The sequence below is a fragment of the Glycine soja genome, chromosome 1, assembly GCF_004193775.1.
Source record: "Glycine soja cultivar W05 chromosome 1, ASM419377v2, whole genome shotgun sequence".
In the NCBI taxonomy this organism is placed as follows: domain Eukaryota; kingdom Viridiplantae; phylum Streptophyta; class Magnoliopsida; order Fabales; family Fabaceae; genus Glycine; species Glycine soja.
Genome location: NC_041002.1, coordinates 43,360,809 through 43,432,897, shown reverse-complemented (window position 1 = coordinate 43,432,897; position 72,089 = coordinate 43,360,809). Strand labels below are relative to the sequence as shown.

At 34.2% G+C, this 72,089-nt stretch overlaps 2 protein-coding genes, 1 long non-coding RNA gene and 1 pseudogene across 4 annotated transcripts; 1 reads left to right on the top strand and 3 right to left on the bottom strand.

Annotated features, from left to right (window-relative positions):
• Positions 1-31,221: 31,221 nt before the first annotated feature.
• Positions 31,222-32,181, bottom strand: LOC114405184. Its single transcript, XR_003665172.1, has 2 exons — positions 32,059-32,181; positions 31,222-31,588 (listed from the first exon to the last, which is right to left on the bottom strand). It is a non-coding gene; the product is annotated as an uncharacterized LOC114405184 (long non-coding RNA).
• Positions 32,182-35,245: 3,064 nt separating this feature from the next.
• LOC114416393 (40S ribosomal protein S4-like) lies at positions 35,246-38,092 on the bottom strand. The gene is made up of 5 exons (XM_028381252.1): positions 37,980-38,092; positions 36,741-36,818; positions 36,462-36,642; positions 36,225-36,322; positions 35,246-35,892 (listed from the first exon to the last, which is right to left on the bottom strand). Exons 1-5 carry the CDS (start codon positions 37,980-37,982, stop codon positions 35,458-35,460), a joined length of 795 nt encoding a protein of 264 aa, XP_028237053.1. The 5' UTR covers positions 37,983-38,092; the 3' UTR covers positions 35,246-35,457.
• A 2,498-nt stretch (positions 38,093-40,590) lies between these two features.
• Positions 40,591-47,679, bottom strand: LOC114416377 (protein TIC 56, chloroplastic-like). 2 transcript variants are annotated; one of them, XM_028381244.1, is made up of 6 exons: positions 46,729-47,679; positions 43,773-43,970; positions 43,027-43,309; positions 42,727-42,889; positions 41,673-41,922; positions 40,591-40,995 (listed from the first exon to the last, which is right to left on the bottom strand). In XM_028381244.1, the coding sequence occupies exons 1-5, from the start codon at positions 47,444-47,446 to the stop codon at positions 41,707-41,709; spliced, it is 1,578 nt and encodes a 525-aa protein (XP_028237045.1). In that variant the 5' UTR covers positions 47,447-47,679; the 3' UTR covers positions 40,591-40,995; positions 41,673-41,706. The 2 variants fall into 2 exon arrangements, with proteins under 2 accessions (XP_028237045.1, XP_028237038.1); XM_028381237.1 differs by having other exon boundaries at positions 40,591-41,012; positions 46,729-47,674.
• A 15,620-nt stretch (positions 47,680-63,299) lies between these two features.
• Positions 63,300-69,317, top strand: LOC114405176 (annotated as a pseudogene).
• Positions 69,318-72,089: the final 2,772 nt, after the last annotated feature.

Below are 72,089 nucleotides of genomic sequence, written 5' to 3'. Positions count from 1 at the left end.
TCCTTTTCAGGCTTCAAAAAATCAAAAAGAGATTTAATGAGGGTCATATTGACTTTAGCTAATTCTCTTAAAGATAGATACAATGATCATGATCAAAATTCTAATTCTCAAGATTTACAAGGTGATTTGAGAGTTGGGTTTCTAACAAATTAACATGTATTACAAGAGATTTGAATGCTTGATTTCAAGTTAAGTTCTCTAACTTCAAATCTTCAAAACTTGAGCTATATATAGTCTTTTTTAGAAAGTAATTGTTGTGACAAAAGATGTTGCAACGACTTTCGTCTTTATTGTGTTGGATCAAGTGGCCTCAGAATAATTAAGAAGGGGGGGTTAAATTAATTATTCCTAAACCTTTACTAATTAAAAATTTACTCTTCTAAGACTTTTACTTATGTTGTTAAGAGAATAAGGAGTAGAAGAGAAACTTAACCAAAAGTAAAAGCGAAAATTAAAATGTACAGCGGAAAGTAAAAGAGTAGGGAAGAAGGAGACAAACACATAAGAGTTTTTATACTGGTTCGGCAACAACCCGTGCCTACATCCAGTCCCCAAGCGACCTGCGGTCCTTGAGATTTCTTTCAACCTTGTAAAAATCCTTTTACAAGCAAAGATCCACAAGGGATGTACCCTCCCTTGTTCTCTTTGAACCTAGTGGATGTACCCTCCACTAGAACTGATCCACAAGAGATGTACCCTCTCTTGTTCTTAGTCAACAACCCAAGTAGATGTACCCTCTACTTGTACCAAAAAGGATGTACCCTCCAATGTGTTAAGACAAAGGTCTCAGGCGGTTAAACCTTTGATACTTTGTGAATGGGGATACAAAAGAATGTTGGGTCGAGTGGCCTCAGAATAATTAAGAGGGGGGGTTGAATTAATTATTCCTAAAACTTTACCAATTAAAAATTACTCTTTTAAGGCTTTTACTTTTGTTGTTAAGAAAATATGGAGTAGAAGAGAAACTTAACAGAAAGTAAAAGCGAAAATTAAATGCACAACGAAAAGTAAAAGAGTAGGGAAGAAGGAAACAAACACACAAGAGTTTTTATACTGGTTCAGCAACAACCCGTGCCTACCTCCAGTCCCCAAGCGACCTGCGGTCCTTGAGATTTCTTTCAACCTTGTAAAAATCCTTTTGCAAGCAAAGATCCACAAGGGATGTACCCTCCCTTGTTCTCTTTGAACCTAGTGGATGTACCCTCCACTAGAACTGATCCACAAGAGATGTACCCTCTCTTGTTCTCAGTCAAACCCAAGTAGATGTACCCTCTACTTGTACCACAAAGGATGTACCCTCCAATGTGTTAAGACAAAGATCTCAGGCTGTTAAACCTTTGATACTTTGTGAATGGGGATACAAAAGAATTCTCAGGCGGTTAAACCTTTGAACGCTTTTGTATTAGGGAATGGGAAGAATCAAAAGAATTCTCATACTGTGTCGTTTTGAATTCTTTGACAAGGAAGAAGGGAGACACAAAAGAATTCAGACGGTCAGTCTTTTGTTCTTTTGGAAAAGGAAGAAGAGAGACACAAAAAGAATTCAGGCAGTTAGTCCTTGGCGAATTCTTTTTGGCAAAGGGAGAAGAGAATGAAAAGATGAATAGCACAAGTTTTCAAGGTTTAGAAAACCAGAAAACTTCAGAAAGCTTTTGGTACAAAAAAGAAGAAGAAGTTCAAAAAGATTCAAAGAGATTCAAGGCTTGTAAATGATTGTATGAATAATTGTTCAAGATTGTTGTTAGAAAGATTTTTTTTTGAAAATGCAAAACAAAGCCTTGCTTTTATAGACTCTTCATGTCTGATCAAGAAGGTCATTCAGAAGAGTTATAACTTTTAGAAAAACTTAAAACCCATTTGAAAAAGTCAAAACCTTTTTGAAGAGTTACATCTTTAGATTTTTCAGAAACAAACACTGGTAATCGATTACCAAATAAGTATAATCGATTACACAGCTTTTGAGTGAAACAATGTGACTCTTCACATTTAAATTTGAATTTCAACGTTCAAGGACATTGGTAATCGATTACCAAAACATTGTAATCGATTACAACCTTTTGAAAATATTTGGAACGTTGTAAATTCAGTTTGAAAACTTTTTCAAACTCATTTTGCTATGGGTAATCGATTACAACAATATGGTAATCAATTACCAGAGAGTAAAAACTCTTTGGTAAAGGTTTTGTCAAAAACTCATGTGCTATTCAAAGTTTTGAAAAAAACTTTTTAATACTTATCTTGATTGAGTCTTTTCTTCATTCTTGAATCTTGAGTCTTGAATCTTGATCTTGATTCTTGAGATCTTGAATCTTGATTCTTGATTGTAGACTTTCTTCTTGAGTCTTGAATTCTTCTTGATTCTTGAACTCTTGACTTGTTCTTGATTTACTTGAGATGTTCTTTGACTCACTTGAGTTGTTCTTTGATCTTTTGAGCTTTTTGTTCATCACCTTTGTCATCATCTTTTGTTGTCATCATTGTTATCATCAAAACACCTTTGAATCACATTCACCATGAAGCTTTGCTTCTACAAAGAATTCTCAAGCGGTTAGTCCTTTGAACGCTTTTGTATAAGGGAAAGGGAAGAATCAAAAGAATTCTCATACTGTGTCATTTTGAATTCTTTGACAAGGGAGAAGGGAGACACAAAAGAATTCAGGCGGTTAGTCCTTCGTTCTTTTGGAAAAGGGAGAAGAGAGACACAAAAAGAATTCAGGCGGTTAGTCCTTGGCGAATTCTTTTTGGCAAAGGGAGAAGAGATGAAAAGAATGAATAGCACAAGTTTTGAAGGTTTAGAAAACCAGAAAACTTTGGAAAGCTTTTGGCACAAAGAAGAAGAAGAAGTTTAAAGAGATTCAAAGATTGAAAAGGATTGTATTGTAAAGGTTGTTCAAGATGATTGAAATGCAAAACAAAGCCTTGCTTTTATAGACTATTCATGTCTGGTCAAGAGAACCATTTAGAAGAGTTATGACTTTTAGAAAAACTTAAAACCAATTTGAAAAAGTCAAAAACCATTTGAAGAGTTACATCTTTTGATTTACTCAGAAACAATCACTGGTAATCGATTACCAAATCAGTGTAATCGATTACACAAAACTTTTATATGAAAGGATGTGACTCTTCACATTTGAATTTGAATTTCAACGTTCAAAGGCACTGGTAATCGATTACCAAAACATTGTAATCGATTACAGCTTTTTGAAATCAATTGGAACGTTGTAAATTCAGTTTGAAAACTTTTTCAAATCCATTTTGCTACTGGTAATCGATTACAATCTAGAGAGTAAAAACTCTTCGGTAAACATTTTTGGGAAAAATCCATGTGCTACTCAGTTTTTGAAAAAACCTTTTCATACTTATTTTGATTAAGTCTTCTCTTGATTCTTGAATCTTGATCTTGATTCTTGAAAGCTTGATCCTTGAATCTTGATTCTTGATTCTTGAAATCAACTTTCCTCTTGAATCTTGAAATGCTCTTGATTCTATCTTGAACATCTTGAACTCATTCTTTGATTGACCTTTGAGCTTTTTGTCATCACTTTTGTCATCATCTTTGTTATCATCAAAACATCTTTGAATCAATCTTGATTCATCATGAAGCTTTGCTTCTACATATTGATGAAGAGATGTCTTTTTTGGGGCATTTAATGCTTGCCACCAATTGGTCACATAGAGCTGATAAATTACTATGATTATCCTACAAGACGAGCTTTATATCTTATGTTAGTGCACAAGTTCTTCTTTTGTGCATTCAAGTACTTTATTAATTTATTTTGGCATGCCATTTGGGACAACATATAGCTTTTCATTTGACTTCTATCTCTTTCATCCTTTTTGACAGATTCTATAAAGAATAACAAACATTTTTTGCAGAAAGGATCAAGACGAGCATTTAAGATGCATAAAAAAAATCCATACTCAACATTTGTTGATTTGTCATTTATTCAATAGGCATAGAGTTAACAAAGCTTTGTATGTTTTGTCATAAAACCCAAATATCAGAACTTAGGATTTGTTTGCATAAATCAAAACTTTGAAGAGTCCTAATTTGTTCTATGACTCAACACCCTCTATTATTTTATATGTGAATCTATGTTCTTAGTAATTTACAGTTTATAAATTTGTGATTATGGCTTATTCTGATTATTCTCTTCTCAACTCCTATTTTTTTAGTAGAAAATTTATTGAAGATTTATGTTGTTGGGGGCTATTACAATACTATGAAGGTGTACCTATCTAAAATATTTTCCTAATAGAGGCTACTAAACTCTTTTCCATATGTCTAGTTGTTGGATCGAGTGACCTCAGAATAATTAATAAGGGGGGGTTGAATTAATTATTCCTAAACCTTTACTAATTAAAAAATTACACTTCTAAGGCTTTTACTAAATTGTAAAGAGAATGAGGAGTAGAAGAGAAACTTAACAGAAAGTAATAGCGGAAATTAAATGTACAGCGGAAAGTAAAAGAGTAGGGAAGAAGGAAACAAACACACAAGATTTTTTATACTGGTTCGGCAACAACCCGTGCCTACATCCAGTCCCCAAACGACCTGCGGTCCTTGAGATTTCTTTCAACCTTGTAAAAATCCTTTTACAAGCAAAGATCCACAAGGGATGTACCCTCCCTTGTTCTCTTTGAACCTAGTGGATGTACCCTCCACTAGAACTGATCCACAAGAGATGTACCCTCTCTTGTTCTCAGTCAAACCCAAGTAGATGTACCCTCTACTTGTACCACAAAGGATGTACCCTCCAATGTGTTGAGACAAAGATCTCAGGCTGTTACACCTTTGATACTTTGTGAATGGGGATACAAAAGAATTCTCAGGCGGTTAGTCCTTTGAACACTTTTGTATTAGGGAATGAGAAGAATCAAAAGAATTCTCAGACTGTGTCGTTTTGAATTCTTTGACAAGGGAGAAGGGAGACACAAAAGAATTCAGACGGTTAGTCCTTGGCGAATTCTTTTTGGTAAAGGGAGAAGGGAATGAAAAAGATGAATAGCACAAGTTTTTGAACAAAGAACTTTTCTTGGAAGAGAAAGTTTTGAACAAAAACTTTTAGAAAGATGAAGAGAAGATGAAACAGAATAACTGTTGAAAGAGATGAAAGAAAATATTGAAAGATGATTGAAAGAAATGATTGAGATGAATTGATAGAAAGATTGCTTAGAAAGATTGATTGAAAATACAAAACAAAGCTTTGCTTTTATAGACTCTTCATGTCTGGTCAAGAGAACCATTTTGAAAAGTTATAACTTTTAGAAAAACTTAAAACCAATTTGAAAAATTCAAAAACCATTTGAAGAGTTACATCTTTTGATTTATTCAGAAACAACCACTGGTAATCGATTACCAAATCAGTGTAATCGATTACACAAAACTTTTAGTGAAAGGATGTGACTCTTCACATTTGAATTTGAATTTCAACGTTCAAAGGCACTGGTAATCGATTACCAAAACATTGTAATCGATTACAGCTTTTTTGAAATCAATTGGAACGTTGTAAATTCATTTAAAAACTTTTTCAAATCCATTTTGCTACTGGTAATCGATTACAACAATCTGGTAATCGATTACCAGAGAGTAAAAACTCTTTGGTAAACATGTTTTTGAGAAAAATCCATGTGCTACTCAGTTTTTGAAAAAACTTTTTCATACTTATCTTGATTAAGTCTTCTCTTGATTCTTGAATCTTGAGTCTTGAATCTTGTTCTTGATTATTCTTGATTCTTGATTCTTGATTCTTGAAAAATTGAAACTTGAAACTTCTCTTGAATCTTTCTCTTGATTCTTGAATTCTTTGGCATCATCAAAATAACCTTTGAAGGCATTGGTTCCACACTAGTATCTCCTTTTCAGCCATGTATTATGAATCCAAATGGAACAAGTTGGATTCATAATACGTGCTGAAAAAGACCAAGAATATTCTAGCGGGACTTTGGAAAAGTTGTAGTTTTTTCATGGCTTATAAATGCATTAGAAGCATCAATCACTCTTCCTTCCTTATTTGTTCTTTTTCTTTATCAATGAAAATTACCTTTGATTGGTTTAGTTTGCTCCATTAGGAAAATATATTAGATTGGTACACCTTTATAAGATTGTAATCGCCTCGATAATAAAAATCTTCAATAAATTTTCTACTAAAAAATAAGAGTTGAGAAAAAAATAATCAAAACAAGCCATAATCACACAATTCCCATGTTTTTCTCTAGTGGTAGATCTCATTTTGAGATATTAAGCCACTTTTTATAGGTCCCACTATGGATCCCACATCTTAATTTTAGTTTTTTGAATTTGGTTCAAAATAAATATATAATTAATTATATAAATTTTAATTTTCAAAAAATAATATTAAGAAATAGAATACATAATAATAATTTAAATATTCAATTGCAACCATAATTTAAACTTGCAATTAATACAAAACATTGACAACAAGAAAGAAAAATTAAATTTTAACATTCTTGTCACCAAAACGTTCCCAAATATGTTTCACCAAATCTACTTGAAGTTGTTGATGAATTCATCTTCTATGCATATAATGTCTTGCTTACAAGTATGTAGCAAAGTTAGGAGGAGCACCACAAGATATGTCAACATTTGAAATCTCTTCATTTATATGATCATAATCAACATCAAAATTATCATTGTATGTATCTTGTTCATCTGCAACAATCATGTTATACAATATAATGCATGTTAATATTATATCCTCCTTTGTATCGATGTGTTAATTATGTGATGGACCACATATAATTATGAATCGAGATTTGAACACATTAAATGCTCTCTCCACATCCATTCTTGCGAATTCTCGACATTTTACAAATAACTTTCTTTTCTCTCCTTGTGGCATTGGTATGGTCTTCACAAACGTGACCCAATTAGGATAAATGTCACCTGCAAATTGCACTAGAGGAGCTCGACCTTGCAAAACATCATTAAACACGGACAATTGACTTAACACATTAATGTCATTGTTTAAACCTACAACTCCATAATATGCTTGCCAAATTCACAAGTCTTGTGACACAACAACTTCTAGTATTACTGTGGGTTTGCGATGATCACCTCTGTCATATTGGCCTTGTCATACAACTAGACAATTTTTTCATTCTCAATGCATGCAATTAATAAAACCCAACATACCAAGAAACCCATATGCCTCTCAAATTTGTAGTAGGCGATTGATGTCCTTGTTGTTAGGCCTTCTTAAGTACTCATCCCTAAATATCTCATTAACACCCTTTACAAAAGCTTCTAAGCATTGAATTACAGTGTATTTGACAATTCTAATGTACTCATCCATACTATCGGCAGGTGATCCGTATGCAAGTATACAAATTGTTGCATTGCATTCTACAATGGTGAAAGACCCTTTCTGCCATCTACATCAAATCTTATTTAGAAATACGGATCATGATTACTGAGAGCGTCTATAATTTGAAGGTACAATTGCTTTCGTATTTGAAACCTTTGTTGAAACTGACTCTCTATGTATACAAAATTTTCAAAGAAGTTGTCATTCAACAAGCGACTATATCCATCTTCACAATTGCGATTTATGATTCTTCTTCTTTGTCTAGGCCGACTGTTGTTCTCTGTGACACCCTCTAACCCACACATATATGTACTAATAATAAAAGAAATAATTAAAAAAAAATTAAACTTAATTCAAGTTTTTAAAACATATTTAAATACAAGCCTTTCAAGAGGGTAGCAGGCTCACATTCACCTTTCTAACATCATCATAAAACTTTTCTAAATAAATAATAAATTCACTTCGGCTCAAACAAGGCCGTCTATAAAACCCTATACCCCAATGTCACATCCTATCAGAGCGTTGTGCCCCGACGTCCTTCAGCACATGATTCCTTAAAGCAATTCACCTAGTCATCTGCTCCCCCGAACACGAAGTTCAAGATCATCACAGGATCCAAACGCAAACAACACACGGGGAGTGAGTTATCACATTCCTAACTAATAGAGAAACAAGACAACTAGATATACATATCATATAAACCAAATAAAACTTAGTTACACGTAATTCACGTAATTCCACCACTTTGTCATTCAAAGTTCACTTTTCAATCATCAATCACATTACACAAGAATCACACGCTCTGATCAAGACATAATAACACATCAATTTCATAATAAAAAATTAGCAAGCGCATGAGACAGTTATGCTAAGACTCAAACCTATATGCAATGTGGTACCATGTCAGTGAAAAACCACCCTGGGGCGCTTAGGAGTACATAACAAGACACACCAAAGAATGAGTTTGTCAGGTCACTCTCACTAAGTAAGATCATAGGGAGACCAATCAGGGTCACGATGTTTTGCGAGAATGCTCCAACCATATGAGATCAACATAGGCTTAAAGGAGCACTCAAACCCGATGACCCCCAAGGCCTACACTCCGAAGAGTCCGTCAGGGCCTCTCCCTCTTGATTCAGGTCCAACCCCTAAAATCATTTTAGCACACAGACACTGCTCGTGAATTATACAATACCCATGACCTCACACTCGTGTATTAAACACGTACAACATATTGCGCAACAATTTAACACTAGTTCCTAAATAGAAAACCTACACTTTCTCTTTAACACTGCGCATTTACACTTTTCTCAAGATAACACTGGTCGGGTTATTGTACAATTCACAGCTTACAACACAAATAATGTCACCTCAAGAGTTAATCACACACTTATTCACAACCAAAACTCATTCACAATTTCACATCTCATAATGTCACAATCCACCATCACATGTTTTCACGTATCTCACAATTCAACACATGTTGTACTTTACACTTTTACTCAATCTTAATAACAATATTATAATCTCAAGGCAACATATTATTTCCTAATTCATCACATAATTAATTTATAAACACTGCTCATGAATTATACAATACCATGACCTCACACTCATGTTTCAAACATGTTTAACACAATTGCGCTACAATTTAACACTGTTTCCTAACTAGGAACCTACACTTTCTCTTTAACACTGCACATAAACAATTTTCTCAATATCAACACTGGTCGAGTTATTGTATAATTCACAGCTCATAACTCAATACACACATCTCAATACACATGTATTTCAAATCTAAACATAGTATTCTCAAACTCCAACACTTGAATAATTTTTGGAATCACACAATTAACAACACTACAACATTATTTACATAAAATATTAATATAAATAAATATATAACTAAATCTATATATATAGATCCTGCAACGTATATCATATTTGATCATGAATTTTAAGAAAGTTTTCAATGTACCAATTCTAAATAATTATATAAACACTTTCTCATATATATAAGTATACATGAATTCATATATATATTATCTAAGAATACAACACATAGTCTATTAGAATTCTTTTCTCAATTTCAAATATAATATCAATTTTAAACTATAAAAAAACTAAAAAACATGAAAAGGGGAAAAATACAAACTCAATATCTCCTTACTTAATTTCATCAACTATGGTTCACACTCAACACAAGAGCACATTAATTTCACCAAGAATTCTCATTGGGACATCAAATGATTCATCAAACATATATAATTTATATATAACTCATAGTTATAATTATAAGGATAAAGTAAAAAATGTAGAAACACCCCAAAACCCATTCCAATTGATACTCTAAGGATCCCTGCACATGTTCTCACTAATCCCCAATTGTGAATAACCCATCCCTTACCTCTGAGCGGACTCACGTGTCTTCAGCCAGCGATAGTAACATCTCTAGCGGTTCCCTGAGATTCCTTCAGTTATTCCTCCGACTGCTCCGATAGAATTCCCTAACGTCAGAGAGACGGAGAAGAGATTGAAACCTCCACTTGTACTGTTTTCATGCGATTCTTTTTTCTCCCTCCGCGAATATATTCTCGCAAATCCCAACGGTGGAAGTGTGCAAAATTGAATTATGAACAACATATTCAAATTTCATGAAACTCCAACGGTTAACGAAACCGGGATCGTAGTTTTACCGAGATAGTTTTGGGTTTCTACGGGAAATTAAAATGCTACAATGAGAAGGGTTTTCCTCTAAGCTCATATATGAGTTTGAAATTCCCAACGGTGAGAGTGTTTGAAATTGGGTTGCAAATGTGGTACTCAAATTTCACGACGATCCAACGGTGAACAAGTCCGAGATCGTCGTTTTTATGAGACAGGTTTGATGAGCTGCAAGAAAAAAAAAGGTTTTGAGAGGAGAAGGAGAAAAACGAAAATGAGACCAAAAAGAGGCACCTGACTTAACATAACTATTTATACCTAGGGTACTTAGCCTATTATTTGCTCTATATTTATTTATTTATTTATTTTATAAAAACATACTCTATTTTATTTTCTATCAAACGAATAAATGAAATACCTTTTTTATTTTCTCTCAAATCATTATTTTAATTAATAATTATATCTCCTTATTTATTTATTTATAAAATCTCATCATTTTTTCTAAAACTCTATTTATTTATAAATAAAAATCCTTTTTAATCTAGATTACAAAAATTGGGATGTTACATTCTCTGCTTGTTGTTGCATCTCGTGTAAGTTCCTCATGATTTCCTATTCAATGTTGTTTTCAAGTATTTCATCAACAATTTGTTTCCAAAGTCTATCAAAGCCAGAGTTTGGATCAATTTTATGAGTAAGTGAAAGAAGAATGTAGAATTTGTAGAAAACATGCATGACTAAAAGAAAATAGAACAATTAGATAGCATCATTTTCAACAGCTAGTTTCACAACGGCTAGTTTTGTAACAAAAACTTTTAAAATGGCTAGTTTCACAATGGCTAGTTACTAAACTTGCGCAAAATATAGTTACAAGTAATTTCATGTTTCTTGTGTTGATCTTCAGACATGGTAGATGTGTCATTCATCAGAACTTCGTACAACACCTTTATGTTCTCTGTCTCTTTTGCCTTTGCTAATTTTTTGGTGGCAATAGTTTTTCCCTAATTGCATCTTCCATGCCACTCAAGTCCATAATCGATGAAGAGGTTGCAACTCATTTCCCCTTCATCTTCCTTTTGGCTGCCTTTTGTCCCATTGGATGGGTAATTCTTGTGGGTGCATCACTTTCAGAAACCCCAATCGATGTCTATGAACTAGATGACGATGAGTAATCCCCAGTAGCAGAAAGCTATGTTCTTTTTGAACTAGTATTTGTGCATTGTTTTAATCATTACCAAATGCCATTAATGGTTTAAAGCAAAGTCGCTTCATTCATCTTCCTTCCAAATGACATATGCGTTAATTATGAAATCATTCTCTATCTAATTGCTATTAGTCAAATCAACAGCTTACTTGTACTGACCCTTGAATTTTTGAATGCTGGCATTAATTTTTTGCCATCAAGATTTTACTTGATTGAATGTTCTCTTCGTAGATAGCCACAAATGTTTTTGTAATTTTTGTTACTCTCAACCAAAAATAGTTTCTTGATTCACCATCACCAATAATTGGATCCGTTGAGACATTAAGCCATGAATCAATGAGATGCGTATCATCTTCAATTGAATAGTAAACTCATGCTTTCTTTTTTATAGAATTCTCCCCTCCTTCCTTTATTGTGATACTTTCTAGCACAATTTGCATAGAAAATTATGGAAATTGTGTGTCAACTTCATCATTCAAAAGAGTTTATGGATCACCAGAACTATTGAGAGGTCTACGAAACACGACAAATTTGGTGGAAGGGGATTGCTTATTTTGCATAAAATTCATTGGTGGTGGTGGTGCATGAAGGAAAAAACGGAGGATTTTGAGATTTTTCATTTGAAAGAGCCATTTGGTAATTTAGCAACAAATTGTAATAAGTTTGCTAATGAAATTGATTTGGATTCATTTGGCAAGAAAGAAATAAAACTACAATTCAAATTAGGATTGGAGGATTAAGATTGATCTTAAGAATGAGAATAAGAAATTGTGTGCAAAATTGCTCCACCAATGAGGCAATCTACAGGATTTATCAAAGCCATTTTTTTACAATATTTTAATATGAAAAAATGCCCAAAATTTATCAGATTGACTCATTTTGTAGGAGTAGCAAACAAATAAATTTTGTGTGTAAACGATAAAGTTTCGTAAGGAATGATAAAGATTGATAAGCAACACTCACTGATCATCCCTTCAATTTTTAATTTTTTTATGTGTCTCCTCTCAACTCACTCTTCACCTTACCATTTCTCACCCACACTCAACCCTTCACTAATCACCTTTTCACTTTCTTATTTCTCACCAACACTTAGCCTTACTCATAATGAATCACTTTCTCCTCTCTCTTCAACCTTCGGCCTCCCTCTCCACTACGACCTCCCTTTTCCCTCTGCGACTGACCTTTCCCCTCTGTGGCCACACCTCCCCTTTGCACCCCACCCCCAAGTAGATCTTGTCTCCAGGGTCATCGATTTGGCGAAAATTGCACAGATCTCCGAAGTCGCCAGTCCACTAGACACCAAATCACTCTCACACGGTGAAAGGCCTTGGCCATGACGGTGATAGATCGTGGTTGTGCTTGTGATGTAGTTCATTTTTTTGTATTTATTATTTTTTAAATTTGGATTTGTTGTTGTTGTTTTGACCTCTTGTTATTGTTTAAGATATGGGTGTTGTGTTGTTTTGGTTTCATATTGGTTTCCCTTTTCTTTCTTCATTTATGCTGGTTCCCTCAACAAGTCGTTAGGGAGAGAGATAGTAAAAAATGATTTCTTTTAGAATGGTGCAGATCTTCATGGTTCTTGTAGAGGAACCCATCCTCTATACTGGAGATCCCAATCTTGGCTCTAGTGGTAGATCTAGTCAAGACCAGATCCTGAGCTTAAGATCCTACCTTAAGACCCAACAATAAAGATGCTCTAAAAAGATATATTCACATATCAAAGATTAGAGAGTTACATGGAAAATCAATCAACATAGAGAAAGAGCTCAATCAACCAAGTTAGAAACTTTTAGAAATTATTTTCAAAACAATTTAAAAAAAAACAAAATCTGAAATTTATTGCTGCATATATGAATCATATCATGTGATTACTTTCTATAGTTAGTCATGTAATCATATTCAATATAGAATATGAAATTACTTAGTTGCCTAGTTTCCAATATTCACTATTAGATATATAACTTAGCAAGGGCTTTCTCATATCTGCATTCAATTTAGAAAACTCAAAATTTAGGTTCTTCAAATTAATTGCAACAAAAATAAGAATAGCGTAGTTTCAAGCTAAGAATATTTCGTACTTTTGGTTTTAAACATGCTTTAATTTGAAGAAACTTACTAGTGGAGCCACAACGCCAGTAAAAATGATGTCATTTTTATTTTTTAGAAAAAAATTGAGGAAAAAGTAGGCTTTATAAACACACTTGGAAGACCATGCAACAGAGAAAGTCTACCAAATCGAAGACATATTGGCTTTAGGAAGAATCAATATTTAATTGTAAACAACATTGACACTTACAAGCACACAATAAAACCAATTATCCATACAAACAGACAAAGGTATAGAAAAATACAAACTTTTTGTGATATAAGAAGAAGGGGTGACATGGAAAAGAGTGAGGGTACCAATAACTTTGTTGAGTTTGATGTTGGCTTGTGTACAATAGGTGCGAAGTTTGGCTTTGTGGGTTCATGGTGAACAACCTCAGTGAGAAGTTCCACCACAAATTTGAAATGATCTTTCACGAAGGCCTCTTTGGCTTTTGCTTTGGGACTGAAAGCCATAAAAAGGAGAGGGGGAGGAAAAAAAGATTTAGAACAAAAAAATTCATAAGGTGAGGAAAGGGAGTTTAGTGTGTGATTTTGGAAAGAACAATTTTAAGGTATGGATGTGAAAAAGGGAACGACAATAGATGAAAAATGAAGGATGAAACTAGTTGTTGGTATACGGATCGGTTTGGTCCATTTAAGACCCAATCCATGGAGCCCACATTTTATACGAACCAAACCCAAATTATGAGAAGTCTGTGGGTTTCATGAACCAAACCCAAATTTTCCCATAATTATGTGTGTTTTAAGAAAAGAAGTTCACTATTTGCACGATCCGTAGGCTTAATAGACTGTTCCATGGACCTTGGCTTGTATACCCACCCCTAGGTGAAACTGGTTAACAATACTTATATACCAAGGATATTTTAAACACCCTCTTATTAAACTTGATGACTTGGTCAGTTTCGAGTTTCGATGGGTCAAGTATATTGAATTTGAGACTGACAAAAGAAACTCTTTTGAAACCATTTTACATCCATCCTTACTTGTTGACCTGCCCAAACCCACCCAAATGCCAATTTTTTCTTGTTTTCTCGATTTCAACCTGGGTCAATTACGTTTGCTCACCTATACTAATTACTCCATGTAGTCCTTACTATAAGGCATAGTTTGAAAAGAATTGATGATCCTTTTTATAAGGCATTTAAGAATTCCTATGAAGCATTTAATCTTTTTTCCATTAGTTGCCTTTATTAAATATTCTATGTATTTGTATTTTTTTATTGATAGTAGTGCATAATACTCTTGAACTTTATTGTTTTCACATCGCCTATAACAAGTTAATGATTATTAATAAGGACAAAATTAGTACATTATTAATTACTTTTATCAGTTTGTGTGATTGATATTCAAAGTGCCTTATAATAAGGACCATAGGAGGTATATTGTATGAATTTCTAAAATCTAAGTAAAGGAAATGGTAATAAAAAAAGAAGGAACTACAAAGAAAAAAAAATGGAAAAGAAATTCCTGCCTCTACTTAGGCTTCATTGCAATAGGAGAATGTGTTTTATAATTTGCCTTAAATGTACTTTTGGTTTCCAAATAGATGTGGTGTTGATAGATGCTATGGTGTTGACAACTATCGTTGACAAGATGACATGACACTTATGTGACAAATGAGGCAAATATTAATATGTTGATGATATGACATCATGATGTGACATGTAAAAATGAGAGAATAATATTTTCATACTATTTTATGATATATAATGACATAAATAAAAATTTAGTTCATATAAAATATCTTATTTTTAATTTGTGATTTGAAGTTTTTTTTTTGTTTTAGTCCCTATAAAAGAAATTGTAAGTCTTTGTCGTTAAATAATAATATTAACTGTTGATGTAACGATGATGTTGACAACCTATTGATTTGTGACGACATCAATGAGTCTTTTTTATTATTATTAAGAAATAGAAAAGGAGTACAAACACAAGAAAACAGCTCTTATGGCATCAACAATAGGCTTGAAAGTAAAACATCAAAACATGAATCAAGAATATTGAAGGTTGTATCTCATGAAAGATCCCATTTTTGCAAAGATATTGGCACAAGAATTAGCCTCGTGGTAAACATGTTGAACCTTGACATTCCAATGGTTGGATGGAGGAGATCTGATCTAAGCCAAGATTGATGCATAAGGATGATAGCTTGATGAGCCTTGTTGAATCAATTGAATAGAGGTTAAAGAATCCTATTCCACTAAGACATGAGGGAAATTTTGGTTTGAAGCATGCTGAAGTCCATGAAGGATAGCTAAAAGTTCAACATGAATGTTTGTTGTGTGACCGCAATGACCATAAAACCCATTATCCAATTGCCACAAGAGTTTCTGATGATGCCACCAAAACCCGCATGATCTAGGTTTCCAATTGAACTCCAATCAATATTGAGCTTGTAATAAGGATCATCAGGAGATTTCCAAGCAACTTGTTTAGGTGTTGTCGCTTAACTAGTGGTTGGAAAGAACTCCTGAGTAGCTTTCAATAAGGACATAATATGGCTTAGAGTTTGCCAATTCGTCCACTCTTCTCCATGAAAATCTTTGTTATTGCGTGCTTTCCATATGCTCCAAATGGAAACTCCAAAAAGCTGAGATTTGTTGCCAGAGAGGTTAAAGCACAACTAGAATGCCTTGTCTCTATCATGGAGGTTGACTTGAACATAAAAAAAAATGTGCCATATCTCCATGGCTTTAGTGTAGTCATAGATAGTGTAAATCCATGATTCCTACTCTCCACCACACCAGCAACACAGAGAAGACAAAGACATATGTTGCTTAAAGCAAAGGAGGTTAGTAGGGAGGCTACCTCTATAAGTTAGCGAAATAAAGTGTTTGATATTCTCAAGTAATCTCAACTACCAGACCTAGGCCCAACTCTTAGTGCATGTAAGTAGAATAGCAAGTTCACCACATCAAGGTGTTGATAGATAAGTCATGTGTAATTTTTTTGTGTTAAATATCATTTTTGTTTCATTATGTTTTAGTGTTGTTTCATTTTGGTATATTAAGTTTTAAAAGTTTTATTTTAGTCCTTTATATTTTTGACAACTTCATTATGTTCCTTTATGTTTTCGAAAATTTCATTTTGGTACATTAAATTTTAAAAGTTTCATTTTTATCTTTTACGTTTTCAAAAGTTTCATTTTGGTTATTTCTTATGATTTCAATTAATTAGAAAACATTATTGTTCTTTTAATTTTTAAACGATTAATTTTAAATAGCGATAGCTAAAAATCGAAGTAAGACCCAAAATTACCAACATGACATCATATCTAAAGCTTCTCATCACTATCGATACCTAATGTTTCTGATTTATGTTGGTGTTGGGTACCGGTGGGCTATGGGGTGGCATACTAGTGTTGTTTGGTGGATGAAGGTTGTAGATCTAAGTTGTTTGTTGATGATGGATGTAGTGTTGTGGAGGTTGCGAATTGGAGTGGACGATTGTTCTAGTGTTCTGTTGTGGTGGCTATGGAGTTTGCAGAAGATGACAAAGGTTGAGAAAATGTGTTGTTGAATGCATTTTAAAGATAGTAGCAGTTTTAGTCATCGCTATTTTAAATTAATTATTTTAGAATTTAACAGAATACTAATGTTTACTAATGGAATAAGAAGAAATGACCAAAATAAAATTTTTTAAAACATAAAGGATCAAAATGAAACTTTTAAAACTTAATAAACTAAAATGAAACTTAAAAAAATATAAAAAATCAAAATAAAAATTTCAAAAACATAAAGGACAAAAATGAAAATTTTAAAACTTAATGTACCAAAGTAAAACAATACTAAAACATAATGAACAAAAAGTAACATTTAACCAAGTTGAGACATCAAACTAAATAATGAAAAATTAAAAACTAGTTTATAAATAAAGATTAAATATTATTTTTTTATCCTTGTTTTATTATAATTTCACTTAAGTACATTAAATTTTAAAAACTTTATTTTGATTATTTGTATTTTTTCAAATATATCATTTTGATCCTTTCTTAAATTCTCTGTTTACAATGTTAGATTGATGCTAACATTTAAATTTTAAAAATAATTAATTTAAGATAACGACTAGTTAAAAATCATAATTATCTTTATTTTATTTTAAAAATTATAAATCATTAAAAAAATCATCATCTCCTCTAACCTTTTTTTCACATCCGATTGGCACATTCAATCTTCAACCTCCAATATCTCCTCCAACCACATACACAAATCAATAGTTCACATTCAATCTTCAAAAAGAATTACAATCGCAACTCAGCATAAGCACACATAATCATGTTCATGGTTATCAAATTCTCTCGCTAACTCTTATGAGTTTACGAGTCTACTTATGCTCTACGAGTTAACTCGTGTGTAAATTCTCTTTTTAGTAGACTCTGGGTAGACTCTATAAATTCTAAGTAAACTCGGTAGACTCTCGAGTTTACCATCGAGTCAACAAGTTAAAAAAATTAGACAAAAATATAAGTCATTTTGGGTTGTTTTCTATCTTTTTAGTATTCAACATACATTCATTTAGTGTGTTGTTTCTGAATAAATTTTTTTTACCTTTAATAACATCAATCCTTTGTTCTCTAGTAGCATCAAACCCTCGATGAGAATGATCTATCATTACTATAATATTTTAAGTTATTATTTAGTAGTGATGCATTACTAAACTATTGTATTATTTATAGATTTTTTGTTATTATTTTTATATGAAGTGAACTCTTACATGCATCACCCTCATACATACATTCATTTAAACGGGAAATAGCAGAGAACCAAACAAATGAGGTTCCTAACATTTAAACAACTAACCAACATAACGCAACCTTTCGATGAGGTTCCTAACGATATTAGCGCCATGTTGCTCCCTTTGAACTGAATGTACACATTTTCCACCTGAAAATGACCGCGTTTAATTAAATGCACCCATAAATAAAAAATTGCAAAAACAAAGGGGTAGGGGTCGGGAGTGGTGCTGCTTATGTTGGGCTTGGTGTGGAGATGCAAGAACCAACGTTGTGCCTGCTAACGCCGATCTTGAAGTAGAAGGGCCAGTTCATCTTGTCCTTCTCTGTCTCAAATATCGATGCCAAATGCTCCGCCATTGCCGCAACCACATATTTGAGATGAGATTATTTGTTGGTGTTGCTACCAAGGTTTTGAGAAATAGGGGATTTGGATGGTAAAAGATAAGTTCTTTCTAGATCGTTATGTGAAATCTCAAATATCAAATGATATCACATAACTCATATTTGGAAGAGATGGAAGGAGATGATTTTTTGGTGATTTATAGTTTTTAAAATCAAATAAATATAGTGAAGGATTCTAGCTGTGACTATTTTAAAATAATTATTTTAAAATTTAAGTGTTAATGAAAATTTAACGATTAAATGAAAAATTAGAAAAAAAAATTAAAATAATATATTTTGAAAATACAAAAGACAAAAATAAAATTTTTAAAATTTAATATACCAAAACAAAATTATACTAAAACAAAATGTACTAAAAATAACATTTAAACTAAAAAAATAAGCATGACTATCCATCAGACTTTTTATGACTATCCATCAGACATAATGAATTGCCAACGTCAGGATTACATAATTTCTTAATCAAAATATTTGACAACAACGATTAAAATCAATTTTTGTTAAGAAGAACTAAAACAAACAAAAAAATCTTTTAAAAGACTAAAACCAAAATTAGGACATAGGAATGAAATTTTTAATTAAGCCTTATATAATTCTTATATAATTGTTGACGTATATAATTTACATATCTAATTTTCATTTTTATAGAAAAAAACATATATTTACTAATAGTAAATAAATTGATTTATATATATATAATTAGTATTAATAATATTATTGATATTATTAGTAGGTGAATTAACAAATAAAAAGTTATTAGTGTAATTTATTGAACTATTAGTTTATTAAATATATTAGTAATAATACTTAGTAATAGAAAATGCATATAATACTAATAAAACACATAGAGAGAGATAATAATAGATAGGTTTAAATATGTTTTAGTGTTTACAATTTACTATTTTTTTTACTTTTCTTTTTTATAAATTATGTTTGTTTTATTTTTCATTCTTAAAATATTTTAGATAATAGTTTGAATCGTGAAAAAAAAATATTATCATAAATGTTATAAAAACAAAAAACAAACACAACGTAATTTGTAAGGACTAATTAAAACAAAAAAAAAATTAAAGGATGATAAAAAAATATTAAATTATAAGGATTAAAAACATATTTAAGTATAATATACTATAATTTTTTATTTAGTAGTAGTAAATATACGAACAATTTTTGTTCCCATATATATTATTACTTTTATTTACATATCAAAGAAATTCATTATCTTAGAGTTAGGTTAAGTATCATTTTTGGAGTTTAAGGTTGAGGTTGTACTTTCATCTTTGTTGTTTTTTAAGTCTTTGAAAAAAAAATTATTATTTTAATAATTTATTTTTACATTTTTATATGTTTAGGTCATATCATCAACATATTAGTTGATGGAGGGAATCAAAATTACACAATAATACTTAAGGGACCAAAATTGATTAATTGAAATTTGACGATAAAAATAACTAATATGCTATACTTATAAAATTAAAAGTGCATTTAAGTCTTAAGACTTTTTGATTTTGTAAGTGCACAATTATTACTTTGTTAGGGGACTGTGCGTGCCCATTTTTGATTTTTTTTTTTTGAAGTAAAAGAGTCTGAACCCAAACGAGAAGATATCACATTAAAACTCACGATGGTAACAAATGGAAACTACATCAACAAGCACCTTAAAAAAAACAAAGGAAGCACCTAGTCAAAATCCACAAAATCAAACAAACCAAGATCATATTTAGCAAAATTGTCCGTGTTATGAGTGATCAAATTCCTGGACTTCGAGGGCCAGACCTCCCAAGCACAAAATTAAAAGATAAGTATTGGGATTGAAATTCATGCTGCCTTCTTTCATTAGATGAGTATTTATAATGAATTTACAATAACAGAATTTGTATTGTAGTGTGGACAGGTCCTAATAGAAAGGAAATATTCCTAGTAATGGCAGACAAGGATCAAGGGCTATTCCCTTGATATCCAGCTCAGCAATTTCCAACTCAGCAAGTGACACAGCTCTCATCAACGGGTACTAACAGCTAGTGAAATCCTTAAGATAGGTGGGTGCTCTGCTCTTCCTCCTTGGTCTTGTTCCTGTGTTGCTATCATTCCTCACTGCTTCCGAAAGCACCTTGTCCTCAAGGTGATAATCAGCCTGTAACTGATCCCAGTTCTCCCAAGTGGTATCATCCGGGGGAAGTCCTTGCCACTGCACAAGTATTTCTAGTTCAGAATCTTTACTGCGGAGGGTGTTTAAAATGGTTAAAGGTTGAATCAGCAGGTGGTCATCCTTCGAAAGCACTGGTAAAGTGATGGAGTGTGGGCTGGTATCGGGCTCAATGGATTAGTATGGCTTTAAGAGGGAGCAGTGGAAAACTGGATGTATTCGGGCTTCCTCTAGCAATTGCAATTTGTAGGCTGTGGATCCAATTCGTTCTACGACTCGGAAAGGCCCATAGAATCTTTTAGTAAGCTTCGAGTAAGCACTGGGTTGACCCGAGACCGATATCTGCCTGTGTGGACGAAGTTTGACCAAAACCATGTCACCTACTTGGTATTCAACTTCACAACGCTTTTTATCTGCAAAGTACTTCATGCGACTTTGAGCTTTTTCCAGCTTCCATTTGATTTCGGTGAAAACAGCCTTGCGGTTTGTGAGCATAACATCTACAGCATCAATGTTAGAGTCCCCTGCCAAATATTGTGGAAAGTTAAAAGGCTTCTTTCCAAATGTGACTTCATACGGAGAGAGACCTGAGCTTGAGTTCCAGGAGGTGTTGTAAGAGCACTCCACCCAACCCAGCAGCTTGCCCCATGAAGAAGGCTTCTTATGGACGAATGCTCAAAGGTATTGTTCAATCACCCGATTTAAGACTTCTATTTGCCCGTCTGATTGAGGGTGATACGCAGAGCTTAGCCGTAGCTTGGTACCACTCAAGCAAAAGAGCTCCTGCCAGAATTTGCTGAGAAATAGAGGATTGCGATCTGAAACTAAGCTCTGTGGCATGCCATGGAGTTTTCCGACAAGGTCCATAAAGAGAATGGCCACTGTGTATGCCATATGATGGGTTGGGAGCATGCCTAGGTGGATCCCTTTCGAAAAACGATCTACAATGACCAAGATGGCAGTATTGCCGCGAAATGCCGGCAGCCCGGTGATGAAATTAAGGGATAAGTCCTCCCACGACTGACAAGGCACTGGCAATGGGCACAACAATCCCGTCGATTTTTGGGCTTTATATTTCGTGTACTGACAGTCTAGACACGAAGCAACGAATCTTTTCACATCCTTGCGAATCCCTTGCCAATAGAAATTCTCGGTCAGCCTAGCCAATGTCTTCGCGACACCCATATGTCCACCCGTGGGTGTACAATGGTATTCCTGTAACAGGGTGTTCAAAAATGGCAAAGTAGAAGGAAGCCATATACGGCCTTTGTGAAGAACGAAGTCCTTGGTGATTGAAAACTCAGGATTTTGGTCGGGGTGATCCATAATGCTTTGTCGGAGCTGAGTGTAATCTGGGCATTGCTCCAACTGAGCCCTGAGCTCCTGCAAAAATGTGAAACAGGGGACTGATAAAAGCAAAAATATCTCAGAGGTTGGTTCTGACACTCTCGATAACGCGTTAGCAACGACATTGGAGTTTCCAGAGCGGTATTGAATGTTGTAATCGTAACCCATGAGACGCGCAAGGTACTTTTGTTGCTCAGGTGTTTGAATCACCTGAGTAAGCAGCTCTTTCAAACTTCGATGATCAGTGAGGATGTTGAAGCGCCGGCCAAGGAGGTACTGGCGCCAGTTCTTAACGGCGGCCATAATAGCGAATAGTTCACGAACGTATGTGGAAGCACCAAGTAGCTTTAGGGGAAAATTTTTGCTGAAGTAAGCAACTGGGTGGCCCTGTTGTGATAACACTACGCCCATGCCTGTGCCTGATGCGTCTGTCTCCACCGTGAAAGGGAGGTTGAAGTCTGGCAATCGAAGAACAGGGGATGAAGTCAGCATCTGTTTAAGAGTAGTAAACGTTGCAGTAGCGTCTGGGGTCCACTGAAAAGATTCTAATGTGAGAAGCTTGGTTAGAGGCGCAACAATTGTTGCATAACCACGAATGAATCTTCTGTAGAATCCCGCAAGTCCCAAAAAGCTGCGGAGTGCACGCGCCGATCGAGGTTTCGGTCACTGCTGAATAGCCTGAACCTTGGCTAGCACTGGCTCAACTCCGCGAGAAGACACCACATGACCTAGATACTCGACTTGAGGTTGGGCAAATGTGCATTTTGCTAACTTCAAGACGAACTGCTCCTGCAACAACACCTGAAAAGCTTGTTCTAAATGGAAAACGTGATCTTCCAGTGTAGCACTATAAATAAGGATGTCATCAAAAAATACAATAATGAATTGACGAAGGAAGGGGCGAAAGATGGTGTTCATTGTAGCTTGAAAGGATGAAGGGGCGTTACAAAGCCCGGAAGGCATCACCGTGAATTCGAAATGCCCATGGTGGGTTCGAAAAGTTGTTTTGCTTATATCCTCCTCCGACAGTAGGATTTGGTGATATCCTTGTAATAAGTCCAGCTTTGAAAACCAGGACGCACCCCCTAACTCGTCCAACAATTCGTCAATTGTCGGTATCGGGAAACGATCCTTGATCGTTAGAGCATTGAGCGCTCTGTAATCAACACAAAACCTCCAGGTTCCATCATGCTTGTGTACCAACAACACAAGGGACGAAAATGGGTTGGTGTTGGGCCTAATGATGCCTTTCTACAACATTGAGCTGACTTGGGTCTCAATTTCGGCTTTCTGATAGTGTGGATACCTATATGGGCGGACATTCACGGGTTCGGAGTTAGGGACCAGGTGAATATGGTGGTCTGTGGGCCGTGATGGTGGAAGAGCTTGTGAGGGTTGGAATAGAGAGGCAAATTTGGTCAATAAAGAGTGAATTTCATGAGGGTAGGTGGGTGGGGATGTGGTGTCCGATGGTGGTTCGAGTGGTGTAACGGAAAGGAGAAAGCAAACATTGGCGCCGGCGGTCCGAACCAGACGTCGGACTTGAGTAACAGATAATGGTTAGAGCACAGAGGTGTCTTCTCCTTTGAATTCGATGGCACGACCGTGGTGCATGAATTTCATTGATAAAGTGGTGTAGTCTGTGAGGATGGATCCTAGTGATCGCAACCACTGCACCCCTAACACTATGTTCGTGCCACATAATGGTAAGACGTGTAGGTCAATGATGAATTCAACTCCTTGAATGACTATTGGAACCTCAGTGCAAATTTGGTTGCAATGGAGGTATTGTCCATTACCAACCATGACCTTGAGGGGGGTGGTGTCACAAGGGGAAAGGCCCAGTCTCGTAAGCATGGTATCTTGGATGAAGTTATGGGTACTACCCCCCATCCACCAAGATTAAAACCTGCTTTGAAGCCACGAAGCCTGAAAAACGTAATGTCTCTAGTGCTAATGGACTCATGAGAGAGTGTAAATTAAGTTGGGCTTCATTCGGGTCATTTGGGTCAGGCAGGTCGGGTGAGAAGCCCAAAGGCACTGCTTCTTCAGTGGACCGCTCCTCATCATCTACAATAAGGAGGTTAACCCTAGCATGGCAGCGATGGCCGCAATGATAGCGTTCATCACATTTGAAGCAAAGGCCTCGCTCCCTGCGAGAAGCAAGCTCGTTCGGCGTCAGACGCTTTAACGGTACCGGCGAGAGGGGTTGCGCCGAAAGGGCTCGTGGTGAGGGAGACACCGAAATCGGGGTGTGCGTTGAGGGCGCGGTCGAAGTCGAGAAGGAAGGGACGCGACTGTGGAAGGCGCGTCTTGTCTCCGCGAGTTTCATCTCTTGCAAGCGCGCAAGGCCCGCCGCCTGGACCAGCGTTAATGGTTGCAACGCTTGGACCTCGCGGCGGATGTCGGGATTCAACCCCGATACGAAACAACTAAGAAGGAAATGCGGGGGAAGGCCCGCCACGCGATTGACAACATCTTTGAACTCTGAAAGGTAAGCTTGAACTGTGGTTTGCTGTGTTAATTCGAACAGGGTTCCGGTGGGGTCTTCATATTGTGAGGATGCGAACCGGGTTTGGAGAGCATGGAGAAAACCTGCCCAGGACGAGAGCTGACCGTTGCCGGCCATCCACTAGTACCAGGCCAAGGCACGACCATCCATGTAGAAGGATACAATTGTTAGGCGTTCGTGTTCAGGGGTGTGATGATATTCAAAAAACTGTGTAATTTTGAATATCCAGCCTAAGGGGTCTGAGCCATCAATCTGGGGACATCAAGCTTTACACGGGGTGGTTGTGAAGAAAAGGAAGGCGATGGGTTATGGGGAAAAGAGGTTGGAGAAGAATCAGAGGATTTAGAGGTGGAAAGGGTAGTGATCAAGGTATCCAATTTGTGGGTCATGTGACACCCTCTACCCCACACATATATGTACTAATAATAAAAGAAATAATTAAAAAAATTTAACTTAATTCAAGTTTTTAAAACATATTTAAATACAAGCCTTTCAAGAGGGTAGCAGGCTCACATTCACCTTTCTAACATCATCATAAAACTTTTCTAAATAAATGATAAATTCACTTCGGCTCAAACAAGGCCGTCTATAAAACCCTATACCCCAATGTCACATCCTATCAGAGCGTTGTGTCCCGACGTCCTTCAGCACATGGTTCCTTAAAGCAATTCACCTAGTCATCTGCTCCCCCGAACACAAAGTTCAAGATCATCACAGGATCCAAACACAAACAACACACGGGGAGTGAGTTATCACATTCCTAACTAATAGAGAAACAAGACAACTAGATATACATATCATATAAACCAAATAAAACTTAGTTATACGTAATTCCACCACTTTGTCATTCAAAGTTCACTTTTCAATCATCAATCACATTACACAAGAATCACATGCTTTGATCAAGACATAATAACATATCAATTTCATAATAAACAATTAGCAAGCGCATGAGACAATTATGCTAAGACTCAAGCCTATATGCAATGTGGTACCATGTCAGTGAAAAACCACCCTGGGGCGCTTAGGAGTACATAACAAGACACACCAAACAATGGGTTTGTCAGGTCACTCTCACTAAGTAAGATCATAGGGAGACCAGTCAGGGTCACGATGTTTTGCGAGAATGCTCCAACCATATGGGATCAGCATAAGCTTAAAGGAGCACTTAAACCCGGTGACCCCCAAGGCCTATACTCCGAAGAGTCCGTCAGGGCCTCTTCCTCCTGATTCAGGTCCAACCCCTAAAATCATTTTAGCACATAGACACTGCTCGTGAATTATACAATACCCATGACCTCACACTCGTGTGTTAAACACGTACAACATATTGCGCTACAATTTAACACTGGTTCCTAAATAGGAAACCTACACTTTCTCTTTAACACTGCGCATTTACACTTTTCTCAAGATAACACTGGTCGGATTATTGTACAATTCACAACTTACAACACAAATAATGTCACATCAAGAGTTAATCACACACTTATTCACAACCAAAACTCATTCACAATTTCACATCTCATAATGTCACAATCCACCATCACATGTTTTCACGTATCTCACAATTCAACACATGTTCTACTTTACACTTTTACTCAATCTCAATAACAATATTATAATCTCAAGGCAACATATTATTCCATAATTCATCACATATTTCATTTATAAACACTGCTCATGAATTATACAATACCACGACCTCACACTCATGTTTCAAACATGTTTAGCACAATTGCGCTACAATTTAACATTGGTTCCTAACTAGGAACCTACATTTTCTCTTAAACACAGCGCATCAACGTTTTTCTCAAGATAACACTGGTCGAGTTATTGTATAATTCATAGCTCACAATATAATTATGGTCACATCAAGTGTCAAACACATACACTTATTCACAGTCAAATATCATGTCCATAATTTAACATCTCATAATATCACATCAACCATCTCATTTTTTACATGTATCTCGCAAATAGACACATTCAATTTTATACTACTCAATCTTCACAATAATATTATAATACCATTATAATAACTTATTACACCTTATAACTCATATACACATCACTCAATAATAATATTTGCATGATACAAAACATATATATGCATATGTATATCGTAAATTAAACTACATTGTTGTTAATCAAAGAATTTCTATAACAATTAATTTAAAATTACATCAAAAGAAATTATCACTAGGCATTAACCTTACAATTTTCTTTAATTTATATTATTCTAGTATTACAATAATTATATACGCATAACATGTTGATCATCCTCGTAAAAAAATTAGAACAAGATAATAATTTGTATAAAATAAGTCATTGAATAATATTATTTAAAATATAATTTACGTTAATAAAAAGAGCTTAATTTTTTTAAGGGATTCACACTCAATACAAGAACACATCAATTTCATAGCAATTTCTCATTGGGACATTGTCGCAACCTACCCTTCGGCGAGAGGGCGATGCGTGACTCGCAGGATGCGTGTTCCACGAAAGGAATACGCGCGGAGTCGCCACCAACGTTTATTTGAGGAAAACGTCAGAAAAACCGGAAAAGACGCGATCTACGAACTTTTAAGTGAAAGGCTCGGGAGTTGTATTTACGCGCGGGGAAGGTATTAGCACCCCACACATCCGTCACAAGGGACGGCAGCCTTTAATCGAATGTGCAAACATGACTTTGATTTTTACGTTCCCTTTTATGTCCTTATATCCTTTATAACCTTTTTATATTTTTTTCTCTTTTTGTGGTCGACAAGGGTGTTTCCCTTTGCTCCTACGTATTCCTCAATTGGGATGAGAAAATCAGACCTACGTAGTTCTTTCTTATGCGTGAATCAAGTGATTCTTTTTACTTGAGAGGTGATCATTTTAAGGCGTTGGACCTTAAAAATGATCCATTTTACTTGGTAAGAAAACTGAGATGATAAACTTTCAAAACCCTATTTTTGTGGACGAGCTTGACTAGGCGAGTTGATTTTAGCCTTAGTTTCACCTTAGTTATTAGTCAATTCGATTAAGAATGAGAAATCCCAAAGAGAAAACGTCCGATTGATTTTTCGCTTTACTTTACTAAAAAATATTTTTTTGATTATTATATTATTATTTTACCTCTTTTTTTGATTTCCAACGTGGTTACGGCACGACCGAACGGTCGGAATTCATTTTAAACGAAATGAACGGATGATACAATTCAAACGATCGGTGGAAATTTATTTTATTTTTAGATTAAGCGAGAAATGACTTAAATAAATGGCTTAAGCACGTCAAAAGGGAAGAAAAGAAAACTGAAAGTAAACGAAATTAAAGTGAAAGTACACAAAACAAGAAATGAATTGAAAGTCTCGGATTCGAAAACTTACCCGTTGAAGAACGAAGAACGAACAAAGAACGGATGAAGAACGACGAAGAACGATGAAGAATTTCCACAGAATCGCTTACGGAAGCGTTACAGAAGCACTTCGACTCGATTTTTCTTCACGAAAACGTGTTTTTTTGCCCAAAATAGCCGAAATGCATAGCCAAAGGGGTCTTGAACATTTTGAAATAGCTCCCCCCTCCCCTATTTATAGAAAAAAGGGAGGTGCTTGCCGCCCAAAGACTTAATGAAGAAGATTTCTAAGCGCACCCGAATTACTAAGTTCACCCCCCTTTTTGTATTTTACGAAAAAGTTACGGAAGCCTTACGGAAGTGTTTTCGAATTTGATTTTCATCTTTTTTCTCTTCCCTTTCACCAATGTTAAGTGGAATATGCTTACCCAAGGTTTTCGGAAATTTTACGGAAGTATTACGGAAGCCGTGGAAGCCCTGGAAACCATTTTTCAAAAACGTGGAGGAGCTTGCCGCCCAGTTGCTTCCTCCTTAAGCAACCCAACTTCTAAAATGTTACGGAAGGGCCTAGATTTGAATTGCTATTTACACCCCTATCTTGATAAGTTCACCCCATTACCTTTTTTGGTGATTCTTTTTTCGTAAAGTTACGGAAACTTACGAATCTCGTAACGATACTTGTTTTCTTTCCGTAATGTTACGGAACCTTGCGGATTACATAATCATCCCCTCTTTTGACTTACGAAATGTTACGGAACCTCACTAATTATGCAACGATGCTTCCATTTGATTTCCGGTGTGTTACAGAACCTTACGGATTGTGCATCAGTATTTTCTTTTGATTTCCGGCATGTCCCGGAACTTCACAAATTGCCTAATGATGGGTGCCAAGCACTTCACAAGGACCAAACAAAAGTTGCATGTCATCAAGCAAAGGTCCCCGGACGAAATTAGGGTATGACAGACATCAACTGATTCATCAAACATATATAATTCATTGTAATAATTAAAAGGATAAAATGAAAATTGCAAAAACACCCTGAAACCCATTCCAATGACTATCTCTATGGATCCCTACACATGTTCTCACTAATTCCCAATTGTGAATAACTCATCCCTTACCTCTGATCGGACTCACGTGTCTTCAGCCAACGATAGCAGCATCCATATCTAGCGGTTCCCTGAGATTCCCTCAGTTATTCCTCCGACTGCTCCGATAGAATTACCAAACGTCAGAGAGACGGAGAAGAGATTGAAACCTCCACTTGTACTGTCTTCGTGCGATTCCTTTTTCTCCTTCCACGAATATTATCTCGCAAATCTCAACGGTGAAAGTATGCGCAATTAAATTTTGAACAACATATCCGAATTTCATGAAAATCCAACGGTTAACGAGACCGGGATCATAGTTTTACCGAGACAGTTTTGGGTTTCTACGGGAAATTAAAAGGCTACAATGTGAAGGGTTTTTCTATAAACTGAGACATGATTTTGAAATTCCCAACGGTTAGAATGCTCGGAATTGGGTTTTGAACTTGGTGTTTAAATTTCACGACGATCCAACGGTGAATGAGTCCGAGATCGTCGTTTTTCTGAGACAGGTTTTGTGAGCTGCGGGAAAAAGAATGAGTTTTGAGAGGAGAAGGGGATAAACGAAAATGAGAGGCAGAAGAGGCTGAGGAAGTCTGAAAAAACCTAGCATGTTACTATTTATAGCTAGGGGCATTTACGACCTATTATTCACTCTATTTATTTATTTTTATTATTTTTACTAAAAAAACTTTTTAAATTTATTTATGAAAAAAAGGAAATGTTACAGGTCATGTTTTGGAGGCATTCATTGAGGCTCATCTGGTGTGTAGTCAGCTTGGCGATGGCATCTTCCAATTTGTTTGAGGAAGATTTCGAACGATTGTCGGCCATGAGTACGAAACGAGAGCACCAAAATGTTATGAGTGATCAAATTCCTGGACTTCGAGGGCCAGACCTCCCAAGAACAAAATTAAAAGATAAGTATTGGGATTGAAATTCATGCTGCCTTCTTTCATTAGATGGGTATTGATAATGAATTTACAATAACAGAATTTGTATTGTAGTGTGGACAGGTCTAACAGAAAGGGAATATTCCTAGTAATGGCAGACAAGAATCAAGGGCTATTCCCCTTATATTCAGCTCAACAATTTCCAACTTAGCGAGTGACACAGCTCTCATCAACGGGTATTAACGACTAGTGAAATCCTTAAGGTAGGTGGGTGCTATGCTCTTCCTCCTTGGTCTTGTTCCTGTGTTTGCTATCAGTCCACCACTTGATTGGCTTATCTGATAAACAAAAGAGGGCCCTGCTGTTTCATGAATGAGTTAAACAAACTGAGAACATTCATGCGTAGGCGAGCAACCCTTCATAATGAGATTAACAACACATTTGGAATCGGATTCATCAAACACATCAGAGAAGCCTCTGGCCCTATTTGATGTTTTATGTACTATTGTAACACCATTGTATATTTATGCAAGTGCTGCAGGACATTTCTAATGAATCACTAATTCACTATTGACCAAAAGAATGGAAAATATTTTTTTCTTTCTAAATAGGACTTTTGAAAAAGAAAAAAAAATGAGAAAAGCTGCAATGCACAAATTTCCCCAAAAGCATCAACTTCATTATGTATGCCGCTTGCATTCCCAATCAAAAAGTTCGTAGTTTAGGTAATTTTATTCGCTTGGTTCATCTTGGAACTCTCCGTGAGATAAAAATTCAATAAGAAGAGAAAGTTTATTTCTGTTAGGTGTTAAAATATTTTTAGTGAGCTGAACGAATCAAACTAGAAACTTAATCGAAAGGAGGTTAATTGTTATCTCGGATAAGTGATAAGATATGACCGTTGGAAGCAATAATTCAGTCTTTTTTTTTTAAATTCAGAGGATTAAATCAAAAGTTTCAAAGATAAATGCAAGTAGATATTAAAATTGAAGCTAGGATCGCATGCTATATGTACGTAAAGAACCCCATGATTTAGGAGCAGGTCATAAAAAATAAAAAAGATGGCGATGCGATGCCTTGCTGTTTAACCGAAATGCGAGTAAAGGCCGGAGCAGTTAAAAAATGAAATGGACAAGGCATGATTTTGATTAAGTTAGTTTAGATTTTATAGTATAAATATTTGTTTCAGAAATAATTGTAGAGACCTTCAACCAAACACAATCCATCAATTGTAATTATTTTTTAGTTATTTTCCTTACTTTGAGAGCCTACAAAAGTTCAAGAGACATTATTATCACATTCACTTTGTCTTATGATATAAAAAAATTCCTTCTAAAGAAAAAAAAAACAGGAAATTCGGACCCAAAATATAAGCTGAACACTGAACAGCAGTAACACGTTCACTTTGTCTTATGATAGAGAAAACGTGGAAAGGAGGATCAGAAGTAGAAAAATGGAAATTGACAATTTGTTGAATATAGAGTCTATAGACATGGTTGCGGTTATGACACATTGCCAATTTTATTTATTTCTCTCTACCCTTTTCCGTAACCACTCTTACTTAGCACACTCTAAACCAGGACTAGTTAATTCATCTAGAAACTTTATGACTACTTTGCCGTGATGTTTTTAAAATTTCAAGTCGGTCGAAAACATAGTGTCCAATATAAACATCTATTGGTCCTTTTGACGGTGCAGGTACATTGCAGAGTTGATGATTGAACTTGAATCATTTTCCACATAATTTGTATATCATCATTTTCTTTAAAAGGCTCCATCTCCTTATAAAGATTAACAAGCCCATTTCTGTGCCCTGCAGTCAACACCACAATTAAACAAGCTATAAGGACATTTGTTTGAAAGTATATATGACATTGAGTTTTTAAGAATCACGTTCACGGAAATATTATCATTAAAAAAATGTTATCTTAGACATGTAAAAAACATAAGTTTGGTAACTTTTGATATTGGTATATTTACATTTTAAAAAAAATGAACTTTTAATTTGTGAAACAAACACACATTAAAAAAATCAGATCAGAAATAAATTACTATAACAACAACAAAGCAACTTATTCCATTAGATTGAATCAGTTACAGTTACATGAATCACAAGACATCATTCAATTTAATTAAGAATGAAAGTTTAAGAGACGTTAATTATTTACCACAAGAAACAGACTAATTACTTATTCTAACTAAGCAACCATTAAGGATGTGTGTACTAAGCATAAAATTCACACAACTTAGTTAACAATAATCTGAAGCAGCATACTACTTTACCTTCATGTTTGAACCTCAAGAGTGAATTGAGTTTCCTAATGATACTCTTGATTGAATAGATAGACAAGTCCTTGAAGTAGCAGCAGTCCTTCCACTTCCCCATTTTTCAAAGTAGAAACACAGCCCTTCTTCAACTCTTTTCCTTGCAGCCTCCATGTTTTATATGCATCATTCCCTTTTAAAAAAAAAATAGTAAACAAAACCATAGGTGAATCCTGCCAGAACAGAAAACAACAAATAAAAAGCCAAGGCCTTCGTGTAATTCCTGATTTTCAGCCTTTTTTGTTCTTAAACAAACTTTGACTCCTAAAATATATGGATTTCACTTCCTAATCCTATCTCCAAGACCCCGTTTGACCCTTTGATAAAGTGAAAATGATAATATTTTGTTGAATTTAATTAAAATACACTGATAATGTAATTTAATAATAATTTTTTATGTATGATAAAATTGATGACTTTTATAAAAATTATTTTAAAAATTATATATAAGATAATTTTTAATTGATTAATAAAATTAAAATATTTATGTTAATCATATACATGAAAATTAAACTCCAATTTGTCATGTACATAGTGGCAGACCTACATTGAAGTGAGAGTATGCAAACATATGCCGTTATTTTATATATTTGAATCCATTGTTTCCAATTTTTCACTTAGCTAGCTGGCTTCTTTATTACTTTCTCACGTTTCATTCCATTTTTATCTATCTGGATACGTGACATTTTATTTAATTGGGCATTTCATTACATCTCATATTTCATTTCATTTTATGATTTTTCTTTTTAAAAAATAAATTGCACTCATTGACTCATGTTTTTGAATCCATCACTGTACCTAGAAGTTATCACTAGTTAAGGAAGAACATAATTACAACCTGTAATAGATTGCAAAATCAAGTTTAGTAACATTTTTGTGTGTGAAACCATTGGTTAGGTAGTGTTAGATATTCACGTGTCCATGGCATATGAATATAATTCAGGATACAGTAAATAAATTGTGAGTAGGGGGAATTGTTTTGGATTTTGCTCTTACTACCTTATCTTTGTTACCAAATATTCTCAACAATTTGATGGTATCTACACGAGAGTGGTGATGGGGCCCCTGGTCAAGCGTTTGGTTGGCTTATCTTAAGTGTCTTTGTGTAGTAATAGCGCTTTCTCTATAGTGTCTTTGTGTAGTGATTGCTTGGCATAATTGAATTGGATTGGAAGAGTTGTTGCAATCACTTTCTATGCTAACATAATCGCTTCAGGTCAATGCGAGTTTAAAAACATTTATTTTGGTCCAACAATTTTAAAAGTATAGACTGCATGTGCTCGTGAACTATTTTTGGCGATGGTCTTCTCAAGTCTCAACTGCTCGGTGATCACTTTTGGGCAGATAAGCATTTTTGTTTTTACAAAGTTTAGATTAATTTTTCTTTATTCTTGCTGTTAAGTTCTTCAATTGAATATTGTTATAAATGGATGTTCACTTTTAATATTGAATAACTTACATTAAATGTGTTGCAAGTTTTGAAACAAAATTCAAATTCTATAAGTTGATGGGAAATTTTAATAAAAATATATTTAGAAAAACTTTATTTAGGTTTTATGTTTTCCCCCCTTTTCATACTACAAGAAATATTCAAACAAAGTAAATTCTAGAATATATATTATCTAAATTGATGATTCTTCACACCAAGTAGTAATTGCCTCTGCTTTTTCTTTTTAGCATTTCATTGTGTTAGATTGAAAGGAGGTTATAAGGTTATCTTCGTGGTGGAGGGAGAAGGGAGAGATTGTGGATTTAAATTTTTCCACCAAAAAAAATTAACTATTAATATTGATCAATAAAAAAATGTTAAATTATAAGGCAGTGATATAAAAATGACAATAAGGTGAACTTATGGCAATTGGGATAATTATATATGATTTAGCAACAATCACTATAGTTGTGAAGATTGTTGTTATAGTGGTGATGGTGGACAAGATGGGGTAACAAAGATAATAGTGATAAAAATTATGATGATGGCAATGACAATTATTGTGATGAAAGTAATGATAGCAATGTTATTAATTGATAGCGGTGAAAGGGAAGGTATAACAATGACCGGGGGCAATAGTAGTAAGTTACTACACTAGTAACAATGGTAGATGGCGATGATCATAATCATGATAGTAGTATTGATCATGACAATAATAATGATGATTGTTAATTTTATAATTGTGACTTTAGCTAGTAGAAGTGATAGTCAAGATAGCTACAATAATGATAGTGAAGATAATGGTAGTAACAATGATAATGATAATTGTGATGAAGACAATAATAAAGATGTCATAAGTTGGTGGTGACAATAATAATAATTGATTAATGATAATGATAATAATAATGGTAGAGTAAATTTTAACAACAACATAATAATCCAAATTACTTTTTTTGTTTGTTTTAATTTATATAAAAAGACCTTTTTTTTTAATTTATGTAACATTTGCTTAGAAGCAAATTATTCTCTTAAATAAAAATATTTAGATAATTTCTGACACAATTACACGATATTTTATTTCGCCACATCATTAAAATCTTAACCTACTCAATGGAGTAATACTCTAAATTAACTTACGAAATTATAAAAACGACAATTTAGTTCCTAAAATTCCTAACCACCAGTTATTTTAATTTTTATTGCTATAATTTTAAGAATTAAAATGATTATTATTTAATAGGTATTGTAATGTGGACATATCCAGTTAACAAACATCAGAGTTGGGGCAAAAAAAGTTATCAAAAAAGCTATTGACTTGTTACATAATTAATTACTATAACTAATGAATTTCTCCTTTTCAAGTTTATCATAATGATATTCGAAAATAAAAATGATTTATTTTAAAAGATAATAGATTGTAAATCTTTGGATTTAACTTTGTAGTTATATAATTTAATTAAATAGTGTTTTAAGTTTACATTTCTCGATTGTAATTATATATAAATAAATAATACAGACCAATGAAAAAGCCCAAATAAACTAAAGCTAGCATTAAGATAGATCAACATTTTTTTAACTTAATTTACACCTGTTATACAAATATTCATTCGGGTTCGATATAAAGTTGGAGTGATGAATAAAGAAAATTCCATATTAGGTAGGAATATAAATGAGAAAATATACTGAATTTAATATCTGAGGAGGTAAAATTGCAACTAAAGTAAAAGATTAAGGACGTAATTTTACCCCCCTAAAAAGATCAATATCTCACCAAAATATTAATAATCACAAGGTAATAAAAACTGAAATCAACAGCTCAAAATTGTAATATAAAGTTTGATACAAAACTATGCTCAGTCATTTCACCAAAAATCCTATGCTCAGACAGCCGAAGAGATAAAATAGCTAAATTTTACCAGCAAAATCATTTAGGCAACTGTTTCATTTTGTGCAGCAAGCCTCTTTCTAGCCTCCTCAATGATAGACAACTTGATACCCTTGCCTTTGGGAAGAGACACCCAAGGTTTTGTCCCTTTGCCAATGATGAAGACATTACCCATACGAGTTGCAAATTCGTGACCAGTTGCATCCTGGACATGGATGGTCTCAAAACTTCCCTTGTGTTTCTCTCTGTTCTTGATGACACCGACACGGCCTCTGTTCCTTCCACCAGTGACCATAACAACATTCCCCACATCAAATTTGATGAAATCAGTGATCTTGTTGCTTTCAAGGTCCAGCTTGATGGTGTCATTGGCCTTGATTAGTGGGTCAGGATAGCGGATGGTGCGCCCATCGTATGTGTTTAAATAGGGGATACCCTTTTGCCCAAATTGAACAGATCGAACCTTGCAGAGCTTAAACTATAACAAGGCAAAAATTAAGAGTAAAATCACTAGAAAGAAAATCTACAGAAAAACATTAAAATAAGATCCAGCAAAACAAATTTATAGAGCTCAAAAGCATCAAGTAGCACCAATCTAAGATATGTCCAAACAAGTTTCCAATTTATAGTCCTAAATTTTAGTATTTGACCATCCAACGACACACCTTCAACAGTGAGTGATAATATGGCATTGAGAAATTTTGATGCAAAATACATTATTGAAACAAAAAATTTACTACATGCAAAACCAATATGTGGCACAAATTTGTATGAACAGACATTAGAGAGATTATGCAAGAATAGACAAACCTTGGACTCTTCATCCCTTACAGAGTGGAGACGGAATCGACCTTTTGTGTCATACAGTAGACGGAAATTTTCATTTGTTTTGGGAATAGAAACAACATCTGGTCAAAATTGTCAAAATCCCAATTTAAAAATCTTGATATGAATATACAAAAGTGACAATATAGTCCAAATATCCAAATAAACAATAATTTGGACATAACAGCACTATATGGCAATCAAGTTTAAAAATGTACATACCCATGAAACCAGCAGGGTATGTCTTGTCTGTCCTAACCTTGCCATCAACAAGAACATGGCGCTGCATCAAGATGGCAATAACTTCTCTATATGTTAGAGCATACTTTAGCCTGTTTCGTAGGATGAGGATCAGAGGAAGACACTCCCGGGACTTGTGGGGTCCAGATGATGGCTTGGGTGCCTACAGAGCCAGGCCAAATGAGTACATGAGTTCAAATGAAAATTACAAATAAATTTGAGTAAAATAATATCATCGACAATTGTGAGTACTGTACATACAAAGGCACCACCAAGCTTGTCAAGCATCCAATGTTTTGGAGCATTGAGCCTCTTCAGGTGTTTCTTTAACCCTCTCGCCTGAAATACAGGAGAAAAACTACAAATTAGAATTTGAGGTCAGAACTTAAGATACTCAATATTCCTAACAATTACACCAAGCAATGAATCATTGTAGGCCCGTGTTTTAAAAACTAGACTGAACCGGACAGTCTGACAAATTCAACCATTAATCGAACCGTTAGCCAACCAAGTCAGTGGTCAGGTCATATAAACCATTAAATCCAAAAAATGCTAGAGATTGACAACGCAACAGCCGAACGCAACCCCTAAATTTACACACAGACCAGTTCAACCACAGTTGAGTATTAAACTGTAAATAGTACTCAAGGTATTTGTTGAGCATCAGAGGGGGTGTCAACACCGAAGAGATTTAAACCAATGGGTCTCTTAAACCAATGAGTCTCGAGCAACCACATAAGTGAACTTGACACCACACTTTGATTCAAAACATTAAAGCTCAAGTTTATGGGTCTTATCCTCACTTATACAATGTTCCACCTTTTCATTCCTCTTCTCATTCCTATCTGATGCGGGACTTCAACTTAAACTTATATTCCAACAGTATTAAAGTGTGTTGTGGAAAATTGCAAACAAATACAACTAATGTGACCACAAGAGATCCCAACAACCTTGACATTGTGGGCACAATCACAGTCAAGAATCGTTCTTTAAAACCTTGATAGTATTTACACCAGTTCGACAATAAAACAAGCATTGACGGAAATAAAATCCCAAAAAATAATTAAAAAAAAAACATCACAAAACTTGTCAAGGTGCATCCCACCAAAAACAAAAAAAAACACAATCATAAAAAAAAAAAATCAACATGTCATGCTATAAGAATTTCAACACATCAAAGCCAATTATATAACTGAGGGGATGTAGCTTCAGCTAAGGACTCAATTTTCATCAATAAAAAACAAAATAAGTGAATTGTTCAAGCAGAGAACAACTCAGAAAGCAACCCAACCACATCAATAGACTACATACCATAATTCTAACGATTAACGACAGAACCGAAGACAAAAACTTTTGCTTAAGGAATGGTATGCTAAAGTATAAATTCAATTTATTTCACCCTTTCATTTCCATTTAATGATAAAAACGAAAACAAGGAAAAAAAAAAGTAAAAGCAAAATGATAAGTTGAATGCAATTAGTTTCAAGACGAAGAGCTAACCATGTTTGAGGCTTAGGCTTCTGCTCCTCTGCGTCTGAGCGGGTGAAGAATGAGAGAGACCCAAAACTAAAACCCTAGGAGGGTTCTATTTGAATATATATTCACGGAGCCCCATGACCCGTTTCATAACCAAAGTCCAATATTAAGTTTTTTTTTAGAAAAAAAATGCAATTTTTTTATTCATGCAAATAAAATACAATATAATTTATAATAATTCATGCCACAATTTTTCAATCTTGTCAAATTACAATAATAAGTTGCTAAGTGAACATTTTAATGGATAATACAATATATATTTTGATCCAAATTAATTCATAACACTCAATCCATAAACTCCTTCGATCTAGTCCAATTAGATTTTTGTGAGTTGATTAGATAATTAGATTACATCCAATCTGTAAACCCGCCCAATCAAATTAGATTTTGGTGGGTTTGATTGGATCATTGGATTGATTTGATTTTAATATAATGAAATCAATTATAATTGAATGAGATGACTGGTTGGGAGGTTTGGATCCAACTAAAATCAATCGACCTCTGCAAGTTACTATATATTAAAAAACCCTAGTAAGCACTAAGCACTACACACTTACATTGCTGTGAGATATTATGTAGATTAATGATGATTAGTGACTCAAGTCCTTTGAGTTGTAAGACAATGTTATATTTTATGATTATTATTGACTTAAATATTTGGAGTTATAAATTAATGTTATATTTTATAATTATCGATTTCTATTAGTGATTATTGTTTATCATATGAATAATATTTTCTCTTTTTCTGTCAAATAAAATATCTTCTTATCTTTTTAGCTTGATAATTTTTTTAAATTTTTTTTAAGACTTAAGGTGACAATTTTTTAATGACTTAACCTGATAATCAATCAAATCCAATCCAATTAAAGTTAGATTGGATTGGGTTGACAAAAAAAAAAGATAAACCCAATCCAATCTAACCCAATTAAGTTTAATAAAATTAAGTTAAAAAATAGTTTTCAATCCAGGTCACTTACACCTTAACACTAATACACCTTAACACAAATATATATCCTTATTTAAGTTAAAAAATTACACGGCGTATTTTTATTTTGTCCCATAGGCTAATATCACTTGACAACATCTCATAAATTATTATTTCATTACAGTCATGGTCATGACTTCAATAAGCAACATTTATTATTTAAACATTCAATTTTTTATATTATTATTATTATTATTATTATTATTATTATTATTATTTACTGAATAGCAAACCTAGTGATAGTTTGGTGTTCTATTATACTTAGGGATGAGAATAGGTCAGACCGGCCTACAGGGACCTATGACCTGGCCTACATAAAGCCTGACCTGAACTGGCCTATTTAATTAAAATGGTAGGCTCAGACTTTTTCTATTTAATTAAAATGATAGGCTCAGACTTTTTTAAAAGCCTATTAAATTAAATAGACAATACTTAGGCTTATTAAAAAGTCTTATAAGTCTGATAGACCGACATATATATATATATATATATATATATATATATATATATATATATATATATATTAATTATTTTTTGGGTACCAATATATAATATTATTTTTTGGATATAATTAATTTTTTTTAAACTATCAGACTTTGATTACACATTGTTCCATAACTTTTATTCCTATAATCAATGACTTTAATTACAATTTAGGTGTGAGTCATGTGCCCTTTTATATTCCTCATTATTTTGATTGACTTTCTTTTTTCTTTAACTTTCCTATTACGTTTCTACTCCATAAAATATTAAATATTTATTGTGAAGAAGACTTTTAAAAAGACTATCAGGTCAGACCAGACTTTTAAAAAGGTTAGGCCGAGCCAAAATAAAAGTCTTTGATAGACTATAGGTCAGGCTCAGGCTTCAAAGATTCATCGTAGACTAGGCTCAAGCCTTTTAAAGCCTGACCTGACCTATTCCCACCCCTAATTATACTTTCAATTTTAACTTCATTGTAGACATCCATGTTAAAAATCTGCTCAGACCAAAGGCATTTGTATCAACTAGGCCCAATGGCAGTTTCTCATCGGTGTTTAAACTTTGAAGTATCATAAATTAGATGGTTGAGTATTTAGCTTTCTTAAATAATTTCTAAAGAAATATATTCTCAATGTAGTTATTGTTACAAGTTATCAGTATAATTATTGCTATAATTATCTTTATAAACTTTTTTTCTAACTATGCAATCCAAATAATTTCCATAGCTGTCTAATCATGACTTTCCTCTTGTCCTTCATCTTGATATTCGTTTGAAGTGAAATATCAAACTTATTATCAATTAGCAATAGATTATATCAACTTATAATTCCCATCATTTTTCGAGTTCTAGATTCTATTATTTCATCTTTTTATTTACTTAGTAACTTATATTCTATTTACTTTTCTCCTGCTATTTTATTTCTACCTTTTAAATACAGGGAAACATTATAAGATGGGGTTGACCTGATGGTTGCAAGCTAATACGAAACACAAGTACAAAAATAAGGCTAAATGAATGTTGCAATATTCTTTTTGCCATCACCATGTGACTCATATGGAAGAACCGAAACAATTTGGTTTTGCCATCAAATCACAAATGCCTGGGAATTAACTTCACCGTGCCCTAAGCTTCATTCAAGTGGTTACCAACGGCTTAGTGTATGTTTGTTTCAGCGGTGAGTTAAAAAATAAGTGCGTCCAAACAGTGTCCAAAGCTACATTGGATCATGACAACGTTTTCAAGTTTTTCCGGTGAATTTTGGTTCCCTAAGTGGAACCAAACACACCATTAATCAAGCTGTCAAAGGTTGGGGTTGTGCAAGACACCTCCTCGATAAGCAAAGAACAGATAAGAGGCTAAAAAATATTTTCATTCATTAGATGCCAATATTTAACAATAGAGACGTTCGAACCAACTCCAAGAAAGACAAAAATTGCTATAGCCAATCCCAGATTGCAATCTTAATAAATGGATCAGCCTCGCTACACTTCTCACCATCTAACAACCTTGCCCTGAAATGCAAAAGATCCTGTTGCAATTGTGTTTAATGAATCAATCAGATATTGGCTGAAAAAAAATATTTGAGAACCTATTAGAGATGTAACTACCAGAACCAACCTTGCGACAACATGACTCATTGCATGAAAGCTAAGATGTTGAAAGCCCATCTAGATTAAAATCTCTGGATTTTTATTTTTTATTTTTTCCATAAAAAATAAGGTAATGCACAAAAAGAAGAACCAACTAGATATATGCAATTACCAAAGGCAACAAACTAATGAATCTCACATGACAGTAACCAAATTAATGTGTCTAGAAATGCTAGCAATATGCTCTCTAATGCACTCCTTACTATAATCTGACATTTATTGAAAATCACACTTGCTCCTTTTTTAATGAATCTCACTCATGATTCTGAAGTTTGCAACAAATATTAATAGTTGAGAACGTGTTATTAGCACTCCTGGAACTGGAAGCATGTTTATACATCGATAATATGTCAACTATGTAGCTCAAATAACTGGTGGAAGAAAAACCTTACCCTCACCCCACCCCCCCTAAATTACGTTTTTACCATTTTAGTCAAATGCGACTAAATAAATTGTTTTTGACAACTGATGATACATTAGTCAGTTCAAAGTAATTAAATTTAAATTTTTTAATCTGCTCACTCAAAATAGAGTCTTACCATATGATCTGCAGAAATCATGCAAGAAATGAAACTAAGGAACATATGGTTTTTCGGGCCATTGATACTCAGGCAACCCAGCTTTCTTCCGAGCTTCTCTTTTCTCTTTGTCTTTCTTCTCCAACATTTTATCAGTTCTCGCAATAAAATCATCCCTGATCTTCTCCATAATTTTATCAAAGCCAGCAATTGAATTCTCCATATGTTCGTACAACTCGGTGTTAAGATCATCAAATATCTTATACAACCTCTGCAAACAGTTAGGGAAAATGAAAATTCATGTTCCATAAGATCTTACAAAGCAAGTTATGGCAAGAGCTAGATTGTAGTTGTACAGGCACTCTACGGATATGTTTTGGAGGAAAAGGGGGAGGGGGAATATTTTGTTTTTAAATTAAGAGATATCATGTTTATAAAAATAAACATAATATTAAGTTATTAACACATTAAGTTTAAGCTAGTAATATATCATTTTATTTCTTTATTTTAAAAAATCATCAAATTAGAGAACATTTACTAGAAATGAAAGATTTGTTCTCCCTTTCCTTGTGTACTAGCACTCCAGCAGTGTGTTTACTGTTTAGGGTATTTGCAAAAATCTCATGCACATGCAACACATCATCTGAAAATCTATTTGTTTACATAAAAGGAAACCATTAACAGAAATTGGACAGTATCATCATCATGTTTTAGATCTTGTTGGGGAAGGAAAGGCTTCTATAGAATGGGAATTGGGACATCGGAGAGAAGTAGTTAACAGCTGACTTCCTGTTGTTTGGATATTTACTCATGCTAGGAGAAAAGAGACTAGTGCTAAGTCTGTATGCCTGGAGATAAACAACCTTCCTAGTAATGATGGCAAGGGAAGGGAAAGTTATACAAATATAAATTTACTCTTTACCGAGGAGAGAAATAAAAAAGAAAAGTTGTAATTGGTAAGGCAGATCATAAGTATAGCCATATAAAAGAAAAGAAGAAATTAAAGAAAAAAACAGAAAAAAAACTTCAATATATGCAATAAATGAATCCAAAATGCTTTGATTAAAAGGCATACCATAACATCTCTATTCCAGTGCTCAAGGTATGGGGGACCAGTGGTGAATGAACCAAGTGGTTCACGGTACCATTCCCCGTTAAATGTTAATCGATCCATTGCTTGTTCTATGCTCAGAACTTCCCATGGCCTCAACCCTGGAATAATTTCAGCCAACTTCTTTCTGTCTCACACAGCCATCCACCCCAACCCAAAGTAAATAAATAAATGAACTGAGGGGGGAATCATAACAAATTGCTGAATATAGTAAAGCAATCACAATTCGCTGCTATTCTAGTAACAGTCCCAGTGTATACATACCTAAGATATTTGGGAATGTATTTGTTGGGCATGTGATCCTGTTCCAATATAGTGGTCAGTTCAGAGCCACTAGCCCAAAGAAATAGGGCATGACTTGGAATTTTAGCTCCAGGCCAAAGACCATCATTAGCTTCCAATACTGCTAAATCACGTCTCTTGCTTTCTATAGCCTCTTCTTGAAGTTGCTTATAAGTCTTCTTTTCAAATCCCTTCAAAGGAACCCACGGTGGTATACCTTTCTGTAGTTTGTGAAGCAATGCTGTTGCGGAAGCAGCAAGTCTAACTAAAAGGATTGCATAACCAAGAATCAGTTTTAATCAAATACAAAAACATAGGGGCCTGCCAGCTTGGATTCATATTATGTATTCTTTAATACGGAAAGTGAAAAGTTTTACTGAGGTTCATTTAAGAATGTATGGAAACTTATGCACATGAATATGCTTTCAACACATTGCTTTATTTGAACTAAGTGGAAAGAATCCCCCAACAAAATACCAAGTAAGAAGACATACACATTGATTTATTATGAGAGGTTCACATACTTTATTTTGCAGGAAATAATGTTACACACTCTACTTTTTAACTCTATATTCATCAATCATCATAAAGAACGGTGCCAAAATGGTCAAAATACATACGTAAATGTTGTAAGTTTATAACTTTCATCATAGACTCTGCTCAGATCTAAACAATAAATTATCAAAGTATAAATATTAGAGAAAGAAAAAGGATGAAACTCAACAGACCTTCCCAAGTGGCGATTGCACGCTCCATTCCATAAATCATATGGATGGGCGCCCATTCGTCCATATCCTCTCCCCAAATGAAAGTGTTCTTATCAATAATCCCAGCACCCCATGCAGTTTTAAGCGTAATCAATTCTAACGGTCCTCGAGTGCGACCCAGCCGATCCTTATAGTACCACCCACCACTTCTCATGATAACTAAATCAGTAAGAAAACAGAAACATCATACAACAACCAACCAAAATTAAATCAAAGAACAGACACATCAATTAATGAAATATTTACATCAAGGGATTTATATTTTATTGCAAAACCTTCAAAAAACAAAGATAATATTGATTGGATATCTCACATTCAGCTCATTTTATAGTAATTAATATATAACCACAAAATGTTCACAACTATCCATTCTAACTTATCAAAAAAAAATAAAATTCCAGCAAATTAAAACTTAAGGAGATGGATAGCTTGTTTATTCCACATTCCACAACCAAGCAGAGAGCACCACGATTGGTGAATGCCTACCATTGAGGGATCACAAACAAGAATCAGTATATTTTTACCAGGCTATTCGTTCCTACCAATTAACCTCGTCACCAATGTAGATTAGATATTTCAACACAGATATTCAAGCACATATTTCAACAAGAGTCAAACTCTAGACCTTATAGAACCTAAACACCTTTTTTGCCAGTGCTATCGCCATCAGCCTACCAATTGAACTAACCCTCATTGGCATTTGGATTAGCTTATTTTATGTTCAAAACAGCTTAAAATCAACTTCTGTAAATCAACAGCGGCTTGAATCATAGTCACCGTGTTAGAAAAGGATTTTCCTAACCACACAACAAATTTTTAACATTCTTACTCTTTTTTAAATGTCATTTCATTTCAACAACTGTTCTGCTTTTCTAAGTCTTCTCACCATTGACACACTTGACTTTAAAGTTTAAACACCCACTCAACATTCTTACCTCTGTTCATTTAATACAATTAAACCCATCTCTAACTCTAACAGAACACTTTTAAAGTCTTTTCAACTATGGAACTCAATAATTCAATTTGCAAAAGAGTTACATATTAAATGCAAAGAACCATATAATTCATAGTAAATTGAGTAATTGACGAAGAAATTATTAATGGTTAGTATTTTTCCATTTAAGGCTAAGAATTAAAGATTCACCTCTTCTAAAGTAAGCAACTCACTTCAGAGGATCAAGTGAGTAATCTCAATCGTTAATAAAAAAAAAGTTTTAATTACTCATTTTTAGTCCCGATAATTTGAAAGTGATTTTTTTAGTCCTGTAGTTTGAAAGGGACTTTTTTAGTCCTTATAATTTACATTTTAATTCCCTTTTAATCCCTATAGTTTGAAAATCATCTTTTTAGTCCCTATACTTTATATTTTAATTCCCTTTTAATCCTTACCATCAAAATATGAGTAATATTATCAATTACCATTAACTACAAAAATATTAGCAAATAATTCATAACTAATTCATCGCAAAATAATTTGTAATAAAAAAATAGTTTATAATTTATAACTAATTTGTAACTAATTATTTTTATATTTTTTTTGTAGTAAGGACTAAAAGGTAATTAAAATACAAATTATAAGGACTAAAAATATCACCTTCAAACTATCAGGACTAAAAGAGAATTAAAATACAAACTATAAGAACTAAAAAGACCACTTTCAAACTATAAGAACTAAAAGAAAATTAAAATGTAAAATATAGGGATTAAAAAAATCACTTTCAAACCATATGGACTAAAAAGGTATGAATCATGAAACTATAGGAATCAAATGAGTAATTTATGATTGATATTATGAGCACATGGATAACAAATGAAAGTATTGGAATATTAACCATTGTTTTTCCTATCGATGACTTAGATAACTTACTTTACCATTACTTGAGAAGAATCTAATCTAAGAATTAAATGTTTTATAAGTTTGATACACTAAGTTATATCTATAGCATTTGATATATAGTTCCATTTGCAACATGTTACTTTGCGTCTTTTCTAATTCCAAAACTTTAACATAACCTTTTTTATTATGTTTAAATGTCACTTCATGCAGTATTAATATCCTTGAGAATTTGGTTTTTAAACAAGTTTAAAGGGTATTGCATAATCCATGTAACCAACTTCACATGATGAAATAAGGCTATTGTTCTTAAAATTTGAATTTTAAGACCTAATTTAACCCCACAAAATCGACTTATAAGATAAGGATTACTCACGACTTGTAAAAACTACATTGTCCATATCTCTAACCAATGCATGATCTCAACACACTCCCTCAAGCCCAGAACTAGGCATCAAAATCAAGTGACACAATAACTAAGAACCCCTGACACCTAGGAAAGAACATTTGGAGCGTAAACAAACTCCCTCAAGCCCAGAACTAGGCATCAAAATCAAGTGACACAATAACTAAGAACCCCTGACACCTAGGAAAGAACATTTGGAGCGTAAACAAACATAGATAGTCCAATAACAAATGTAGGATAAACTTTAATACAATTTTAAAAAGTTGGCATAATCCTTAACTCATACTCATAAAACCAGCTTGTAAGATGAAGACTGACTTATAAAGACTATATTGGTCATCTCTCTTTTATTTTTGGGTGGAATATTGGTCATATCTGTAGTAAATGTGACACCTCAACAATTGTTATAAATTGTAATTGTTCAAAATGTCATTCAACGTAAAAAAAAACAAAAAAAAAAAAAAACAAAAAGTCGTGCAATTATAACAACCTAAGAGTGATATGAATTAGTTTTCATGTAGTCCACGAAACATCTGCCTATGGTTTTATCCTTTGATGAAAGATTACAAGAGAGTAGAGACCTTTCTACAATTCTATGACACCACAGTTATATATCTAGCTACTCTTACAGTTACAGTGGCAAAATACAACATGATTGGAAAGTCATTGCAACTCACAGTCATAGTAGCGCCTCTCAAGGTTCTTATACCCAATAGACTGGGCCGCGTCAATGGGCTTCCCAGGAGGGTAGGGCCTCTGCCTGAAATTCCACAGCCCGAAAAAGAACTGCCTAGCGAAATCCCAAAACTTATCATCAGCCTCCTCGCGGGTTTTCTGGGCTTTTCTGGGCATGGGCCTCCCGTCAAGCCCAATAACATTGGGCACATTCTTCCACACCTCCCAATCCTCCTTGTGGTACGGCCTCTCGTTCTCCTTCAGCTCCATCTCGTTCATCTTGTCCAGAATCTCCTCGGCGCGCGCCATGAACTGCACCACGGGGCTGCTGCGGAGCCGCTCCACGAGCTCCGCGTTCTCCCGCACCTCCTCGTCCGTTGCGTCCTCGCGGCGGACGAAAACGGAGTCGTCGTCGCCGCCGAAGGCGGCGTCATTGTCGGCGAGGATCTTATCGACCTCCGGGGTGTGGCGGTGGTCCGGGAGGGTCTCGCACTCCCAGAGGACCTGCCGGGCCAGCTGCTCGTAGGGCCCGGGTTCGGTGGGCTCGGCGGACTTGGGCTTGGGCCTGCGGCGGAAGGGGTTTGGGAGGGAGATTGCGGCGAAGTTGGGAGGGAGGGAGGGTGCGTCGGTGAGGGTGTTGGGGAGGGAAGGGAGAGGGAGGGGATTAGGGGGTTTTGAGAACCAGTTTCCACCGAAGGGGTTGAAGTTGATGGAAGCCATTGGAAGAAGAAGTGAGAGGTTTAGTGAAGAAAATGGAGAATGAAAATTGAAGGAGGGGAATAGTAGAATGAGAGAGTGTTTCGGTCAAGAAGAGATAAAGGAGCGGGCCGAACTGAACGATACTAGATGGTCGCACACGGTTACAGCTACATAAGTGCTATTTAAACTACTCAATTGGGTGGATTTTCGTGTTATTTTCACATAAATATGAGTCTGGCGTAGAATTGTATAATAAAAATTGTATTTTTGTTATACTGCATAGAGTGTGAACAAAAAATTAACAAAAAAAAAATATAATTCTGTAATGGAATCATATTTTCGTTAATTTTTTTCACCCCTTTATTCAACAATAAAAACATGATTTTGTGGTACACTATACAATAACATACTCGTATTTCCGTTGTTGGCTTGACATCCCTGATCACCGGAACAAGAACCCATTGACACCACAAACCCCGATTACCATCTCAAACCCATTGATAGTCACTAATTAAACAACATAGATTCAAAAGCCACAAAACCATATTCACAAGCTATTGTTTTAGAGATATGAGAGAGAAAGTGAAAGGGGGAGGGAAACACCAGGAGCGTTGGGGAGGTCTAACGGAATACTACTTCTCCAATATTCTAAAAGACACAGTTGAGCGTCAACTATGGGATATTTTCTTGAGAAGGGGCAGAGTGAGGGATTTTTTCATAGCAAGGACCAGGAATAAATAAGGGACTAGGTTTGGGTTCATTAAGTTCATGAGCGTTGATAGCCCATCGCAACTTCAGAGGGCATTAAACAACATCTTTCTTGGCAACTTGAAGATTCATGTGAACTTGTCAAGACAATGAAGAAGAATACTTGGGATACAAGCGAAGTTGGAACCAAGGAGGGGTGCAACTCATGGTGCTCAACAAGCATGGACAAAACCTGAAGTGTCGTTTGCAAATGTTGTTAAACCACCCAATAGAGTTTGGCAGAAGAAATAAGTTGGAGGATAGATGGTGGGGTCATGGTGTGGAAGGGATCTTGTAGTGGAGGAAACTAATCTACAGGAGGAGGCTGATAGTGGTGACCTGATGTGGGGGGTTAAGAAAGAGTGCACAAGAGTCGAGGCGATGCAGGATAAAGGGTATAAGTCAAATAGTGACAAGGAAACACGTCTTTAGGCTACAAAAGGTTGTTTGGAGGGGATTTAGGCTAAGGAAAAATAGTATGACCAGATAGACATTCATAAATCAAGGAAGTTTAGGGATAATGAGAAAGGAAAAGGGGTGATTAGGGCAGTAGACCTACAAAGCTTTTTCACTAACATGGAAAGAGGGTTAAATATGTACTATCACAGACTTATAGCAAAGAACAGGGAGAATAGCAAATTGGGCTTGGGGAGGTAGATGGGCTTAACTCTAACAACATAGTCCTTCCAACGCAAGGGGTTTACAAAGATATGGAGGGAAGCACATCAAAGAACATGTGGTAGAAAAAGGGGGAGGTGCTACAAGTACACTCATCTTATGAGGAGAGGTTGGGCCCAACAGATTATGGACAAACTACACATAATCTCTCCCAAGTTGTCCATAATGACTTATTCCAGGTGAATAGCTTAATCTTTTCTTCAAAGCCCCAACCGAAATCTTCTTACAAACAAGGCAATTCCAAAAGGCAAGGAATGAGGTTCACGAAGAGCAAGTTCACAACCATGTGTAGAAATGCTAAACAGAAGAGAAACATGCATGATGATCAGGGGGGAAGTTACAATAATAAGTGGAGGTCCTGGATGATGTTTTGGGACATGGTGGAAAAAGAAAGTTATTAGAATGCAAAATTAGAAGGGGTTTTTTTTATAGTAAAAATACCACCTCAAGTGATAAAGTAGTTTTCGGAACACTAAAGGTTCGTTCAGGTAGAAAGGTTGTTTCCAAAAAAAATCTCTCTTTTTGAATGTGCTAGCACATATCCTAACAAGACTATATGGATAAGAATTGAGGTTGTGAAGGTAGGTAAGTTGTTGGACCTAGGGAAGAAGGCAAGAGCATAGCTGAATAGAGATGAAGGGTAGATAACTAATAAACTCGTTCAAATAGAAGAGAGGGATAAATAAGAATCAGAAGGTGCTCAAAAGCAACACATAGGCGGGGATGCCATTGTTTTGTTATGAAGATCCTAAGCGTTAATGCAAGGGGGCTAGGGAGGAAAGTGAAGTGAGGGGAAATGAGCCAAACCTAGTTTGTATACAAGAGACTAAGCAACAATCAGTTCATCAAAAGGTATGTTTTGCATTTTGGGGGGATCATTTAGTTGAATGGTCGGAAATTCTTGTAATTAATGGCAAAAGGGGATTATTATGTTTGTGCGGGAAGAGCAGATTAATTGCGAAGCAATCTTATTTTGGTGCTAGTTTTTTGGGCATAAGAGGTAGATGGTCTGAGCAAGATCAAACTATAACAATACTTAATATTTATTCACCATGTGCAATGGAGGATAAAAGACATTTGTGGGGTGAATTACTGGATCTAAAATAGGAGAGTAGAGATGATTTGTGGTGTTGGATAGGTGATTTTAATGCAGTGTGTGGTGTGGAGGAAAAGAGGGGCAGATGTGGGATTCATATTGAGGAAAATGTGGAGGTTAGGGAGTTCAATTCCTTCTTAGATTCTTTGAAATGCATTGAGCTGCCACTGGTAGGGAAGCATTTTACATGGTTTAGCCCATGGGGAGATGCTGTGAGTAGGCTAGATAGATGTTTTGTAAGTGTGCAGTGGTTAAATAAGTGGCCAAATCAAGCTCAATACGTTTTGAACATGTCACTCTCCTATCATTGTCCATTGATGATCAATAATGGAGTCCAAAATTGGGGACCTCAACTATTTAGAGTTATGAATGGTTGGTTTTCACAAAAGCAATTCCTTTTTTTATTGGCATCGTTTCTCCAAAATTTTCAAGTACAAGGATAGGCAACAAATGCACTGAAGGAAAAATTGAAGCAACTAAAGTTTGAATTGAGAAAGAGGAATGAGGAGTCCTTTGGAAACATCTAGAAACGACAACAGGAGGCAAAAAGGAGAATACTGGAATTTGATAAGCAAAATGCTTTGGGAAGGTTGGACCAAGCTCAAATTAGTGACAGAAAGAAAGTACAGGAGGAATTCTAGTTATCATCCAATTTGTTAGAATCAATCTACCATTAGAAATCACGGATTATGTGGCTAAAGGAAGGTGATAATAATTCCAAGTTCTTTCACTCATAATAAATTGGCAAATAAGGTTGAACAACTTCAAGGGGCTACACATAGATTGGGAGTGGGTGGAAGAAAGTAAAGGAGGAAGTGAAGTGCGACATTGAGATGAAATTCAAGCAAGAAGACAAGGTACCAATGGTATTGCTGGATTGAGTGCATTTTGATTCTATTAATCAGGAGGATAATGCCCTGCTACTAGAAACATTTTCAGAAGAGGAGATAAACATACAGTGTGGGATTGTGAAGGCAATAAGTGCGTGGAGCCTCATGGGTACAATTTCAACTTTATTAAGTTAAGTTGGAAATATCTAAAGGATGATCTAGTAAAGGTGATGGTAGAGTTCCACAGAAATCGAAAATTGCCAAAAGGCTGCAATGCCTCCTTTATCTCTTTAATCCCGAAGCTGGAATATCCTCAATCACTTGGGGATTTCATACCAATTTCGTTGGTGGGCTGCATCTATAAAATTATTTCAAAGATTTTGGCGGGGAGGTTAAAGAAGGACTTCCTAAGGTCATAGATGAAACATAGTCGACATTCTTAAAGGGGAAACAAATGATGGACTGGGTGGTAATTGCTAATGAAATAATTGGAGAGTACAAGCTGTAAAAGAAAAAATGTCTTGTTTTCAAAGCGGATTTAAAAAAAGTGTACGATTTTGTTCGGTGGGAATTCCTTTACTATATGCTGAGAAGGATTGATTTTAGTGAAAATGAGTTAATTGGATGAAAGGTTGTCTAGAATCATCAACCATGTCAGTTTTGGTCATTGGAAGCCCCACCGCAGAGTTCAAAAATCAAAGAAGCCTACAATAAGGTGATCCAATTGCACCTTTTTTGTTTCTTCTGGTGGAAGAAGGGTTAGAGGGATTGGTTAGATCATTTATCTCAAAGGGTTTACTTAAATGATGTTTTTGTGGGGGAAGTCAAAATTGCATCTCTACAATTCGCAAATGACATGCTTCTCTTTGGAGAACCAAAAATACAAAATGTGTTTGTGTAGAAGGCTATTCTAAGGTGTTATGAGCTAAGTTCAGGGTTGAAAGTCAATTTTCACAACAACAAGGTGTTGGGTGTGGGAGTTAGTGATAATAGGATGAGTAGAATTGAATCAATACTTAATTGCCAAGGTATGCAACTACCGTTCAAATATTTGGGCATTCCAGTGGGGGCAAATTTCAATAGAGTAGAAACATGGGAGCTGGTTCTAGACAATATTGCTGGGAAGTTAACATCTAGGAAGCATAATTTTTTATCATTTGGAGGCAGAATATGTTTGATTAAGTAAGTTATATATGTGATATTACTCTTCTTCCTCTCATTCCATGTGGCTCCGAAGGTTGTTATTAACTAGATCAACAAGATGCAAAAAGACTTTTTGTGGGATCAAATGATGAAGGAAGAAAATTGTGCTTGGTTAACTGGGAGCAAATGTGTAAACCAACAGATAAGGGTGGACTTAGGATTAGGAATTTGGTCAATTTTAACGATTCGTTGGTTGCAAAATGGATGTGGAGATCCATTGTAAATGAACAAGCACAGTGGGTGAAGGTTGTGAAAAATAAAGAAAGCCTTGCAGAGGATATGCGCTTCAGACCAAAAATCCAAGATGTGCCAGGAAGAACAAGGATGGTTTTGGAAAAATGCACGAAAGATATTGGGAAGCAATGAACAAATCTCCTTTTGGAATGATACATGGCTAGGGGAACAACATTTAAAAAGTCATTTTAGCATACTCTATTTCATTTCTAATCAGCAAACACAAAAAGTGGTAGAATATGGTTAGTGGATACTAGGTAATTGGCAGTGGCAACTATCGTGATAGAGACAATTATTTGTATGGGAGGAAAGCCTAAAAGAAGAATCGACGACCCTAATAAAAGGTATATCACCTCGGTCTGTTGTTAAAGATGAATGGTGGTGGGATCAAGGTTTGGAAGGTGTTTACTTAGTAGGTGATGCATACCATAGCTTGATGCAGAGAACAAATAATTATGACTTGTTTGAAAATTTTGTTTTCAAGGAGGTTTTAGCTCCTTCAAAAGTGAAGGCTTTGGTTTGGAAAATGCTTCTAAACAGAATTTAAACGAGAACTTACATGGCCTCTAGGAGGATCCCAATAAGCGATGAGAGTTGTCCAGTGTGTGCTGAATGCAGTGAAGATATTTCACATCTCTTTTTTGCTTGCAAGCACTCTTCTACGATATGGTGTGCATTGGAGAGATGGTTCGGGATTTGATTAGCTTTATCAAACGCTGTTGAGGACTCTTTTGCATAGATAAAAGGGTGGCTACCGGGAAACTAGCGAGTAAAGGACTATAAATCATTTGGATGGCTTCGATCGGGACAATATGGTGTTGATGGATTGGCAAGTGCACCAATGTGTCCCAAGTAGTAATGTTAAAATGGAAGTCCGAGTATCGTATCCACAGAGACTTTGTTTGTACTTAGGTAGATGAATATTTAATTTACAAGTAATAGATATGGAATTTAAAATAGAAGATAAAGAAAGATAAAAGATAAGATAAAGATTTTAATAAAAAGATGATAAAGATAAAAAAGTAGAAGATAGAATAGATACGAAATTTTAATTTAAAAGATAAGAAAAATAAAAGATAAAGATGATGATAAAAAGATGAATTGAGAAGATGAGAATGTTAGGAACTTAGCCTATCAGAAATACTCTTTGATGTAATGTTAATGATTTTTGTCTATTTATAATTATTCCAATTTACACATGGATCTACTAGTATACTCTAACTTTGATCCCCCACACGAAAGAGCCTAATTTATCTATTTTCTCTCCCAAATCTCTTTGCAAAGCTAAAATAGTATATTGCATAAAGATTAAAGATGTATAGCAAGCTAAACAAATATCAACCTATCCCTAGTGATGACTTTATTTAGATACAATTTCTTAGTTCTATTAGAAAATAATGTTTCCCAACGCTACCACTAAAACTTACCATGCAAATAGGTGATCAAGCCACAAGCTATAATATTAAGCACGAGAAAGGATAATGCAAATGTAATATTATAAATAGATAGGAAAAGAAATTACATCAAGAGTAATTGGCTGTCAAGTTCCCAACAAAGGGGGTTTAGCCTCTCATTATCATGGAGACTTTACAATTGCAAGAGGAGAATATTTAGTAAATGTGGAAAAGATAAGAAAGGGAATGGAGGGAAGGAATGACTCTCATTACTTGCTTCTCCTTCTTTTAGCCTTTGCTTTCTATAAGAAATTGTATTCTGTTGGAATTTTTGTGTGTCTTCTCATTCTTCTCTCTTCTTCTTTTATAGGTGCAGGTTAGCGGGCTTCTGAATTAGGTTTATTTCCTTAATTAGTCATTCTTTCCTTAATTATTTTGCTTTTCTACTTTTCTCAATTAGTCTTCTTTCCTAAATTAGCCCTTCTTTCCTTAATTAGTTTTCTTTTCTTAATTAGCCATTCTTTCCTCAATTAGCTTGCTTTCCTTAATTGGCCTTCTTTCCTTAATTAGTCCTTCTTTCCTCAATTAGCCTTTCTGTTCTCAATTAGCTTGCTTTCCTTAATTATTCCTGCATTTCTGGGCTTTATTTTCCTCACTAAGCTTCATAAATCCATCACTTTTAATATTCTCTACAAAAAAACTTAAATGATGTTAATTTAACAGTTATTTGCTCAAAAAGAAAAAATTAGAAGAGAAAATTTTCAAATTCTTCAATAATTTAACCTCAAAATATACTCATAATAGCAGTTATCAAACTCCCCCAAATTTAAATCTTTGTCTGTCCTCAAGCAAAGGAAAAAGTTTAGAATTTACCAATCACAGTTCATGAGATAACTTTAGACAAGAATCATGCTCTGATACCACTTGTTGGACAAGTGGCCTCAATAACTTAAGAGGGGGGGGGGGGGTGAATTAAGTTTCAAAATTTTCTCACTAACAAATTTTAATCCCTTTTTAAATGATATATGATAGGCTCACAATGCAAAAGAAGAAGTAGCAATTAAGTTAATCAATGTTCTTTAAACGTGCAAGATAAAATCAGTTGCAATAAAATAAACGAGATAAGGGAAGAGAGAATCGCAAACTTGATTTATACTAGTTCGGCCATTTCCCGTGACTATGTCCAGTCCTCAAGTAACCCACTTGAGATTTTTCACTATCATTGTAAATCCTTTACAATATTTGAACACACCTTGTGATCCCTCACCCTTGTGTTCAAGATTCTCACACACCAAGAGAAAAACAGTCTCTTGATTACAACTGGGTTTATAAGATGTACAAAATGATTTCTCTCTTATACAATTTGAAGTTCCTAGAAGAATTCTCAATAATTTGCAAGTGTTTGGCCAAAGTTGTTTAGAGAGATTTTGTCAATTAAGTTCTCTGAGAATTACTCTCTTCCTTTTCGAAGTAAGACGCACATATATATAGGCCCTTTGTGACTTTTCAAAATAGTTTGAAAAAAAATGTCTTTTCAAAAAGATTATCTAAAATTTTCTCACTAGTAATCGATTACAGGATTCTTGTAATCGATTACGCAATTATATTTATGAAGAGTCATGACTTTTCAAAAGTTTTTCTGAAATCTCTTCACTAGTAATCGATTACAGGATTCTGGTAATCGATTACACAGACCAAAATTCAAATAAGTTTGTGCTGTTATTCCACCAGTTCAAAATTTTAAAAAGCCATCTTCATAGTCTCTCTGGCAATTGATTATAGGACCTGGTAATCAATTACCAGTTCAAAAAGATCTTTATTTTGAACTGATTAATCTTGATAAAGAAATTTTGATAAAAGACTTTGAGGCCAAACTATTGCAAATAAAAATGAGATTCTGTTAACAATTTGACTAAGTCCTTATCTGTGATTTTCTTGATCTTGTTTGTTGACTTGAAACAATGTGTGCTTTCATCAAGTAAATATTTTTGGCATCATCAAAATCTGCATGATTCACAAAAATTACCTTGCACTCCTCCTTGGGATTCTTCTCTGTGTTGGCCCCAAAACTGTTCGAGGACGTTTCAGCCAATTGCTTAGCTAATTGACCCACTTGTACCTCTAGATTCTTGATGGCAGACTTAGTGCTCTTGTGATTTGATAAAGAAAGTTGCATAAACTGATTCAAAGTGTCTTCTAGCTTGATGGTTTTGTCATATAAATCAGGCCTTTAATTGGGAGGCCGATTAGATGAAACTCCTTGATTTCTGTTGAAGTTATTCCCGGGGTGGGATCTCCAACCTTGGCCTTGAGAGAAATATCCCCCCTGATTGTATCTTGGAGGTCCTCCTTGATGGTGTGGATTGGTCATATAGTTGACTTCTTTGGATACATCGTCTTGGACCATGCACATGCCTAACTCATGGGCCCTACCACAGATGTTGCATCCCCCAATATGCATGACTGAAGAATGGGCAGGTTGCACTGCCTGCAACTGTTGAGGAAGCTTGCTCAGCATCTCTGTGAGGGTTTCTAGTTGCTTGGCTAGGAGTTTGTGCCAGGCTAGTAGTGTGTCTTGTGATGTGAGTTCGAGAAGACTCTTCGTTGTAGGTGTGTAGGCTTGATCACGAAGGATGGCATGGTCACTGGCTGCCATATTTTCAATCAACTCCATAGCTTCATCAGGTGTCTTTAGTTTGATCTTCCCACTAGCAGAGGCATCAAGTAACTGCTTTGATTGGGGTTACAAGCCATCAATGAAGATATTGAGTTGAACCAGCTCGTTGAACCCGTGGGTGGGAGTCTTCTAGAGTAAACCATGGAAGCGGTCAAGAGCTTCACTCAGTGATTCATCAGGAAATTGGTGGAATAAAGAGATTTTCACCTTTTCTTTAGCAGTCTTGAACTTTGGAAAATATTTCTTCAAAAATTTCTCCACCACCTCCTCCCATGTCCACAAGCTATTTCCTTTGAATGAGTGCAACCATATTTTTGCTTCACCAGCCAAGGAGAAGGAGAATAGGTTGAGGCGGATGACATCTTCAGGAACTCCAGCTATTTTCACTATGTTGCAAATATCTATGTATGTAGCAAGGTAGGCATATGGATCTTTATTGGGTAGTCCATGAAAGAGATTGCCTTGAATCAACGGGATGAGAGAATGTGGATAAGAGATGTTGGCAGCTTGAACTTCGGGCCGGGCTATGCTTGTGAAATATTGAGGTGTATAGGTACTAGAGTAGTCCTCCAAGATGATCTTTCGTGGCTGGTCTTCTGCTATAATGTGTTCTTCAAAGTTGGGATGTGGAAAAGAAAAAGATGATATAAAGGATGATGGTTCTTGATTCCCTAGTTGTTCTTTCTTTCTTCTTCCATCATTGTTTCTTCTACATGTTGCTTCAATCTCTAAATCCAATGGAACAAGATTGTTTCCTCGAATACAAGAAAGAAAAACAGTACTCTGTACATTATCACAGAAAAATAAAGATTAAAATTAAGAGTGAAAAAGAAAATTTGAAAATTGAATTTTTATTTTTTTGAAAAATTAAGGAAAAATAAAAAATGAAAATAGAATATCCGAAATGTCAAGTACAAAGAACAAAGTCCCCGGTAACGGCGCCAAAAACTTGTTGATGTATTGGAAATTGTACCAATGCATCCCAAGTAGTAAAGTTAAAACGGAAGTCCGAGTATCGTATCTATAGGGACTTTGTTTGTACTTAGGTAGATGAATATTAATTTACAAGTAATAGATAAGGAATTTAAAATAGAAGATAAAGAAAGATAAAAAATAAGATAAATATTTAAATTGAAAGATGACAAAGAAAGATAAAAGATAAGATAAAGATTTAAATTAAAAGACGATAAAGATAAAAAAAAAGTAGAAGATAGAATAGATAAGAAATTTTAATGCAAAAGATAAGAAAAATAAAAGATAAAGATGATGATAAAAAGATGAATTGAGAAGATGAGAATGTTGAGAACTTAGCCTACCAGAGCTACTCTTTGATGTAATGTTAATGATTTTTCTTTATTTATAATTTTTCCAATTTACACCTGCATCTACTAGTATACTCTAACTTTGGTCTCCCACACGAAAGAGCCTAATTTATCTATTTTCTCTCCCAAATCCTTTTGCAGAGCTAAAATAGTATATTGCATTAAGAACAAAGATGTATAATATGATAAACAAATATCAACCTATCCCTAGTGATGACTTTATTTAGATACCATTTCTCAGTTCTATTAGAAAATAATGTTTTCCAATGCTACCACTAAAACTTACCGTGCAAATGGGTGATCAAGCCACAAGCTATAATATTAAGCACAAGAAAGGATAATGCAAATGTAATATTATGAATAGATAGGAAAAGAAATTACATCAAGAGTAATTGGTTGTCAAGTTTCCAACAAAGGGGGTTTAGCCTCTCATTATCATGGAGACTTTACAATTGCAAGAGGGGAATATTTAGTAAATGTGGAAAAGATAAGAAAGGGAATGAAGGGAAGGAATGACTATCATTGCTTGCTTCTCATTCTTTTAGCCTTTGCTTTCTATAAGAAATTATATTATGTTGGAATTTTTGTGTGTCTTCTCATTCTTCTCTCTTCTTCTTTTATAGGTGCAGATTAGTCTGATTTCCTTAATTAGTCATTATTTCCTTAATTATTTTGTTTTCCTGCTTTCCTCAATTAGTCTTCTTTCCTTAATTAGCTTTCTTTTCTTAATTAGCCATTATTTCCTCAATTAGCTTGCTTTCCTTAGTTATTCCTGCATTTTCTAGGCTTTATTTTACTAACTAAGCATCATAAATCCATTACTTTTAATATTCTCTACAGAAAAATTTAAATGATGTTAATTTAACAATTATTTGCACAAAAAGGAAAAAATTAGAAGAGAAAAATTACAAATTCCTTTATAATTTAACCCCAAAATATACTAATAAAGCTATTATCATATGGTTCATCAGAAACGAAGTTGCTTTCAGTCATCTAGTTATGCGTATTAACAAAGTAGTGGATATGATAAAACTCAAATCATGGCAGTGGGGAAGATCTTACCTCAAAGAATTAAGTTGTCCTTTTTTCCAATGGGAAACCAACATTAGAGCAGTTCTAGCAGTGGATTGACTCAAGTACATGATGTAATGAAAGAAATAGAACATCACTATGTCGAAACTCATGGGTAGAGGTCTTTTTTCGATTCTCATAGCATTTTTGAATAATATCACCAAGGGAGTAAAATGTTTGGAAGTTGGAATGGGTTTACAACTTGGAAACAATGACTCTCGAAGCTACAGGGGCAAGTATTATCAATACAGGGGCGTGTGGCGTGTTGTATGGTCTAGCGCTTCTTCAAGAGGGTCATGATGACTATCTTGGATTGGCTTATTAGGTAGGTGAAAATTATTACCTAGGGTGTAATTAATATATATTGGTGGGGTAGCAAACAATATAGGAATTTCATTGGTTGAGAAAGAGGGTTCTTAAATTAGTAACAATTACTTTGGTTTATTTTAACACATGGGCCTCCCTTAATTTCGGTTATGATATATTTACTTTATTTTGGGGCAAATATGTTATAACCAAACTAGGAAGTGTCTTTTCTATATGGGTTTTGGATACCCCTTGTACCCTATAATACATTTTCCTTGGTGGATGCTTGGATCTGGACAGGGGAGTGTGGCACGACACTGTGATGCTCAAGTGGCAAGAAAAGTGGTGTAGTGGTGGAGTTGTTTAAGTGAGAAAATGGAAATGAAAAGTTGGGGTGGGAAGAAAGTCTTTAAACAAATAGAGGGGAAGGGAAGGGAAGGAGGTGAGGATAAACAGATAGAGGGCTGGGATGTCTTTTTAACAATGCTGGTAGTTAAAATAGCAAAGGTGATAGTGGGAATAGTAGTCTTCCACAAAATTAGTTTACTAGTTTGAGAGCAGTTTAAAAAAAATTTTTTAACATTTTGTTTTAAAATTTCACTTGTTGGTTGTTCTCTTTCTCTCCGCTCAAGCTTTCCATTTTTGGCCCCTTCATCTTCATTGTTGAAGGCTAAAGAAAGAATCTTACTCCTACTAGATTTAGGTTTACGATTTCTTCATTTGCACCACCATCTGTCTATTTTTAATTATGAGATTGATTTCGTGAGATATTTTCATTGTAAATCTATATACTTATAAGTGAATGTGTGAACTGGTTGTCTTTCAAATTAGGGTATGGTGCGTTTGAGAGTATATTCAATTGTGCAAACCTGTTTGTCAAATTTGGGGTACATTGCTGCTTTGGGTAACATTGATTAATAACTTGTTGCAAGATCACGGTTAAGGTATGTTCTGTCATGCGTATAAGGTGTTTAAGGGTGTTCAATCATGTGTATGTTCAGTCTTTGAGTTTTCTACACAAGGTTTTAAAAAACTGTCCGCGACTATGATTTGGGCTATAACATCAAAGTTTTTCAACTATCTGTGTGATCATAACATGATCGCAATTGAGACTGCATTTGTCCATGATATCAACAAATACAAACGAAGCTGTAACACGATCGATATTTAAAACCTTGCTGATATATATATATATATATATATATATATATATATATATATATATATATATATATATATATATATATATATATATATATATATATATATATATCATCTTTAAATTTAACTTCTAGCCTAATTGTATCATCTTTTTTCATATTGTTCATCTTATATACTACTAGTAACAAAGTTTAGCAAAGCTAATAGATATTTGAGTTTTAATAAGTGTTAATAACATACATTCTCTTTTCAAGACTTGCACATTTTTTTTCATAGATAGAAATTAAAATATCCTACTAATTTAGAAATAGGACCTACTAAATGAGAAATAAAAAACTCATGTATTTAGTGGAATTTACATGAATATCACCAAATAACAAAGAATGTGTCAGATGGAGTGTATTAGATAATACGAGTATGTTAGAAACATATAGAAAAAAAGATAATATCACCAAATAATACTATGTTTTGGAGAGTACTTCTAAATAGATTGCCAACAAGAGTAAACCTAAACCATAGAAACATTTAGCTTATTTAAAGGATGAATCGGTGGCAAACATCCTGTTTTCATGCATGAAGGTCCAAGAAGTTTGGAACTCTTGCTATTAATGGCTGAATTTATGGAGTGTTGCTTGAAAGCCCTCGGAGACAATTTTATGTAGCATGTGTATTATATAGAGGAAGTAAAATTGAAAGTGAAAAATGTGGGGTGCTTGGTGTGTAGCGGTGTGGAGTATTTGGAGACAAAGGAATCAATGTATCTTTAAGAGGAGATATGTTTGATAGTTCGACAATATATCTATCTCCCTTCAATTACTCCTTCAAGCAATTAATGTCAGTCTAATCCTGGCTTATGTTTGAATTTCTAATACTTATAGGGATGAAGTTCTGAGTTTTATTTGTTTAATAATGTTGGAAGTTTTGTTGGTAGGTGGGACATGCACTAGCTATTTTGTTTTGAGTTGCTATTAATAGTTGTGCACTTGTCCACAACAAGCGGTGCTTTGGTTATACATACTAGGTGATGTGTGTGTTAGACGATAATTGATCATTTTGGGTCATTTTTATAAATAAAATATTAATATGGGTCTATTTTAAGGTATGGGTACATTTTGATTTATGATCAGTCAAAATTATTTATTTGACCAATAGATGTGTCATGTTCTCCTTAAATTTACTAGTCAAAATAATAATGTTGACCGGTCAAATGATCAAAACAGACTCATGCTGCTATAAATTATTTTAAAACAAATCCATATTGGTATTTTGTTTATAAAAATAACCTAAACTAATCAATTAGTTGTGTATTAGAGGTTCTTTCCTACTTAAATACAACATAAATATGTATACCATTTCATATATATGATTCAATTTTCCTTGGTAGATGAGAATGTTGGGTTAAGGACTCAAGGGATTTTGGTAGAGTTTTTTTTTTTTTTTTTTTTTTTTGTGAAATAGGGCATTCTCAGACAAAAGTCAACGACTAATCTTGGAGGTACTGAGATTCATTTTAGAGGTTGACCTCTCTCAACAAATGTTTTTTCATACGATGAACTGGGGATCATATCCATGACTACATGCTTAAGGGACAAAGTTATTTATCAATCATGCCACATTATGTTAATATTTGATAGACTATTATGTCATTTTTTTGGTAGTCTTATAGGTAATGTAAGGGTGGGTACCCTTTGTACCTTTGATCCTTTATCTTAATGAGATTTCTTCTTTGCCGACTAAAAAGGAAACCTAATATGTTACATTTGTTGAGGATTTTTATAACCTTAACTTGAGTTTGATTTTTGGTTGTAGATATGGAACGTGCATCTTATTGTTAGAAAAGGTAAAATTTATTTCAATAATCTCTATCTTAAATTATATGTATGTCTGGTTTACTAAAAATAAACATGTGTCTCTAACTAGTTGTTAGAAAATACCTTATAATGCATTAAAAAATAAAAAAAGGTTAAATTAATCTTTGGATCTCCATATTTCTACCAAATTTTCAACTAGTTCTCCAAACTTTTTTTTAATTGAATCCCTAAATTTTTATTCCTAATTTCAATTGGATTCTCCCGTCTAATTATCATTACAAAAAAATTAAACAACAAAACACCTATTTGGAGATGTAGGCAACGGTCTGGTGCTTCTAGAATGTGATGTAAGCACAATTGAGTTAGTTATGAGAGTTTTAGGTAGAGTCAAACAAATGTGAAAAACTTTTGAAAGAATATTTAGGTTGAATTGACATCTAGAAGTTGAATTTGTATAATCTTTCATGATTAACTCAATTGTGCTTATAACACACTCCAAAAGTATCGATCCATTGTTTGTATCTCTAATTAGATTTTTGCTGGTGATTTTTCATAATGGTAAATAGATGAGAACCAACTGGAAAAAAAAAGTTCAATGATCCAATTAAAAGAACACCCAATTAAAAAAGAATTGAAAATTTAGAAAAAATATGAGAACCTAGAAAATAATTAAACTAAATAAAAAAATCATCACCTCTTTTGGTAAAAAAATCAAATCGTAATTCATCAAGAAAAGTAATTCTTTGATGCATGCCAAAAAAGAATAGATAAAAAAAGATGTAAAAGACAAACAACTGCAAAAGTGAAATTAAGTCTTGTAAATTAAATTTTTGTACCTACATTAATTTAAGTATAATAATATTCATGTTTTTATATAAAATATTTACTTTATTTAAGTCTTGTAAATTAAAATAAATAAATAAATAAATAAATAAAACTTAATCTGTCAACACTCCCAATTAATTCATTCACCCAATTTGATTTAGTCTTAATGATCCACCCTCCCAATCAGCAGAAGTGCAACTACCATTTTTTTATTTATAAAAAATCTTTAATGTATATAAAAATAGTTTTTGTAACTGTTTCTTTAATTGGATTGATCATTGTTGGTGTATTGCTCTAAGCATTTAATAATGCAAAATGAATTTACCACATTCATGGGATCTACATTTTGTGAGTTGGAAGGGGGACAAGACTAAAAGAGAAGATAAAAAGGAAAAAAAGTAAAATAGAAATAAGTATAAAGTAATTTAGAAGTGTCATGTGATAAAAGTACTAAAATTAGAATGTAAAATGAGAATTGTTTCTCAATTTCCACTTCAAAAATCAAAAGTGACATTTGCACTTTGCTGGAGCAAGTTGAGACAATGAGAGGGAAGAAGATACCTTCCTTCCACAGCCTATGAATCACACAACTATAGTAATCAAACTCTTCGATTCTTCTCTACCAGTTCCAAAGCACAAAGATGAAAATGCGTCCTTTTCTTCGTTCTTTTCCTCGTTCATTAATATTCTTCTTTGGTTGCTTCCTTCTCCTTCCACTTTTGCTCTTGCTCTTGGTGGCACCTTCTTCTTCAGGTGCTCCAAATGAAAAGGTAACCCTGTCACTCTACTATGAAAGTTTATGCCCCTATTGTGCTGTTTCATAGTGAACCATCTTGTGAGGCTCTTCCAAACGGGTCTCATATCCATTGTAAACCTCAGATTGGTCCCTTGGGGCAATGCTAGGATTGCACCTGATGGCACTGTTGTTTGTCAGGTAAGGTTACATCTCTTCCATTTTTCTCAATGTTGATTGTTTCTCCTTAATAGATATGCGTTTTGTTGTTATTTTTCGATTGTAATTGTAATTTGTATTTTGATAATTTACGATTGCTATTAATGTAAACTTTTATAACGTGGATTATTAAAGTGAAACTCTAATTTTGATAGAATATTATCTAAGGAGTTGTAGTCAAATTTTATTCTTAATATGTTACTTTACAATATTTTTTTCCTTATAAATATTTTTTTTAGAGTCAATCATCCTTAAGACATGTATTAAATATGGATACATATGTATGTATGAATATTGATTCATAGTATTATGAAGAATTCTAGATATTTCTACTAGACAGAATCCTAGTTGATCTTATTTCAATATACTTGCATTATTTTTACTAGTTTTTTTTTTCAGAATTATCCTTTCCTTCTTAATTATATGATCCTTTTCAGAAAAATTGTTTATTTTTTTATATTTTTAAATTTTTTAATGCATTAATTATTTTTTTCTTATATATTCTTATTTAATTATTCTTTTTCTAAATATTAATGATAAATAATTAAGTGAAAAGAAACATAAGAAAAAGATAGTTTTAGAATGATAATATTATTAATTAACAAATTTAATATAACTAACTAAATTAATTATTTCTTTAAAAATATGAATTAATTAAAAAGTTCTTATAATTAACAACATTTAAACTCTTTGCATGAGAGTTTATTATTAAAAAATAAATTGGGTTTCAGGACAAACCTGAAACCAAAACTAAAAGTTAATTATGATGTTGAAATAACATTGTAACAGTTATGGGTCATTTTCTGGGATCAGTAACACAAGTAATTTAAAGGTACTGTCAGCCTAATAAATTCTTGTTCATGTAATTGTCCAATTGATTGTTGCCCGAACTGAGTTCTTCAACAACCCACCAAATTGATGATCAATATTCAGGGAAGGAAGGTAAAAAAGACGTGTTGTGTCAGTATTTTTTAGCAAAAAGTACTGGTTTTATGATATCTATTTGTTATTCGGTTTTTTATCTGGCCAGACAGATTTGAGTAGTACAACTATAACATCTTTTTTTACAAAGCCATAAGAATTTTGTTCAGGGCCCTTGGGCTTAAAAATTTGGGCCTGCTTATCACTTTGTCTATTTTTAGTAATTTATAATGGGAGCTCCTATTCCCAGTACCAATATTACTATTCACACTACCAAGTGGGTAGAATTTTATGAAATTTCAGAAATATCCTTTTGAAGGAAATATGATTCCATTGTACAAATATACAATAGAATCATATTTCCACTGTATTGTTTGGGATGCGATTTTTTTACTATGAAATTGTATTTCAGTTATTATAATAAAGGGGGTGTAAAACAATGGAAATATAATTCCGTGTATATTCAATAACTCGCACATCACCTCCTCACTTCTTCCATTCTTGGCCTCCCTCACCATCCACACACCCATCACCAACGAAAGAGCTCACCTTTGAAGTCTCATCCATCGTAGTGAAGAACTGATTCAAGCAAGACACATTTGGGGGGTTGGCTGGTGCAACACAAATCTCTGCCACTCATGATGTGGCACGACACGATCTCTACCACTTGCCAAGTGATGCGATCTTTGCCTCGTGCAGTTATTTGACTCGAAGGTGAAGGCAGAGCCACTGCCGTTTGAACAAATTGAGCAAAGTCCACAGTGGTAGTGTCTGACTCGTTGTACTCCAATGGTGAACAAAGGAATCAATCTCTCTCTGCCTTTCTTAGATCAAATTAGGAAAAGGATAGAACAATGTGATGACAATTGCAAAGGATGGTGGCCACGAAGATGACCTCAAAGATGAATTTTTTTAAGGTGAGATAATGGAAATGGGAGAAGAGAGTGGCTAAACATGTTGGATCGAGTGGCCTCAGAATAATTAAGAAGGGGGGAGGTTGAATTAATTATTCCTAAACCTTTACTAATTAAAAATTACTCTTTTAAGGCTTTTACTAAATTGTTAAGAGAAAGAGGAGTAGAAGAGAAACTTAACAGAAAGTAAAAGTGGAAATTAAATGCACAACGAAAAGTAAAAGAGTAAGGAAGAAGTAAACAAACACACAAGGATTTTTATACTGGTTCAGCACAAACCCGTGCCTACCTCCAGTCCCCAAGCAACCTGCGGTCCTTGGGATTTCTTTCAACCTTGTAAAAAACCTTTTACAAGCAAAGATCCACAAGGGATGTACCCTCCCTTGTTCTCTTTGAACCTAGTGGATGTACCCTCCACTAGAACTGATCCACAAGAGATGTACCCTCTCTTGTTCTCAGTCAAATCCAAGTAGATGTACCCTCTACTTGTACCACAAAGGATGTATCCTCCAATGTGTTAAGGCAAAGATCTCAGGCTGTTACACCTTTGATACTTTGTGAATGGGGATACAAAAGAATTCTCAGGCGGTTAAAACTTTGAACGCTTTTGTATTAAGGAATGGGAAGAATCAAAAGAATTCTCAGACTGTGTCGTTTTGAATTCTTTGACAAGGGAGAAGGGAGACACAAAAGAATTCAGGCGGTTAGTCCTTCCTTCTTTTGGAAAAGGGAGAAGAGAGACACAAAAAGAATTCAGGCGATTAGTCCTTGGCGAATTCTTTTTGGCAAAGGGAGAAGAGAATGGAAAGGGTGAATAGCACAAGTTTTCAAGGTTTGGAAAAACCAGAAAACTTCAGAAAACTTTTGGTACAAAGAAGAAGAAGAAGTTCAAAGAGATTCAAGGCTTGTAAAGGATTGTAAGAGATTGTTAGAAAGACTTGGAATTAATTGATTCAAAATGCAAAACAAAGCCTTGTTTTTATAGACTCTTCATGTCTGGTCAAGAAAGCCATTCAGAAGAGTTATATCTTTTAGAAAAGCTTAAAACCCATTTGAAAGAGTCAAAACCTTTTTGAAGAGTTACATCTTTAGATTTTTCAGAAACAAACACTGGTAATCGATTACCAAATATGTGTAATCGATTACACAAAGCTTTTGAATGAAACAATGTGACTCTTCACATTTAAATTTGAATTTCAACGTTCAAGGGTACTAGTAATCGATTACCAAAACATTGTAATCGATTACAGCCTTTTGAAAATATTTGGAACGTTGTAAATTCAGTTTGAAAACATTTTCAAACTCATTTTGCTACTGGTAATCGACTACAACAATATGGTAATCGATTACCAGAGAGTAAAAACTCTTTGGTAAAGGTTTTGTCAAAAACTCATGTGCTATTCAAAGTTTTGAAAAACTTTTTAATACTTATCTTGATTGAGTCTTTTCTTCATTCTTGAATCTTGAGTCTTGAATCTTGATCTTGATTCTTGAGATCTTGAATCTTGATTCTTGAGATCTTGAATCTTGATTCTTGTTTGTAGGCTTTCTTCTTGAGTCTTGAATTTTTCTTGATTCTTGAACTCTTTGACTTGCTCTAGATTTTCTTGAGATGGATGTTCTTTAATTCTCTTGAGCTTTTTGTTATCATCTTTTGTTGTCATCATTGTTATCATCAAAACACCTTTGAATCATTGTTGATTCATCATGAAGCTTTGCTTCCACAAAACATAGGGAGGGGAAGGTGAGGGGGGTGTGGGGAAATGAAACTAAAGGTAATCAAATAAATTCAAACATTTTGATAGTCTCCATAGCAATTTTTATAGTGACAATAATAACTCCCATTTATAATCTATGAAAGATATATTTTGTATTGTAAAACAGTTTTATAATTTTATATTATCATTCAATCACAAATTAACTTCTACGATAATTTTATTGATTGTGTAAATTGAAAACGCGGAGGCAAGGAATGTAATTTTAAGCAAATCTAAAAATACATTTCCTTTTAAAAATGCATTTTCAATGTTTTTATTTCTTGAAAGCAGAAAACAATAAGTCAAACCAAACATGTTTTCAGAATTTTAATGTTTTGAAAATGAAAACAACTTTCAAAAAATAAAAACAAAAAATGAAAATGCAAACCAAGCTGATGTTAAATTTGTCTCTTTATTGTAATGGAGTCCACATATATTGTGTGATCCAATTGCATGTGAATTTGTCTTCAATCACCATAATCTATAATTATTGTGTGATAAAGGATAATTATGAATAATTTATGTAGTAATTGGTTGACCAAAAACACAATCTTCTGCGACTGGTAGAATTCACTGACCACACAGCATGTGGTATTTTTGTTATTTGTTAGTGGAAATTGCCCCATTGGACAAATCCCCTGCAGGTAAAAGAGAACAAAGAAAAAAAAAAGAGGCAAAATCTTGTTTTTTTAGTACCATATGAAATATAAATAATGTCTATTCTTGTTTTTTTTTTATAATGAAAACAACTTGTTCTTATTTTTTGTTTTATAATTTATTTTCACTATCATTTTTCAATTTTTTTATTTGAATAATTGCAGCATGGAGATGATGAATGCTTTCTAAACACGATCGAGGCTTGCGCTATTACAATCTATCCAGACGTGGTAGAGTTCCTACAGGGAAATTTTAATTTTCTCTTAACACTTTCTGTTGTTCTACGAAGCAAATCCTCTTAAATATTAATAATACACTGTTAAATGGATTTCTTAATAGCTTAATTTTATCAGCTAATTTTGCAATGATTTTAATGGAAGGCTATCATTCAAGTAAGACACACTAATTAGTCATTGCTACCTAGCCATAGTATAGAAAAGCCAAATAGTTGTGCATGCACGCACTATGCAAGTGTACTATAGTGTATAATGCATTCATACACAATTATGATGCAGGTGCAGCATTTCAGATTTGTACGGTGTTTGGAGCGTCTTATCTTAGAGGGGAGACATAACCAATGGGTTAACTGCTTCCAAATGACTGGGTTGGGCACATCTCCTATTGATTGCTACACAAATGGAAATGGGAAAGCTGTTAGTTCTTTTTCTCTTGTTATTTCTTAATTTCATCTTCAAAAGACTAATTTCTAGGAACAAAATTACTCTAGGACTAAAATAACTGAGCATGTAAATTTTAGGGACCAAATTATATGTCAACTCTTTTTATGTCTAACAAACAGATTGACCAAAAGTATGCAAAGGAAACTGCTCAGCTTAATCCTCCCCATAGATTTGTTCCATGGGTGGTTGTCAACAACCAAGCACTCCAAGAGGTTTGTGATAAATGTGAGATATTCTACAATCCAAGTGAATTGTGGCTAACCTCTTTTTCCTTTTTCCTGTGGTTGTAGGACTACCAAAATTTTGTGACCTATATTTGTAGGGCTTACAAAGGCAACGTGATACCAAATGCTTGTAGATCACTTTCAACAAGAACTAATGATTCAAATGAAAAAGTCAATTCCTTTCTACCTGTTTGCTATGTAGATGAAGCTAGAAATCTGACCTTACCATTGGTGATCACCAGATTATTAAGTAATGAGTCCCCGTGAAAATGAAGTGGGAATATACTACTTCATGTGGCTGTATAAAAACTTACACTTTGGCAAAAGGCTTAACCTCTTGACTAATCTATAACATCAGATGCTCATGACTTGCCTTGGACTGTGGACGTGTAAATAAATTATCATAATAGGATGTTAAAACCAATTCATGTATTCTTCCATTTTAATTAATTCTGTCTATTAATGAACACATGGAGCGAGGGAATTATTGTTATTGTGGGAAATGAAAACTAATATAACTGCGCTAAGCACTTTAATTTAAAAATTAAAATGATGGCTTATTATTTTTTTTACTCCCCTATTCTAGCTAGCTTGGTTGCATCCATCTCACACCTCTTATCGCATCATTATTCTCGTGCCAAAGGACGCGTCTTTGAAGATTTTGCAACTTGTAAGGAGGGCAATAGTCTCGGAGAAGTCTCTAAAGCTGCAAAAGAAAATGAGGTCTTTTTCATATTGGTTAGTGATGCAATCCTACCCCCCAATGACATTGGATAGAAGACTCCAAGAAGATTAGAGCTAGAGATGCAAGAGAATACCCTAGGATTTTCATGAGCCTTAGGGTAGATTTCGGGCCCATGAGATAAGTATGAGCTCACTTATCTTTGTACATATTAGATTAAAGTTTCATTATTCTTGAGTCTTGTATTTAGGGATCCACAATGTAGGTAGAGTACCTTAGAAATGTAGGATTTTTCAGCCCTTGTATTTTAGGACACCTAGACTAGTTTTTGTATTAGGGGTAATTTTGTAATTTCACATGTATTAAGTGAATATTTGATGTGCGTGTTGGGAAATAAATTTAATTGAATTGGGAGAAGGTCAATCCAATTAAATTTTAGAGGGGAAGGTGAGCATTTGCTTGCTACACCCCATTGTCACATCATATAGTCACATTTTGTGCATGTTCTTCATGCTTTGCATGTCTCATGACACCTAAGCACACTTAGTGGAGAATCTTGGACTTAATCTTGGATTAGTGGGCTGAACCATAGCTAATATTCACTAATCATAATTAGTGAAATTTTGGCTCTAAAATTTGGCTTCACAAATTCAATTTCAAATTCAAGTGAAATTTGAATAGAAATTCAAAATTCTCTCCAATTTTGTGTGACACTTAGACTATAAATAGAGGTCATGTGTGTGCATTTTTTTTAAACTTTAATCATTTGAGAATTACACTTCAAAGTTAAAACCTCATTTGAGGCACAAAATTTCGTTCTCCTTCTCTCCTTTCCCTCCACTCATCTTCTCCTACCTTCAAGCTCTTATTCATGACTTCCTATGGTGGTGAGCTTCTTCTTGACTCATCTTCTCCTTGAAGTGGCGTCTCCAATCATCTCTCTTCCTTCTTCATTCTGTTGCCATTAGTCTTCAAGAAGCAAAAGACTCCATTGATGAAGAAGATGCAAGGCTTACAAGCTCCGCAATGAGTTACATCATGTGGTATCAAGAGCATCTTCGTCTAGGTAATGTTCTTTTGCTTCCTCTATCTTTTTGTTTGGTGAATTCACTTTAATTCCTTGTTCTTCATCTTATTATCCACGTATATCCTCCATTGTCTTGTGGTTTGGTACTGTTTAAAGTAGATTAAAAAAAATAAACCTATTAAATCTTAGATCTACACTTGTTTTTGTATTTCTATGGTTCAAATTTTATGGATCTACTCTTGAATCATGTTTTTGTGTTGATTTTAGGTTCCATCATTTTCAGTCATAATCTTCTTGTGCTGAACCTTTAGATCTAAATTTTCTTCCAAAATATTGATTAGAAAAAAAACACAAAAATCTAAATGTAAATCACTTAGTCCATGTTGTCTTAGAGTCATGTTTAGTCATAATAATTGTCACATTATGTACTAAGTTTGTGTTGAATTTTGATTTTGTTGATTGAATTCTAGATACATTTGTTCATGTATTCTTTTCATTCTTAGTCTATCTTTTGAATTTTGAGTCTAATTCATGCATGTTATTTAGTTCATAGCATGTTCTAAATCAATTCCTAGAAGTAGTCTTGTTGTTGAACTTCATTTTGTTTTCTAAGTTTCCTATATGATGCCTATGAAGAAATTGAGTTGTGGTGCTGAGTTGTGGCTGGATTTGTGAATAAAAATAAGTATTAATATATCTTGAATTGTGTTATTCAAGACATTTGAGCATAAGCAAACACAAATTGTAATTATCCAAGCCTTAAGCAACATAAACACTACTCTTGATTTCTAGGTTGAAATCGCTGGTGCTAGCAGCTTGAACATACGTACTTGTAAAACTTATTGGAAATTTTTCAATGCGAATTTTGAGCTGAAATTTTTAATGAATTTTCTAGACATATGGAAAAAAATTATAAAAAAGAACCAAGTGATTTGGATAAAAGGAAAATATACTAAAAATCACACAAGTTGGCAGGAAAATCAGTGTCTAGGAAAAAAAAGTGAAAGGGGAGTGTGCTTGTTGTTTTGGCTTGAAATTTGTTCTATAATTTGTTCATATTTTATACCAATCTTAGTTCTGAAATTTCAATTGAAAATTAGTGTGAAAAAAAGTGCCAAAACTAGAGGTTTCTTGAGTTTTTTTTTTGTTTTTTTTACTCTACTCTAGAGCCATTCTACGTTTCTCTTTGAGTCCTAACTTGCTTTTATGTGTTTTTCATTGCTTTAATTGTTGAATAATCCTTGAAAATTTGTATTGTTAAAACTCTATTGGTTTTATCTTTCATTTCCTTTTTTGGTCTTTGGTTATTGCTTGTCTCTTTGTTTCCTTGTTTGTGGGTTGCCATATAGGAAATTGGAAATGAGGATTGGTGTCACCCCTTGAAGAATTTGAGTCAAGAAGCAAGAGGCCAACCACCTTAAGAGCTATTGGACTAAGAAGCACTCTAAATTGAGTGAATCACCAAAGAGAGCACAACCACCAAAATTGAGGACTA

Bases quoted from the DNA above. Each gene is read 5' to 3' on its own strand.
- LOC114416393 (XM_028381252.1), bottom strand. The intron at 36,643-36,740 runs GTATGTACAGTA...CTGGCTCTGTAG, and splicing joins ACAAGCTTGGTGGTGCCTTT to GCACCCAAGCCATCATCTGG. The intron at 36,323-36,461 runs GTATGTACATTT...AATTTTGACCAG, and splicing joins ATACCCTGCTGGTTTCATGG to ATGTTGTTTCTATTCCCAAA.
- LOC114416377 (XM_028381244.1), bottom strand. From the start codon at position 47,446: ATGGCTTCCATCAACTTCAACCCCTTCGGTGGAAACTGGTTCTCAAAA. The intron at 43,310-43,772 runs GTCTGTTGAGTT...CAATCCTTTTAG, and splicing joins TGCAATCGCCACTTGGGAAG to TTAGACTTGCTGCTTCCGCA. The intron at 41,923-42,726 runs GTATGCCTTTTA...AACTGTTTGCAG, and splicing joins ACTGGAATAGAGATGTTATG to AGGTTGTATAAGATATTTGA.